The 72,089-nt window shown below is 42.6% G+C and overlaps 1 protein-coding gene and 1 non-coding gene across 2 annotated transcripts; one reads left to right on the top strand and one right to left on the bottom strand.

Annotated features, from left to right (window-relative positions):
* Positions 1-16,824: 16,824 nt before the first annotated feature.
* On the bottom strand, positions 16,825-47,247 carry LOC140736548 (volume-regulated anion channel subunit LRRC8A-like). The gene is made up of 2 exons (XM_073062379.1): positions 45,136-47,247; positions 16,825-17,420 (listed from the first exon to the last, which is right to left on the bottom strand). The coding sequence occupies exons 1-2, from the start codon at positions 47,245-47,247 to the stop codon at positions 17,148-17,150; spliced, it is 2,385 nt and encodes a 794-aa protein (XP_072918480.1). The 3' UTR covers positions 16,825-17,147.
* On the top strand, positions 43,799-43,871 carry trnak-cuu (transfer RNA lysine (anticodon CUU)). The gene has a single exon. It is a non-coding gene; the product is annotated as a tRNA-Lys (tRNA).
* Positions 47,248-72,089: the final 24,842 nt, after the last annotated feature.

Below are 72,089 nucleotides of genomic sequence, written 5' to 3'. Positions count from 1 at the left end.
CCGGTCTATAATTCCCCGGTTTCTCTCTCCCTCCTTTTTTAAAAATTCAATGGGTTCACCACCCCCCAGCTGCAGAAATTTCACCTCATCTCCGTTCTAAAGAGATATGCTTGTATTCTGAGGCGGAGCCCTCTGCTCCTAGACTCTCCCACTGTTGGAGGCATCCTCTTCATGTCTACTCTATGTAGGCCTCGCAATATTTGGCAGGACAATATAAAAAAACAAGTTACCAAACAGAAACAATAAACAAACTGCCGGAGGAAGGTCAGGAACCAAGCATCAGTGGAGGCAAATGAACAGTTGGCATTTCAGACTGAGACCCATCATCTCGACTGACAGACTGCCTCCAGCAATTTGTTATTTATTGCCAAAGGAACGAGAAATACTGGAATAATGAGCAACATCCAGCTAATGAATAATTATATCGTTGTAATTTATAATAACTTTACATCTTTGCACTGATCTGCTGTTGCAAAGCCGCACACTTCACATCATGTAAGTCAGTGATAATAAACATGATTCTGATTAATCTGCTGTATATCTTTCTCTACTTCTGTGTGTTAGATTAGAGTCTTTCTTGTTGAAAATGGTTGGTATCCAGAACTTAGTAGAATGAGCAAAGTCTTGGATTGAGAGCCTTCACCAGGGCAGGAAAGGAAGTGGGGATAAGCCAGCATAAGAAGGTAAGATCCACCTGACAGGTGATAGGTGAGACCAGGTGAGGGGGAAGGTGGGCTTCCCTTTCTCCCATGGTCCACTCTCTTATCAGGTTCCTTCTTCAGCCCTTGGCCTCTTCCACCTATCATGTCCCAGCTTCTCACTTCACCCCCCTTCCCCACCCACCTACCTTCCCCCTCACCTAGCTTCACCTATCACTTTCTATCTTGTACTCCTTCCCCTCCCTTCACTTTCCTCATCTGGCTTCTCCCCCCTTCCTTTTCAGTCCTGACGAAGGGTTTCAGCCTGAAACATCAACTGTTTATTCTCCTCCATAGAAGCAGCCTGACCTGCTGAGTTCCTCCAGCATCTTATGTTTCTACTCCATGTAGCTTTAATCCAATTCCCAGATACCAGTATCTCATAAAAATTATTATAACCAATGAAATATAACCTGAAACATTAAAATTATTTTTCCTGAGGTTCTGCCTGATCTATTAAGAATTCACAGCATTTAAAAATTTTACATCTTTAATTAGCCTTTTTTTCTAATAAACTCCATCTGTGAGAACTAACAGTTGCAAAATATGCATTATCTTGAAAGGAACACTTCATACGGAATGCTTTGAGCAACACACACTGGAGGAACTCAACAGATCAGGCAGCATCTATGGAGGAGAATAAATAGCTGATGTTTCCAGCTGAGATTCTTCATCAGGACCTGAAAAGAAGGGAGGAGAAGCCAGAATAAGAGGGTAGGGGGTGGAGATGGAGTACAAACTAGCAGGTGTTAGATAAAGCCGGGTGTGGGGGTTGGTGGGATGAAGGAAAAATCTGTGAGATGATAGGTGGAAGTGGTAAAGGAGTGAAGAAGAAGGAATCTGATAGGAGAGGACAGTGGATGATGGAAGAAAGGGAAGGAGGAGGGGTACCAATGGCAACTAATGGGTAGGTGAGTTAAAGAGAAGGGTTGAGAACAGAAAGGGAAACAGAACAGGGAATGGAAAAAAGAGAAGGAGGGAGGGGTAGAAATTACTGGAAGTTAGAGGAATCGATGTTGTCAGAAGTAGGCATGTTACCAGAATGCTTTTTCTTCAGAATAACAATTTTCAAAAATATTGTTTTAAACCAACATTTATCTCAAAATGGCCTCCATAATTATTTGCCAAAGTGGTTACAAACAGTAACATCAGTCTTATAAATCCATTGTTTCAGCAAATGACTAATCTCTAAAGAGAGATAATTTCCTGTTCTGACTCATTGAGCCTTAAAGTACCCAGATATTAAACAAGCAAAAAGTTACTTAGTACTTCAATAATCAGAGATCAAACTGAAACTAGATGTTGTTAATTATGGTAACTAGGTTTCAGCAGACAATGACTTGGCTACCTCAGTGGAGAGTAACCTAACTGATTGCATCCCAGTTAGGTAAGGAAACACCATTGCCCAGGAGTAGAAAATGCAACAGATAAAGTTCATCACAGATAAAGTTTGCCCCAGAATTGAGCTTATCTACGAGGAGCACTGCCACAAGAAAGCAGTATCCATCATGAAGGACCCCCCCCCCCACCACCACCACCATCCAGGCCATGCTCTCTTCCCATGACTACTATCAGGCAGGAGATACAAGAGCCTTAGATCCCACACTACCAGGTTCAGGAAAAATTATTACTCTACAACCATCAGGCTTCCTGAACCAACGTGGATAACTTCACTTCCGCCACCCACAAACTCACTTTCAAGGACACTTCACAACTCATGTTCTCAGTATTATTTATTTTTTTAAATGTCCACATTTGTCTTTTGCACATTGTTTGCATGCCGGTCTTTGTTAATGTATAGTTTTCCATATTGTACTCCTTTATTTCCCACAAGTAAATGAATCTCCAGGTAGTACAGCATATGGTGGCAGATATATACTTTGAAAATAAATTTACTTTACCTTTCATATATATGTAGCCACTTTTGACACTGACATGAATACAGCAACAATATTTTTATTCATGGTAAAGTATGTCACTTCACTGAAGTGCTATCAAACAAAATCAAACAGTGAGCTGAACTGCTGCTTGGAAATCTGCAAAAGGCAGCACTACAAGTTCACCAAATCTAGCGAGAGTCCCACAACTCTTAGCTGACAGTGGTGCCTCAGCTGTACTCTTGTGTCCTGAACTTCTCCTCGGTCAAATTCTGAAGACTCAGCCTTCAGGTAGAAGACTCTCCTCTTAGATTCTGCTTCCACTTTCACACTGGACAAAAATATTCACAGCACGAAAACATCAAATAACTGCTGGCATTTAAGATCTCTGCAAGCTTCCTCAAACTCTTATTTATTTAAACCTATCAGCACATTCTTTAATTCCACAGTCCTTCAAGTGCTTATAAACACAAGAGATTCTCCAAATGCTGGAAATCCAAAGCAGCACACACAAAATGCTGGAGGTAATCAGTAAATCAGGCAGCATCTATAGAGAGGAATAAACAGTTGACATTTTGGCTCAAAACATTGATTATTTCTTCCCCTCTATTGATGCTGCCTGACATGCCGAGTTCCTCCATCAAATGCTTATCAACTTTTACGCTGAAGGCATAAAAAAAACACTGTGATTGTTCCAAAATTCACCCATTCACTGGATGAAATGATGCTTTGCACTGATTGGTGAACTGCTTATATTTGTAGGCTCTATTCCAGTCCCAATCCCATGGAAACATCTCACCCATCTACCCACAGTCTCAGTCTTCCAAAGTCTAGTACAAAGAGCTCCATCCTCTTCCAGCTTTCCGGATAGGTAGTAATTCTCTATTCTGTTGTCATTTTTTCCTTGTGGAATTGTCCAAAGCATTCCAGCTAAGAAAAGATTATTTTCCCAACATTGTCATGAGCTCACTGTTCACCCGTATCCCAGTTTCTCACCTCTTACCTCTTCTCTTTTCTTCATCTGCTTATCTTCTCCCTCTAGTGTCCGTCCTCCTTCTCTTCCTTCCATGGTCCACTCTACACTCCTGTCAGGTTCCTTCTTCTTCAGCCCTTTACCACTCCCAGCTTCTTACTTCACTCCCTCCCCCCACCTACCAACCATCCCGCCTTACCCGGTTTCACCTATCACCTAGCTGCTTGCACTCCTTCCCTCTTCCCACTTTCTTATTCACTCATCTTCCCTCTTCCTTTCTAGTCCTGATGAAGGAGAGTTTTAGCCCAAAACATCAAGTCTTTATTCCTTTCCATTGATGCTGCCTAACCTACTGAGTTCCTCCAGCATTTTGTATGTGTTACTCTGGATTTCACACATCTGCCAAATCTCCTGTGTTCTCAGTTGGAATCTTTTCACCAGCAAATTGACTGGATTTTCCCAAAAGGTGAAAGCTTCATGTGTCTGAGCCTTAGGGCCTAGTGTCCTTAAATGGGAATTTTTCAGAAACTGGCCCTTCTTTTTCTCGAAAGAAACATTAACCAGACATTCTACATTTGAAGGAAGCCAAGAATTTTATCAGCTGCGCAAGAGAGAAAAAGTAAATGCTATTAATATAATGAGGAATTGAGCTTCCAAGACTTTTTCAAAGCAAGCAGAAGAATTACATTTGACTAATAGGTTTTCTTGAAAATGACTGTTGTAGGGCAGGATTTGTGAAACCAACCAATAAATGTCTCACCTTAACCAAATATAGGAATAAAATAAGAATGGTGCACGTGTCAGACAATTATAAGTGGTGTTATCAGCAAACTATTGAAATGTAGCCAGGATAATAATTATTAACAATTAAAGATATGTTTTCAAATCTGGCACCAGATAAATTATTCCCCAAATCTGCTCTTGCTATTTGCAACCAAATGACAGCCAGGAATTAATCATAAAATATTAATGCATTAATTTAGCTTTAGCATTCAAGTCAAGCATATATAATGCCCTTGTGTGGTAATATCCAGCAACTCAGAAATAATTGTAAAAATAGTTTTAGGGAGCATATTTCCAGTTTAACTTGGCAGGTTGTTCTGATTTTCTACAAACCCATTTCTCAAATCTATTTTCATTCACTTTCTAAGGTATCCTCCAAGAGGACCATGACCTTGCCGTTGGGCTTGGAGGCTTGCGTGCCTCAATGACCCGGAGAGCTATGTTGGCTGAAGTCAGAGCTTTATGCTTTGCCCCTTGGTAGGATTACCCATACCAAACAGGTCAAAGGGTAAAGGACAGACGAGGAGTGGTCCCCTGGTCCTCCAGGTTCGGGGGTCCAGCTCAGGGCTAACACCCCTGACTGGTAAAACAAAACTGTTATGGAAACAGCAATGAAGAATCCTTCTACATGTGTGGGATGGCATTCCTGCGTCTCTGTTGTGGCATGAATGAAATCACTGGAGAGAGAGTTACTGGTAGATACAAAGCAGCTTCTTTATTCAACAAAACAAGGTTCAGCAGGCATCATATGGATGGAGACACTTTCAGTGGAAAGGTCTGCTGCCCAACGTGGGGCTCGGTATTTATTTGCTAAACACAAAGGACAATTCCATATCTACAAAGTATAAACAATGCTTTCTCTTGAAGCTACATACAAACTTCACACCTCCCAATTACACCCATCCTACCAGTGCCAGCAGCATCAGGACTGGTACTCAGGAATCCATTGTTGGAAACTGAATCCACAAATACATTTATTTGGTATTTTACGTGCTTAACATGAAGAACAATCCATATTTACAAAGTATAGAGAATGCTGTCTTTGAAACTACATGGAAATCTCAAGCCTCACCAGCGTCTGGACTGGTAGTCACAGCTTTTAGGAAATGCATTGTTACCGAACAGAAGACTGCTGGCTGAAGCCATTTACTATTTACAAACCGTTTGTAGAAACATAGAAAACCTACAGCACAATATAGGCCCTCCAGCCCACAAAGTTGTGCCAAACATGTCCCTACCTCAGAAATTACTAGGTTTACCTATAGCCCTCTATTTTACTAAGCTCCATGCACCTATCTAAAAGCCTCTTAAAAGACCCTATCGTATCCAACTCCACCACCGTTGCTGGTAGCCCATTCCACACACTCACCACTCTCTAAGTAAAAATCTTATTCCTGACATCTCCTCTGTACCTACTCCCCAGCACCTTAAACCTGTGTCCTCTTGTGGCAACCATTTCAGCCCTGGGAAAAAGCCTCTGACTATCCACACGATCAATGCCTCTCATCATCTTGTACACCTCTTTCAGGTCACCTCTCATCCTCCTTGAAATCATGCTTGACTAATCTTCTGGAGTTTTTTGAGAATGTAACTATGAAAATGGACAAGGGAGAGCCAGTGGATGTAGTGTACCTGGACTTCCAGAAAGCTTTTGATAAAGTCCCACATAGGAGATTAGTGGGCAAAATTAGGGCACATGGTATTGGGGGCAGAGTACTGACATGGATTGAAAATTGGCTGGCTGACAGGAAACAAAGAGTAGTGATTAACGGGTCCCTTTCGGAATGGCAGACTGTGACCACTGGGGTACCACAAGGTTCGGGGCTGGGACCGCAGCTGTTTACAATATACATTAATGATTTAGATGAAGGGATTAAAAGTAACATTAGCAAATTTGCTGATGACACAAAGCTGGGTGGCAGTGTGAAATGTCAGGAAGATGTTATGAGAATGCAGGGTGACTTGGACAGGTTGGGTGAGTGGGCAAATGTATGGCAGATGCAGTTTAATGTGGATAAATGTGAGGTTATCCACTTTGGTGGCAAGAACAGGAAGGCAGATTACTATCTAAATGGAGTCAAGTTAGGAAAAGGGGAAGTACAACGAGATCTAGGTGTTCTTGTACATCAGTCAATGAAAGCAAGCATGCAGGTACAGCAGGCAGTGAAGAAAGCTAATGGCATGCTGGCTTTTATAACGAGGAATTGAGTATAGGAGTAAAGAGGTCCTTCTGCAGCTGTACAGGGCCCTGGTGAGACCCCACCTGGAGTATTGTGTGCAGTTTTGGTCCCCAAATTTGAGGAAGGACATTCTTGCTATTGAGGGAGTGCAGCGTAGGATCACAAGGTTAATTCCCGGAATGGCGGAACTGTCATATGTTGAAAGATTGGAGCGACTGGGCTTGTATACACTGGAATTTAGAAGGATGAGAGGGGATCTGATTGAAACATATAAGATTATTAAGGGATTGGACACACTGGAGGCAGGAAGCATGTTCCCGCTGATGGGTGAGTCCAGAACTAGAGGCCACAGTTTAAGAATAAGGGGTAGGCCATTTAGAACAGAGATGCGGAAAAACCTTTTCACCCAGAGAGTGGTGGATATGTGGAATGCTCTGCCCCAGAAGGCAGTGGAGGCCAAGTCTCTGGATGCATTCAAGAGAGAGTTAGATAGAGCTCTTATAGATAGCGGGGTCAAGGGATATGGGGAGAGGGCAGGAACGGGGTACTGATTGTGTATGATCAGCCATGATCACAGTGAATGGCAGTGCTGGCTAGAAGGGCCGAATGGCCTACTCCTGCACTTACTGTCTATTGTCTATTTTCTATTGCCTTCGCTCCAAGAAGAAAAGGTCGAGTTCACACAACCTATTCTCATAAGGCATGCTCCCCAATCCAGGCAACATTCCCGTAAATCTCCTCTGCACCCTTTCTATGGCTTCCACATCCTTCCTGTAGTGAGACAACCAGAACTGAGCACAGTACTCCAAGTGGGGTCTGACCAGAGTCCTATATAGCTGCAATATTATCTCTTGTAAGAGAAAAGGCAAGGTTTCCCTAACTTTTTTATGCCATGGACCAATACCATTAGGGAAGGGGTCCATGGACCCAGGTAATAAAGACCTAACCTATCCAACCTTCCCCTATAACTCAGGTCCTCAAGTCCTGGCAACATCTTTGTAACTTTTCTTTATGGCAAAGAAACTAGGTCAGGGCGCATTCCAAAACACGAAAATCCTTTCCAGGTTTTCTTGCTCTTTTATTTTTCCCACATTAATTTCTTTCTTGTGTCTTCTTGGTAATCCCAGACTTCCTTCTCTATGTTCTTCTCCTCTGTCTCCCTTTTCCTTCCAATGAACTTTATTCTCTTTTTTTTTTGCCCCTCAGGAGTAACATTCATGGCTGGATATCTAGCAGTTCCCGGTTGCTCAGCATCTTCATTCCATTTCCCCATTCCCACAGTGTCCTGTCCATCATCTTCCACTGCCAGGATGAGGTCAAACACAAGCTAGAGGATCACACCCAATATTCTGTCTGGATAGTCTACAACTCAACTTCATCAGTATTGAACCCTCCAATTCTACATGACCTACTGCCCTGCTTTTCTCTTCCCTCTCTTTCTGCTTTACCAGGTTCTCCAGCGTAATCCAAGCTCCCCCTCCACTAATCCAGCGTAATCCTGCTCCCTATCACTGTTTCATTCCTCCCAATGGGTGTCCTCCTCTGCTGTTCCCACGTGCCTACCCCATCTCCATCATTTGGATCTGTGTACCACTTACCCTTCCCATCAGACTCCATCATCTATTGCCTCTATTCATCACCTTGCAGCTTCTCGCTGTTCCCACCCTTCCCTCCCCAATTTGCCTATCACTTCTCCTCACCTGGATTCACCTGATCTTGATCCATCCCTCCACCTCAAGTCATCTCCCCTCCATTCTTTAAGTCCAGATCAGTGATTCCCAACCGGGGGCGGGGGGGGGGGGTGCATTAGGAAATAGAAGTCGTCTGGGGGCATTTCATGATTCTTTGGGAGGGTTGGTAAGTGGCACCCTAACTTGAGGCATGAGACCTGACCCACCGTTAGTGGTGCCCCAGAGTGCAGCACTGGAGCACAGGAGGAACCATAGTTCAATTTTTCACTAATTCTATTGTATGCCTTTGTTCTACTGTGAATGCCTGCAAGAAAATACATTTCAGGATAGTATTTGGTGACATATGCGAACTTTGAGAATAAATTTACGTTTGACTTTGAATTTGACTATCTGTGTATCTACTGCACCTGTCTGTTCATCCATCTATCTGTCTAACCTAGCTATCTGTGTGAGTACACTTTTATTCATGTATCTGTGTAAGTTTGATAATAGACATTCTGTCTGAATTCTGAACTATTGATCTACCACAGCAGCTGGAGAATTTATGTTCAAGTGATGAAACATTTCTGGTATTAAAGCAGGTCCCCGTAATTGTAGCTGTGAATCCCAATCAGATCCCAAATCCCTTTTCAGGAGGAAATTTATCATCCTTGCTCCACCTACCATTGAGTAGAATCTTATATTGTAAAAGCAAGGATACAATGTTGAAGCTTTATAAAGCATTGGTCAGACCACACGTGGAGTATTGCCAGCAGCACCTGCCATGACAAAGCTTCTGAAAGCTTCTCATCCGACCTTACCGACCAAGCAGACATTATTGGGGATGCATCAATTAGCAAGCAGGGTGCCCAACAGTTCCCTTTGGCTCACAGCACGGAACGAACTCATGCAATTTTAACAATCAAGTACACCCTCTCAACTTTCTTACAGCCCTACAGAAAACAGGTCACGCAACGATACAGCGCTGGAACCAAATGGTGAAATAGATCCAATCAGTGAACCTGCTGACCCCGATGATCCCACTTGAGGTGTTCAAAGCGACCTCAGCTTCATGTGCGTGGTTAAGAACCATCTTTGGGGATTATGAAACCCTAATGTGATTGGTCAATCGTGCGAACTGGAATAGTATAAAAGTAGCTTGCCAAACACCAGCTCTCTCCTGACTAACATTCACATTTCAATCTGAATCTTTGTCAATGTAACTTTCACTGTTGTGATCATCTTCATCTTCGCCTCGCCATTCTTTTGCATTCCACTACTATAGTTCCATCCGTGTCAACTCGCTGCCGTCGTCAGCATCTGAAAGGCATTCCCAGTTTGTGTTATTTTTTTTTATTCAATTTTGCCCTGTTAATGATAAATAAGTACATAGGGCACGATCTCTGAATCTGAAGGCGGTGAAGCTTTGAATTCTAATCCTGCTAAGAAACAGAAACTACAGAAAGTGCTTCAGTACAATGTTACATACCTGGAGTAGGTTTTATTTCATTCCCATCAGATCAGCGATGCCCCGTGTGTCTTTTATGTAAAACGGTACTGTCTAATGAAGCCATCAAGATTGCAGGAACACTTCCGTGAAAGACATCCTGAAAAGGCTACTTATGTTATTACTCAATTCCAGAAGATGAAAAAAGTATTTAAAAGGCATTGCACATCGTGTCATTTGCCAATAAAGCTAAAAATAACCTTGATAGTGGTCTCATTGCTTCTTACAACATGTCCAAAATGATAGGAATCTGTGGAAAATCTCATACAATTGACAAAAGTTTAATAATGCCTGCTGCATCAGAAATGCTCACCACTGTAATCACTGTTTTCAAAATGGATACTAGTATTTTAAAATCATCCTATTGATGAAATGAGTGAAGGCATTGAGTATCAGCTATGCACCACAGAGCTACAAAAAACAGAACTTAGGATACAACTGGATGAGTCAACTGTGTGAGACAGTAAGGCATTGCTAATGGAATATGTACAGTTTATCAAAAGTGGAAAAGTTTATGAAGAGATTCTCTTTTGTAAAAAGTTAAAAACAAATATCAACAGAGAATCAATCTATGACAAGCTGAAAATGTATATTGAGAATAAAAGTATTCCAATTGGGAAAAGTATTCCATTTGGCACGTGGCCAAGTGGTTAAGGCGGTCATCTAGTGATCTGAAGGTCGCTAGTTCGATCCTTGGCTGAGGCTGTGTGTGTGTCCTTGAGCAAGGCACTTAGCTCTGTGATGAGCTGTATGGGTCCTAATGCCCTTCCCTTGGACAACATCGGTGGTGTGGAGAGGGGAGACTTGCAGCTTGGGCAACTGCTGGTCTTCCATAAAAAAAACCTTGCCCAAGCTTGCGCCCTGGGAACTTTCCAAAGCGCAAATCCATGATCTATTGAGATAACGGAGGCTTACATTTCAATTGGGAACATGATTTCTTGTGCAACAGATGGAATCATATGTGACAGGTCACCATGCTGGTTCAGTGGCATTTATGAAAAAAAGAAATTCCATATCTACATCTCACTACCAAAACCCTCAACTTTTTTATAATATCTGTTGCCAACAAAATTAAAGCTTATCCATTAAAAGAGCAGAATATTTCCCCAGTTATGCCAAGATAACAATGAAGAGTTTGAGTGCTTGCTGCTTCACATGGAAGTGCATTGGCTGTCAAAAGGCTGCTGCTTAAAATGTTACTTTGATCTTATTGACACTGTTGTTGAATTTTTGCACAAGAGCTTTTGAACAAGAGCTTGGGAAACAAGATTGAACAATGTGGAAATGTGGCATACGTAGCCAATCTATGACAAAATGAACATACTAAATATGAAACTACAGGGTGAGAATTTCAATTTAATCCAGGCAAAAAGTGCAGCATCTACTTTTATCAGAAAATTGGAAATATATAAGCAAAACATTGGTAGAAGAATGTTCTCACAATTTCTCTGCATGGTGAAGAAAGCTTTTGGTATATTGGCCTTTATAAATCAGAACATTGAGTATAGGAGTTAGGATGTAATGTTAAAATTGTACAAGGCATTGGTAAGGCCGAATTTGGAGTGTTATGTACAGTTCTGGTCACTGAATTATAGGAAAGATGTCAACAAAATAGAGAGAGCACAGAGCAGATTTACTAGAATGTTACCTGGGTTTCAGCACCTAAGTTACAGGGAAAGGTTGAACAAGTTAGGTCTTTATTCTTTGGAGCATAGAAGGTTGAGGGGGACTTGATAGAGGTATTTAAAATTATGAGGGGGATAGATAGAGTTGAAATGGATAGGCTTTTTCCATTGAGAATAGGGGAGATTCAAACAAGAGGATGAGTTGAGAGTTAGGGGGCAAAAATTTAAGGGTAACACGAGGGGGAATTTCTTTACTCAGAGAAGCTGTGTGGAACGAGCTTCCAGTAGAAGTGGTAGAGGCAGGTTTGATATTGTCATTTAAAGTAAAATTGGATAGGTATATGGACAGGAAAGGAATGGAGGGTTATGGGCTGAGTGCGGGTCAGTGGGACTAGGTGAGAGTAAGCGTTCGGCACAGACTAGAAGGGCCGAGATGGCCTGTTTCCGTGCTGTAATTGTTATATGGTTATATGGAAAGTATGTTACTGTCTTTCACAGACATGATTTGCAAGAGTACTGCTGACACCTGCAGTCACTGAAGAAGGATTGTGAGAATCAATTCAAAGATTTGAATGCTCTAGAAGATCTGGACTGAGTAATTAACCCATTTATTTGCAAGGTGGAAGAACAGGAAGAGAGATTGCGAGAAGAAATTATTGAAATTCAATATGATGAAGAAGCAAAACTGCTTTTCAAGAATGTTCAGCTTTTGTGGTACGTGGCTACACTGTAATACGAAGTTTCCTGCTCTTTGGAGAAGAGCCAAACTGCTCGTCATTGCACTTCCATCCTCCGACCTGATGAAAGAGGCATCAGTGCAGTGAACCACATTCTCCCAAAAAACAGAAACCACTTGAACATTGTTACTTAAGGTTTTTACTGTCATAACTTGAACCAAATATTCCAACTCTTGCTAAAAACCATCAAGCTCAAGGATCACTGAGATATTAAAGCTGCCATACAGTGCACGGGTAGGTTTAAAGACAAATAAAAATTTAAAGCAAAATCATTTTTTTCATGTTAGCATATGATAGACATGTTTTTACACCATGGCAGTGGGGGGGGGGGGGGTTGAAAAGTATATTGTGCCTAAGAGGGTCATTGGCAAGTATGAAGGTGCTTTAGGAGGGCCGTAAGCTAAAAAAAAGTTTGGAAAACACTGGTGTAGATGAATGGTCTTAACCGGAAATGTTGAGTCTATTTCCCTTCATAGATTTTGCCTGACTCACTGAGGTCCTCCAACAGGAATTGGCCCTCTTGGCTTTCCAGGCTATTTAAATTTTCACCAACAGGTGGATATAATAACGCTATTACCGTGCCAGAAACCCCGGATCAATCCTGCCGCTGTCTGCAAGGAATTTGTACACTCCTACGGATACTCTAGTTTCCTCCCACATTCCAAAGACAAATAAGTTAATAGGTTAATTGGTCACCTGGGTAAAATTGAGATGTGTCTTGTTTGACCAGAAGAACCTGTTACCATGCTGAATCTCAAATAAGTAAATAATAACAAATACAATTCCTATGTTTGTAGGAATGGCATATTTGAACATCAAATGATGAGTTTTGATGAAAAGCAAGTTTACACGTTTCAGAATCCAATGTTTCATAAGAGGTGTGTCTTGGTTTGTGAATTTCCATTTTAGTGTCAGGGATCTGTTAATTTTATGACTCTAATCTGGCGATGGTCAAGTACCTGGAGGTCACTTTAAAGGAAGGATGTCAGTAAGCTTCAGAGAGTGCAGAAAGGATTCACAAGGATGATACCAGGACTGCAGGGGAAAAGTTATATAGACATAGACTATTTTCTAAACAGGGAGTAAGTTCAGAAATTGAAAGTTCGAAGAGACTTAGGAGTCCAAATACAGCATTTTCTAAAAGGTTAACTTGCAGGTTAAGTGCGATGTTAGTATTCATTGCCAGAGGATTAGAATATAAAAGCAAGGATGTAATGCTGAGGCTTTATAAAGCATTGGTCAGACTGCACTCAGAGTATTGTGAGCAGTTTTGGGCCTGTTATCTAAGAAAGGACGTGTTGCCATCCAGAGGGGGTTTTAGACCTTGTGCTGATCCCATGAATGAAAGGATTAATGTATGAAGAGCATTTGATAATTCTGGGCTTGTACTTGCTGGAGTTTAGAAGAATGGGGGGAAGGGGAAAATCTCATTGAAACCTGTAGAATATTGAAAAGCTTAGATGGAGTGGACATCAAGAGGATGTTTACTATAGTGGGGGAGTCTAGGACCGGAGGTCACAGGCTCAGAACAGAAGGATGTCCTTTAGCACAGAGATAATGAGGAATTTCTCTAGATAGGGGGTGAATTGGTGGAATGCTATGCTGCAGGTGGCAGAGGAGGCCAATTCATTGGGTATATTTAAAGCAGAGGTTGATAGGTTCTTGATTAGTTAGGGTATCAAAGGTATGGAGAGACGGCAAGAGATTGGGGTTGAGAGGGATAATATGGTTGAGTGGTGGAGCAGACTGAATGGGGCGAGTGGCATTACTCTGCTCCTGTGTCTTATCATCTTACACCGAGAGGCTGGGGCTTTTCCATCTGGAGTGCAGAAGGCTGCTGGGTGACCTCACAGAGGTTTATACAGCTATGAGCGGCATAGATAAGGTGAATGGTCACAGTGCTTTTACCCAGAGTAAAAGGAAAGATTTTAGCAGCAAGGTTTTCACACAGAGTGTGGTGAGAATGTAGAGCAGAACCATCTACCAGAGGAAGTGGTAAAGGCAGATAAAAATACAACATGTAGAAGACATTTGGACAGGTACATAGATATAAACGGTTTGCAGGGTTATGGGCCAAATGCAGGCAAGTGCAAGTAGCTTGAATAGACACTTTGGTGTCAGCATGGACTAGTTGGGGGGGGGGGGGGGTTGTTCTGTACAACTCTATGACTGCAGGCTAAAGGGAGTCATTTGTGTAGCGACATGGCCAGGATGGACAATTTAGTCTAAACAGGCGTTTTCCTTGCTGCTTTCCTCTTTGGAGTAAAGCAGAGGTGTAGAAAATGATCAGAGGAGTAGACGAGTGGAGAGCTAAAGACTTCTTTCGCAGAGTGGAAAAGCCTAATAGATGGGGCATAATTTTTAAGGTGATTGCAGTGGAGCATAGGGGCAATGTCAGAGGCAAGTCTTTCTACACAGAGAGTGGTGGGTTCATGGAGCTCCAAACTTCAGGGGTTTGCTTTGCTTCTGTGTTATTCCTCACTTGTATCCAAAGAAATGTGCTTAACTGTGAGTATTTACATGGCTTGTATGTGTATGGGCCAGTGTTTCTTTGTGTCTGTGCATGGGCCAGTGTTTCTTTGTGTCTGTGCATGGGCCATGTTGCTTTGTGTCTGTGCATGGGCCAGTGTTTCTTTGTGTAGGTACATGGGCCAGTGTTGCTTTGTGTAGGTACATGGGCCAGTGTTTCTTTGTGCAGGTACATGGGCCAGTGTTGCTTTGTGTAGGTACATGGGCCAGTGTTGCTTTGTGTATGTGCATGGGCCAGTGTTGCTGCAGAGCTTGCAAACAAAGGATGCTGGTATTGCACACCCAGCATGCTCTGGGGCTACGTACAAGGAACCTCATAACCAAATGTTTCTTTCTGCACAGGGGCAAGAGGCAAAATATTAAGACCTTAAGACAGGAGCAGAAATAGGCCATTGAGTCTGGTCCATCATTTCATTATGGCAGATACATTTCCCTCTCAACCCCATTCTCCTGCCTTTTCCCTGTAACCATTCATGCCCTAACTAATCAAGGACCTATCAACCTCTGCCTTAAATACACCCAATGACCTAGCCTGTAGTAATGAATTCCACAGATTCACCACCCTTTGGCTAACAAAATTCCTCCATCTCCATTCGAACTAGACATCCCCTCTATTCTGAGGCTGTGTCCTCTGGTCCTAGACTCCCCAACTGTAGAAAACATCCTCTCCACATCCATTCTATCCTGCCCTTTCAATATTCAACAGGTTTCAATGAGATCTCCCCCCCCCCCACTTCATCTAAATTCCAGCAAGTACAAGCCTAGAGGCATCAAACACTCCTCATATGATGCCTTTAATTCACGGAATCATTTTCGTGAACCTCCTTTGAACCCTCTCCAATGTTCAGCATATCCTTTCTAAGATAAGGGGCCCAAAACACCTAGTGGTGACTAATGGTGTTCCACAAGGGTCAGTGTTGGGACCACTTCTGTTTACGTTGCACGTCAGTGACTTAGATGATGAATTTTATGGCTTTGTGGCCAATACGAAGACAGGTGGAGGAGCAAGTAGTGTTGAGGAAGCTGGGAGGCTGCAAAAGCACGGACAGATTAGGAGAATGGGCAAAGAAGTGGCAGATGAAATACAGTATTGGGAAGTGTCTTAAAGGAGTGATGCTGAAACACATCACTTCTGCATACTAAATGATTCCAAAAGCACACACAAAATATTTAAACACGTTTCTATCTTTCCAAAACATACATTCAGTGGCAACTTTATTAGGTACACCTGTACACCTGCTTGTTAATGCAAATCTCCATTCAGCCAATCATGTGGCAGCAACCCGATGCATAAAAGCATGCCAACATGGTCAATTGAACTGAATTGACTTTATTACTTACATCCTTCATATACATGAGGAGTAAAAGTCTTTACGTTACGTCTCCATCTAAATGTGCAATGTGCAATTTATAGTAATTTGTAATAAATAGTATATACAACAGATTCAGTTGTTGTTCAGACCAAGTATCAGGATGGGGAAGAAACGTGATTAAGTGACTTTGGGGAACGATTGTTGGTGCCAGATAGGATAGATTGAGTATCTCAGAAACTACTGATCTCCTGGGATTTTCAGACACAACCGTCTCTAGAGTTTGAAGAGAATGGTGCAAACCCCCCCCTCAAAAAAAAAACATCAAGTGAGCAGCAGTTCTGTGGGCCTAAATTCCTTGTTAATGAGAGAGGTCAGAGGAGAATGGCCGGACTGGTTGAAGCTGACAGGAAGGCGACAGTAACGCGTATAGCCATGAGTTACAACAGTGGTGTGCAGAAGAACATCTCTGAATGCACAGCACATCGAACCTTGAAATGTTTGGACTACAGCAGCAGAAGACCACGGAATAGACTCAGTGGCCAACGAGTGTACTTTAGGAAGAATGTAATGCTATTCATTGCATGTTCTGAATTGTTTCCCCAAATTCATAAGATTAAAGTGCAGAGCAAGGAAATATAAATAAATCTTTTAGATATGTTAGTACATAGAATTTCCAAAGGGCTTGACACAGAGTGAATTGTGGATATGTGGGGGTGGGGGGAGGGCCTTCAATTAGATTATTCATTAGAAAAGAAACTGAATTCAGGATTTTAAAGAAATCAATTAAAGTCTTTTAATCCAATTTTATTTAAAACTTTATATATTTACTTTGGAAATCTGCAATATAACCCCTCCTCCCCAACCCCACCCACAGATTCCCAGACTATACAATGTGCAAATTTAAATGTTCTGCAAATGTTACGAAAAGCCATGAATCAGCAAATTTATGTCACCTTGTAAGGGGGATGACTGGTTCATCATTACACTGCCATTTTCAGTTTCTTGATTAATGTTCAAATCATTTCCTTCTCCCACTGCACAATACTTCACAAAGATCGACATTCCCACGTCACGTTAGTGATGTTTTGTTGTGGGGGGGGGGGAGTATGTGTGTCTCCTGGGTGCCTGGCGTCTGTTAGCAACTCATGCTGAAAATACACATGGCTGCAATCCAAGGTCCTCACCAAGAATAGAAGATGGAGATTTCTTCCCATAGCCTCTGCAAGCGATGAGCTGATTTGAAAACATGTTCCGGTTATACTTGGTCTTTATCGCTTCCTTTCAAATGTTCTCTGACAGCAGCAGGTAATGTGTTTAACAGGATCTCTTCCACCACAAGCCCGCCCTGTTTTAAGCTGCATAGGCTCAGTTCTTCAGGCAAGACCTCCAACTGGTTTCCCATAAGTTCGAGGGACACAAGGTTCACCAGATCGCCCACCAGAGGAGGTAATATTGTCAGGCTATTTCTCCCAACAAGCAACGTCCGCAGCTTCTTGCACAGAAAGAGTCCATTTGGTAAAGCTTCCAGCTGTAAAAGAATGTCAAATTTCAAATGAGTCACGGGGTAGCCTCTGTGGAACATTTACTACATGAAAATCAAATAAAAGCTTGCAGATGCTGGAAATCTGAAACATAAACAGAAAATACTCGACAAGTCAGGCAGCATCTATAGGAAAGATAAACAAAATTGATATTTCAGTTTGGAGATTCTTCATTAGAGCTGGGAAAAGGAGATAGAAAGGGCGGGTTTAAGTTGCACAGAAGATGGGATAACGATATCATCAACGAGCTTTTCTCTGTAAGTCATCTACTTGTGATATAGGCTGACTTCTTCTCTGTTTATTAGTACAACCTCACCTCCTGGTAATATCCCACAGATCTGCTATTAACAGCCACAGAAGCATAATCACTCTCTAACAGTATTATTCATCCCAAAAGGACTCACCCTACCACAGGTATTCCCTTTTTGTCTTATCTATCCCTTCCAACATCTTTACTTCTGATGAAAGGCCTCCGACTTGAGCGACGCACACAAAATGCTGGAGGAACCCAGCAGGCCAGGCAGCATCAATGGGAATGAATAAACAGTCGACGTTTCAGGCCGAGACTCTTCATTAGGACTGGAGAAAAAGATGAGAAGCCAGAGTAAGAAAGTGGTGGGGAGGGGTAGGAGGAAGTTAAAGGTAACAGGTGACAGGTGAAACCGGGAGAGGGGGAGGGGTGAAGTTGATTACTGAAAGAGATACAAGACTGGAGAAGCGGGAATCTGATAGGAGAGGACAGAAGGCCACAGAAGAAAGGAAAGGAGCAAGAGCTCCTGAAGGAGGTGATGGGCAGGTAGGGAGATAAGGTGAGAGAGGGAAATGGAATGGTGAACGGCAAAGGGTGAGGGCGCGTTAGTAGAAATTTGAGAATTTGATGTTCATGCCATCAGCTTGGAGACTACCTAGACAGAATATAAGGTGTTGCTCCTCCAGCCTGAGTGTGGCCTCATCACAGCAGAAGAGGAGGTCATGGACTGACATGTCAGAATGGGAATGGAAATGGGAAGTGGAATTAAAATGGGTGGCCACTGGAAGATCCCACTTTTTCTGGCAGACGGAGCGCAGGTGCTCGGCGAAGTGGTCTCCCAATCTATCACCGATGTACAGGAGGCCACACCAGGAGCTCCAGATACAGTAGATAACCCCAAATGACTAACAGATGAAGTATCACCTCACCTGGAAGGACTGTTACGGACCCTGAATGGCAGCGAGGGAGGAGGTAAAGGGGTAGGTGTAACACTTGCTTCATTTGCAAGGATAAGTGCCAGCAGGGAGTCAGTGGTGAGGGACAGATGGACAAGGGAGTCACTTAGGGAGTGATCACTGAGGAAACTAGAAAGTGGGGGGAGGGAAAGATGTGCTTGGTGGTGGATTCCTGTTGGAGATGGCGGGAGTTATGGAGAATTATGTGCTGGACATGGAGGCTGGTAGGGTGGTAGGTGAGGACAAGAGGAACTTCTGAAACCAAATAAAACAATTTACTTCTGAAACCAAATAAAATCACTATTTCAAAACTCTGTTGACTTAAAGGTCAGCACAACAAATTAATTTCAACCTCAAAGTCACATCTTATTTGTAATTCTCTCCAGTGATCAAACAATAATTGGTTAATTGCTTACAAATCATGCCAATGTCTACCATTAAAACCTCAACTTCCTAAATTCTTGTTGGGTGAGGTTTACAACTTAAAGAAATCAGCTAACTAAGCAAAACCAAACTTCAAGAAACTTATAAAAAGTGATCTGCTTGATGAGTAAGATGCTCCAGTATAGCCAACTGTAAAGAATATACCAATTTGAGTCCACAAAATATTTATATAATGTAAATCAGATAAACCCAAAAGCATCATCAATAGATGATGGTGGCTACAATAGAAGTAGAAAGTGGTGGCTACAGCCCAGTCTATCACAGGAAAAGCCCTCCCCATCATTGAGCATATCTTCAAGGGTAGCGGCCACAAGAAAGCATCATCAATCTCCAAAGACCCCCACCATCCAGGCCACACTCTTCTCACTGCTACCATTTGGCAGGAGGTACAAGAGTCTTAGCTCCCAGACTACCAGGTTCAGGAACAGTTATAACCCTGGAACCATCCAGCATGGATAACTTCACTCACCTGAACACTAGACTGATTCCACAACCTATGGAAGCACTTTCAAGGACTCTACAACTCATGGTCTCGGGACAATTCACAATGACCAATTAACCTACCCGATATGTCTCTGGACTGTGGAAGGAACACGGGCTAAACCCACCCATTCCATGGGAGGACATACAGATTCCGTCCAGATGGCACTCTGAAATCCAGTGCCTAGAGCTGTAATAATGTTGCACGGTTATGCTATATATACATTACTTTGCACACTTTTTCTTCTTTTGCACATTAGTTGTTAGTCTTTATTTATGCATAGTTTTTCATAAACTCTATTGTATTTCTTTATTTTCCTGTAAATGCCTGCAAGAAAACATATCTCAAGGATGTATCTGGTAACGTGTATGGTACATACGTTGATAAAAAACTTACTTTGACCTTGATCCTTTGTCAGAAATGGGAAAAAAAGAGAAAACAAGTTAGGTTTAAATTAAGGAGAAGCTGCAGATGAATGGATAGGGCAAAGGAAATACACCGTACCCGATGGTGGGGCTAAGACATTGACGAAGTAAGATTAATAATGGAAGTCAATGGAAGATACAGTAATGATACTGTCCTTTCGCCTCATCCCTTCCACCATCCAGTGACCCAAGCAATCCTTCCAGATGCAACAGTGATTCACTTGCAATTCTGATGCATTGTACTCAGAGTTCAGAATGTTTTCCAAGTGCAGATTAAGTGACGGCATAGCACCTACATTCAATACCCAGAGCTGCCTTCGCTTCCTGCTGGCCGTTCCATTAACTCTCCATCCCACCCCACTCCGAATCAGAATAATAACCAGGTTTATTATCACCGTCTTAGATGATGTGTGATCCATTGTTTTGCTACAGCAGTACAGTGCAGATATAAAATTATTATAAATTGCAAACTAAATAAATAGTTAAAAAAGTAAATAACTAGGTAGAGTTCATGGGCTCGTGGACCATTCAGAAATCTAATGATGGAGGAGAAGAAACAGTTCCTCAGTTGTTGAGTGTGTGCCTTCAGGCTCCTGCTGCTCCTCCCCAATGGTAGTAATGCAAAGAGGGGACATCCTGGATGGTCAGGACTTTTAATGATGATGCCACCTTCTTGAGGCACCACCTCTTGAAGTTCCCTTGACATCAGGGAGGGTTGTGTCCATGATGAAACTAGTTGAGTCTCAAACCCTCTTGTGATCTGATTGAAGAGCATTTGAAGGCTCTGATGCAACCAGCCAGAATGCTCTCCACCATACATTAATAGGAATTTGCAAGCGTTTCTGGTGACATACCAAATCTCCTCAAATTACTAACAAATTAGAGATGTTGGCATGCCTTCTTCATGATGTTTATAGGGCCCCTTCCCCCTCCTTCTTCAGTCCTGACAAAGGGTCTCGGCCCGAAACGTCGAATGCTCGTTTCAACGGACACTGGCCGATCTACTGAGTTCCTCCAGTTTGTTTATATGTGCTGACTTCTTCATGATTGCATTGATGTGTCGGGCCTGGGATTGATCCTTGGAGATGCTGACACCCAGAAACTTAAATCAGCTTACCCTTCCATTGTGGATTCTTCAGTGAGGGCTGATTCACCTTCCTGAAGTCCACAGTCATTTCCTCTGTCTTGCAAACGTTGTGTGTGAAGGGTTCTCCCTCATTAGCCCTGTTTCTCTTTTCACAGATACTGTGTGACCTGCTGAGCGGTCCAGCGTTTAACTCAGATTTCCAGCAGCTGCACTTTTAGATTTCACTAACTTTTAGTCAGTGAAACCCTTCATCACTGAAACCATCTTTTCTGGACCCTCCATTACACCGTTAGACCGTAAGACAAAACAGCGGATTTAGGTCATTCTGCCCATTGAGTCTGTTCTAGCATTCCATCATGGCTGATTTATTATCCCTCTCAACCCCATTCTCAGGTCTTCTCCCCGTAACCTTTGACACCCTTACTAATCAAGAACCTGTCAACTTCAGCTTTTAATATACCCAATGACTTGGCCTCCATAACCTTCTGTGGCAATGAATTCCACAGTCTGCCTCCACTGGCTGAAGAAATTCCTCCTCATCTCTGTCCTAAAGGGTCATCTCTCTATTCTGAGACTGTGCTCTCTGTTTCTCAACTCCCCTAACTATAGGAAACACCTTCTCCATGTCTACTCTATCTGGGCATTTCAATATTTGATAGATTTCAATGAGATCCCCCTCATTCTTCTAAACTCCAGAATTATATCCTTCCTATGAAATGCATTGTAGTTTCTTACTGAGGATTATTTACCTAGTCTACTATTCACAGTGGCCAGGGTTTACTAATGGTAGTGGGAGGGTTTATTTGGGGCAGTGTCAGTCATGTGGCTGGGTTTTATCTTGGATGGTATCTAGATTCTTGAGAGGCTGTTGAACCTCCACTCGTCCAGGCAGGTGGTGATTAGAGTATCACTTTCCTAACTCGAGCTTTGCAGGTGGTGCAAAAGCTTTGCGATGACGGGAAGTCGGCCATGGGATTCCCAGCTTCTTGACCTGCCCTTTCAAAGGGAGAGAGAGTGTGAAATAGAGAATGTAAGAGAGGGGGAGAGAGAGAGAGAGAGAGAGAGGGGGGGGGGGAGAGAGAGAGAGAGGGGGGGGAGAGAGAGAGAGAGGAATCTTAGACATGGAGAGAGAGTGAGAGACAGAAAGAATTGGTGTAAAAGAGAGAGAGTGAGAGGGATGAAAAATGGAATTTCAACAAGTGTGTGGAATAATATCCATGCTGGTGTACTGTATTGAAATATATCAGTCCCTGGGCATACACTTGGCTGAGCAAATCATCAGCTCACAGAATGGAACAGCAACGAATGAGGCCTTTTGCCCCATTTTTTCTGTGCCCGCTGTTCAGTTATTGCCGCCTCCCTGAGTCCCTGCTCAGGTTTCACTTGTAACCAGGCAGCATCTGTAGTAGACGGAATCTGATTTAATATCACTGGCATATTTCGTAAAGTTTGTTGCTTTATGGTGGCAGTACATTGCAATACATTTAAAAAAACTATAAATGACAATGAAATATATCTGTACATATTAAAAAATTAAATAAGCAGTGTGAAAAGAGCAAAAATAGTGAGGTAGTATGTGTAGGCTGGTTCATTGTACTTACAAAAATCTGATAGCAGTGGGGAAGAATCTGCAGCCTCCGTCATCAGGAACCCCCACCACCCAGGCCATGCTCTCTTCTCACTGCTGCCATCAGGAAGAAGGTACAGGAGCCTCAGGATTCACACCACCAGGTTCAGGAACAATTACTACCCCTCAACCTTCAGCCTCTTGAACCAAAGGGGATAACCTCACTCAATTTCACTTCATCTCATGTTGTCAATATTTATTGCTTATTTATTTATTATTATTATTTTCTCTTTTGTATTTGCACAGTTTGTTGCCTTCTGCACTCTGGTTGAATGGGTGTCTTTCATTGATTCGGTCATGAATACTCTATTATTCTATAGATTCACTGAATATGGCCATTGAGTATTTCTGTTTTGTACTACTTATTTTAACTTAACTATTTAAGAAACTGTACAAAAAATATAATTATTGTGATTCAGTTTTTTCTAAACTGCAGTACTGCTGCTCAGAAGTTAACAGATTTCACGACATATGCCGGTGATGGTAAACTTGATTATGGTTCTGAAAAATTGAATCACAGGGTTATATATGGTGATATATATGTACTTAGAGAATAAAATTTACTTCAAATTTTGGAGAAGCTATCCTGAAAACACTGAGTGTGTGTCTTCAGGCTCCTCTACCTCCTCCCTGATGATTGCAACAGAAGGACAATCCACATCGTTGTTATTTTCCCAGGCAGCAAATCGCAAATCCATTACCGCGTTTTTCGCAAATATCTTTTTCCTGCAGTGACTGCCACACCAGAGAGATCAGTGATAGAGGCTTCTCTCTGATGCGCTTTCATGGGAAAACAATCTTGGTTTAAGAAATGAGAGTTGAGAACATCCCTCTGTACATTCTATGAAAGGTTAATTATAAACTCAGAGTCCTGTGGAATCTGTATTTTGAACCATCTCCAAGAAGTTCTGGCAAGAAGCTAAGATACAGACATGAACCAAAGGGAAAACTTCAGTGTAGCTTGTTGTTTACCATTTTCAGGGCCTCGTGGGACAGTCGTTCCCATCTCTCAACAAACTGCAACAAAAGATCCCAAGAAACCTGAACTAAAGCTCAGGAAACTGGAGTCCAAGCATTCACTAAACAAGTTCCTGGCGACTTATAATGGTACGAACCATAGGGGCATTCCAGAAAATAGCTACGAGTGCTTGCAAAGAGAAATACGCTTGCTGAGAATAATAGCAGGAAACGATAATAAAAGTCAAAGCATCAGCCCCGTCAAGCATTTTGTGCCACATTGTTTAGTCAGCAGTCAGCTCTTAGATGCTTTGCTCCCATACCATCAGGTACTAGAACAGATATTAATCAAAAACTATCAGGTTTCTGAACCAACGTGGAATACTTCACTCAGCTCAACACTGAACCAATTCCACAACCTACAGGCCCACTTTCAGGACTCTACAGTTTGTTCTCAGTATTACTTATCTAACGATATATTTATTTATGTATTTGTACAGTTTGTCTTCCTTTGCATATTGGCTGTTTGATATTTTTTGTTTGTATGTAGCTTTTCATTGATTCTATTGTACTTTTTTGTTCTAGTGAATGCCTGCAAGAAAATGGATTGTAACATGGACATACATTGATAATCAACCTTACTTTGAATTTTGAACTAGAATATTGCCTGGTTATCATTCTAGGCCGCATAGCAGCAAATTTCATGACATCTGCAGGAGATATTGAACCTGATTCTGATTCTGATAGTTGGAGATTCAATCTCTGCTGCCTTTCCAATGAAAAAGAACATCTGTCACTGTGAAGTTTCTTTAAGGAGGCAGAAGTTCCCAATGTGAAATATTCATGATTCAAGATCATTGATATATTGTCATTCTTCAGAATGAGTGTAAAAGAGAATAAAATGATTGTTACTCTAGATCTGATGCACAATAAAAAACACAATTATCATAAAGAACACAATAAAAAACAAAACAAACACAATACATTTAAATATAAAACTAATCCTATAAAACACGATGTACAAGTAACTTTGAGTGTGGCTGTATATATATATACATAATATTAGCTTATACAGTACTGTGCAAATGTCTTAGGTGCATGTAAAGTTGCTTTCAAAAATAATGAATTGAAGCATTTGTAAATATCAAAAAATGACTATGAAAAGCAGTAAACAGTTAAAAACTAAATCATATCAATATTTGGTGCGACCACCCTTTACCTTTAAAACTGCATCAATTCTCTTTGGTACATTGTCGTGCAGTTTTATAAGAAGATTGGCTGGTAGATTGTTCCAAGCACCTTGGAGAACTTGCCACAGGTTTGCACACTTCGGCTGTCTCACTTGCTGCTGTCTCTCCAGGTAATCCTGGGCAGCCTCGACGATGTTGAGATCAGGGCTCTGTGGAGGCCATACCATCTGAAACCATATTAACAAAATCTAGCGTGCCTAGGACTTTTGCACAGTACCTTACATAGACTGACTGTATGTACATAAAGTGACACCAGGTGCAGGAGTAAGTTGACTCTGATGATAAAGTGACTAAAGAAACTCTTCTGGCTAGCAGCAGGGCAGATGAAACAGAGTAGGACAGCAACTGTGTCAGTGTAGGTATGAGGTGTGGAGTGTAAGTATAAAGTGGCAGTGCATGGGAAAGCTGAAGGGTGCTGAGAGGCTGATGTGCATGTAGTGGTTGTGGGGAGTAGTGGGATGGACTGAGTGGCTTCATTCTGCTCCTATGTCTTATGGTCCTATGATGTATGTGGATTTGGTCCCTTAGACACCAGAGTCTACACTGGATCCAACTCAGGCAACTTCATCCCCAGCAGAGGTTATTTGTTCGACATGAGCACGTTAGATTTCTTCAACAAATTCATTTTGCTTCTGAAACTTGCATGAGCTTTATATACCTGATGTAAGAACATAAATACACTTGCTTTGCTTGTAGTTGCCTTCTTTCTGAAGAGTGCCATGGTGATATTTGTGACTCATGTAGAGAATGTGTGAGTCACCGAGTTCCTAGACACTCATAAAATCCACTGCAGAATCTGCAGACTTGTACATATGTGAAAAGGGTGCAGTCAAAATGTATTAATTTACTGACAAACTGTTTGGAAAAGACCGTTGCAGCCTAGAGAGCAGTTAGACACATGGCACAGCCTTTAAATGTTCCATAGCATTAAAGTAATCGTAATCGTCATTCACAATCATTACTCTCATGTGGTTGTTCGGCTGTTTAGGACTACTCAACGTGACCATAGGGTCCATAGGGTTTTCGTGGCAGGATACGGAAGTAGATTGCCAGGCCTTTCTTCCGCACAGGTACTGCTGCTGCCCAGGCTCGGTTTGAGCTCAGGACCATCTGCCTTGAAGTCCAGTGCTGATGCCACTCCACCACCAGCCGGCATTCTCAATTACGTGCTTTCAGCCTTAGACTCCAAGGTGATCTGAGGGGGAGATTTTTGCACAGGGAGTGATCAAGAAAGGCACAAGCAAATGTTCAATATTTTTCTCATCAAGACCTCCACAGGTGTATACATTGTGGCACTGTGCAGAGTTATTCTGTACTTCGGCAAGAAGTTGGCCGACTGATTAGTTTAGGTTCGAATTTCTCTTCAGAGCTTGGCTTCTTTTCATTATAACTCATTTCTCATGGAATCACAGAGTCATAGAACACTACAGCACAGAAACAGGCCCTGCCAAACTATTATTTTTCCTAGTCCCATTGTCCTACTCCTGGACCATAGCCCTTTAAACACCTCCCATGCATTTACTTATCCAAATTTCTCTTAAGTGTTTAAATCAAACCTGCATCCACCACTTCCATTGGCAGTTCATCCCACACTCTCACTACCCTCTGAGTGAAGTTCCCTTTAAACATTTAACCTTTCACCCTTAACCCATGACCTCTAGTTCTAGTCTCACCCAACCTCAGTGCAAAAAGCCTGCTTGCATTTATCCTATCTAAGGTATACCACTCATAACTTTGTATACCTCTATCAGGTCTCCCCTCATTCTCCTACACTCTAGGGAATAAAATCCTATCCTATTCAACCATTCCCTATAACTCAGGTCCTCAAGTCCAGCAAGATCCTTGTAAAATTTCTCTGCATTCTTTCAATTTTATTGATATCATTCCTATAGGTAGGTTACCAGAGCTGCACACAATACTCCAAATTAGGCCTCACCAACATCTTATACAACTTCAGCACAGCATCCCATCTCCTGTACTCAGTACTTTGATATATGAAGGTCAAAATCTGATTGAATATTTGATTCTAAAAATGATTTGAGTGCTTATTTTTAAATTTACACAGCTTTGTGTTTGCCCCTTGAGGGTGTAAGGAATAATGGATTACTCTTGCCCGTCATCTCTCACATGATTTATCATTACACCCACACCGCAGTTTAATCCAGATGTTAAATTACAAACATGCAAATTATTGTAATGAAGGAGGGCTTGGAATTGGAATTGATTTATTAATGTCTCGTGTATTGAGACGCAGGGAAAAGCTTGTCTTGCATACTGTTGGTATATATGAGAGCACTGACCGAACAAGGTGGAACAATGACAATGCTGAATGAAGTGTAGCAGCCACAGAGAAAGTGCAGTGCAGGTAAACAATAAGGTGCAAGATCATAATGAAGTAGATTGTGAGGTCAAGAGTCCAATTTATCTTACTAGAGGTTATATGTGATTTCACCACCTCTTCTGGAAGGGCATTCCAGGTATCAGCCACTTCCAGTGTAAAAATTACCCCTCAATCCTTTTTAAAACCCCTTGCTCACATCTTAAACCTATTCCCTCTTGTTTCTGATACTCATTCTATGAGAAAATGATTCTGGCTATTGATCCTGTCTGTGCCTCTTATAATTACCAATGTGCTAGATGTTGAAGGGTGTGAGTTACTATTACAAGGGAGAAGGTGCTCAAAAGATTGAAAAACCTAAGGGTGCATAAGTCACCTGGACCAGATGAACTGCACCCTTGGATTCTGAGCAGGTGGCGGTAAAAATTGTGGAGGCATTCATAATGATCTTTCAAAAATCATTAGACTCTGGCATGGTTCCGAAAGACTGGAAATTTTCAAATGCCACTCCACGCTTTAAGAAAGGAGGAAGGCAGTAGAAAGGAAATCGTAGACCAGTCAGCCTGACCTCAGTGGTTGGGAAGATATTAGAGTCAATTGTTAAGGATGAGACTATGGGGTACTTGATGTCTCAGGACAAGACAGGACAAAGTCAGCATGGTTTCCTTAAGGGAAAATCTTGGTGACAAACCTGTTGGAATTCTTTGAGGAGATTACAAGTAGGATAGATAAAGGGGATGCAGTGGATGTTGTATACTTGAACTTTCAGAAGGCCTTTGACAAGGTGCCACACATGAGGCTGCTTACCAAGGTAAGAGCCCATGGTATTACAGGAAAGTTACAGGCATGGTTAGAGCATTGGCTGATGGGTAGGAGGCAGTGGGTGGGAAAAAATATGTCTTCTCAAAATGCATCACCTTGCTCATAAAGTCCTTGAGCAATACAACGCAGCCCAACGAGTCTATACGACCGCTAATTCACCCAGCTTGTCAGGATTAACTTCCATCCACCAAACTTCCCATCTGTTCTGTATCCTGCTGTAGCCTTAAATAACTTTCCTGACTATCCGCAACATCACCAACTTCTGTGTCATCTGGACACTTCATAATCGTACCTTTTACGTTTACATCCAAGTCATTATTATACATGTATGTCACAAGCAACAATAGTCGCAGAACCAGTCCTCGCAGCGTACCACTGGTCACCGACTTCCAATCTGAGAAACAGCCTATCAGCAAAGTAATTTCAGATTCGATTAGCCATTTTATATTGCTTCCTTTCTACATTAACCTGCTGGACCAACCAGCTGTCCAAAATGATTGGGAGAGGACTGTGGTCGTTCATTCCCTCTGCTCTCTTGGCTCCTTTCTTCAGCGCTCAAATATAAAATATGCCCTCCTCTCGCTACAATTCTAATCATTGGCCATTGATCAGATCATTAGCTTTATTTCTCTCTCCACAGTTACTGTCCAGCCTTCTAAGTATTCCAGCATTTTCTGTTTTCATCTGAGTTCATTATTAGTCATATGAAATTCCGATTTGTGCAATCTTCATTTTTTGATATAATTTCAGACTGTTACTGAAGCTGTCTTTGCTGCTTGTTTGGGCTTTGAGACGAAAAGTCGCCTTTTTGGTCGTAGCTTCCAGAATGTGAACCGCGACTAAACCAGTTGCTTGCGGAGGATGAAATGCTAGAGCATTCTGGGATGCCATTTCCATTGGCACAGTAACTGACACGCAGGTCTTGTCCAATCAAATGCTTTAACTCATTAGCCAATCCTTCATGTAAGGCACTGTCTAAAATAGCAGCAAGATTGTAATGCAAGGATAAGGCCTCACTAATATACTCCCTATTGCCTCAAGCTGCTTCTGGCTCCTGTCCCAAGCTTAAAGTTTTCAGCTATTTCCGATTCCTTCTCATTGAAGTAAACTAGATTCTGCACAAATAAACAATAAACAATCTCCTTGCAAACTTATTAAGATTTGTTCAGCATTCCGATTGATTCAAGGTCAATCTCCAAAAGAGATTGCTTTTTACATCACGTGTCATGGCACTTTGAGCTGTTTATGACTTGCTCCTTCAAACACCAGGATTCTATTTGCTTTAAAAAAGTTAATTTCTTCACAAGGGGGAATGTGAGGGACGTCTTCTTCACTCAGAGGGTGGTGAGAACGTGGAAGGAGCTGCAAGCAGAAGCGGTGCATGCCCGTTCGATTGAAATATTTAAGAGAAGTTTGGATAAGTACGTGGATGGGTATGGTATGACGGGCCAATGGGACTAGGCAGAATAACAGTTCAGCATAGACTAGATGGGCCAAAGGGCCTTTTCCTGTGCTGTAGTGCTGTATGGGTCTATGACACCTGAACAATTCTCAGGTTCATTCACAAATGCCTTGACACTTGATATAGTCAGTGGGGAAATCATCTCGTCCTCTCCTGTTCGACAGTGATGTGCTGAAATTTGATTCATTCAATAATCCAGAAGTGCAATCAAAGGCCTTGGACAAATAGATTCCCCACTGGAAAACAGCAAAGGAAATCCGTCCCTGCTACAGACTGCTATGGGCAATGTTGACGCGAAGAAACTTAGAGATGGGATGCAAGTCAATGTTTCACTCCATTTTGCCAATTAAAGCATCGAGAAAGATAGAAACATCCAGGCGAATGCAGAAGGCGAGTCAGAGTTCAGCACCAACTATCTGCGTTTTACCAGAGAAAGAGTGTGTGAGTGATCTATTGCTGTGTGGCTATCACTGGTAGGCCTCTGCGTTCATGTGGTGTCCTTTGCTTTCGATGATGTTGATGATATTGGACGTTGTTACCATGGTTCTGCGTTGATCTTCTTGTTACGTTTTGTGTGGGGGAGAGGGGGCGGAGGGTTTTGGGATTGATGATCGAAATGCCATTTTTCTGTGCAGGATGTGGGATTGATGCTTCTCTGAATTACTTTCAAATTCTTTCTTTATTTTGTAGCTATCTGGAGAAGATGAATCACAGAGTTGAAAATGGATACATACAGTACTTTGATAATAAATGAACATTTGAACCTTTTAAAACTTTCCAAATATTTCACTGGACAACAGAGATTATGCTTCCTGAATACTCTTGACTGCATCTTATGGATCTAGGGCTGCTGATTTTGAAAATCACCATGAAATGTCCCTATCACACACCATATTTGAAAAATATCACACGTATTTGTTATTTCAATTCATAATTCAAGTCAATTAAAATGTTGCCCACAATGTAAGCTGAAACCATGAAGTGCAGCTTGTCTCTAAAGATTAATTTTCTGCATTCCCGTTCAGTGATGAGCATGGTGAAAGGTTTCATTACGGTCATGGAGAAATGGTATCAGGGCAACTGGAATCCATCAATACTGGCTGATTATTGTTGGATGCTTAAGTGTAAAGCCTTAGGCACTGAGTACAAAGGAAAATCATCAACAAAATACTTTTAGCTTAGTTGAACTATTGCAAAACATCTGCAGCATTATGCAATTATACATATATTCACAAAAGTTAATTTCTTATTTCTCCAAATTCCTACATGACACAAGTAGTCTGATTTGTGTTCAGTTTCAGATGGTCTATCGTAAACAAAAAATTTCTGAGAAAGCAATGCTTTCGAAAAAGTTTGTCGTCCAGTGTTTTCAACGGTCCCAATGAAAACTGAGATCACGTTCTTGTTACCAATTTATAATGTCTTTACAAATAATTGACAGCATTTTAAAAAAAGAAAGTGTTTCTACAAAGAGGGCAGCAAGGTAGCATAACATCTGGCATTATGCTTTATAGTACCTGCGATTGGTGTTCAATACCCACAGCTTTCTGTAAGGAGTTTGAACGTGCTCCCTGTGACCCTATACGTTTCCTCCGAGTGTTCCAAAAGCATATGGATTAGCAAGTTGTGGGCACGTTGGCGCCGGAAACGTGGTGACACTCTTGGTCATTGCAGGCCCCCAGCATATCCTTGGATTGTGTTGGTCATTGACGCGAATGGTGCATTTTGCTGTATGTTTTGATGTAGATGTGATAAATAAAGCTACTCTTTATCTTCAGCTTTATATGAGAGGCCAATCACTTAGCTTTATCCATTGTAATAGAGTCCCATCCTATTTCAGCTACAGACTGCTTGACCCTTTCATTGTTGTATTGTTCTGAAGCAGGACCACACATGTAAACAGGACCACAGTTCTGAACCTGTTTTATCCTATAGGAAGCTACTTGAAACCTTTCTCTTTGTCTGAACCTTTGAACATACAACAGCAAACAATATGCTGGGAGAACTGAGCAGGTCGAGCAGCATCTGTGGGAGGAAAGGAACTATTGATATCCCATTTCAAAAGCCTGCTTGAAGAGCTCCATTTGCATTTCTGCACCTATCAAGCTACTTACCGTAAGTTAATATGAAAAAAATCATTTTGCTCCATCATGCCACCACTGATAAACCTCTATGAGAATGCGTCAGTAAAATGCACTTTACTGGTTGATAGAGATAGGTCCACAGTTGTAAACACAAAAAAGTCCACAGATGTTGGAAATCCAAAGCAACACACACAAACTATAGAGAGATGTTGCCTGGATTGGAGAGCATGCCTTAATAGAATAGGTTGAGAGAATTTGGCCCTTTCTCCTTGGAGCGACAGAGGATGAGAGGGGACCTGATAGAGGTGTATAAGATGATGAGGGGCATTGATCGTGTGGATGGCCAGAGGCTTTTTCCCAGGGCTGAAATGGCTAACATGAGGGGCATAGTTTTAAGGTGCTTGGAAGTAGGTGTAAGGTGATATCAGAGGCAAGTTTTTCACACAGAGTGGTGTGTGCGTGGAATGCACTGCCAGTGAAGGTGGTAGAGGTGGATACAACTGGGTCTTTCAAGAGACTCTTAGATAGGTACATCGAGCTTAGAAAAATAGGGGGCTACACAGTAGAAAAATTCTAAGAGGTTTCTACAGTAGGTTACATGGTCGGCACAACATTGTGGGCCGAAGGGCCTGTAATGTGCTGTAGATTTCTATGTTTTCTAAATGCTGGAGGAACTCCGCAGTTCAGGCAGCATCTATTGAAATGAACAAACATTCAACGTCTCGGGCCAAGATCTTTCTTCAGGGTTCAGTTTACAGCTGTGAATTGTTTATCAAAGATCAACTCTTAACTACAGCCTACTTGAGTGACATATAGTTCTATGCAAATGTCTTATATATAGCTAGAGTGCTTAAGACTTTTGCAGTGTACTGCATTTGTCAATGCGGAGCGGAGAGCGAGTTTGTAAATCTGGCAGGAGCAAAGCATGTTGAAAATGGCAGAGAAGGAGTGCCAGGAGTTGAGGGTGGCGCAGTTCCAGACACACTCAATTCTGAGACACCAAGCAAGGTCATTTGATTCCAAACAACTAGTTTATTAGTCATTACAGAATGTCTCTCTAGTGCTTCTCAGTCCTTCCCCTCTCCCTTCCCCTTTTCTCAACCATGATTCCCCTCTCCCTGTTTCCTTCCCACTCTCAGTCCACAATAGAGACCCATATCAGAATCAGGTCTATAATTGTCATGAAATTAGTTTTTTTTTGCAGAAGCGGTATAGTGCAATACATAAAATTACTAGAGGACTGCGGAAATGTCTGGACACGCTGGCTCTATATATATGTGTGTCTAAGAATTTTGCATGGTACTGTATACGGTAGTATAGTTCCAGTACTAATATAAAACCTCAATTGTATAATGTCAACAATGAAACGATGAAACTGCAGAAGAAGCCTTTCAGCTTTTTGAGCCGCAGTGCCTGCAACCCACCTATTTAACCCTAGCCTAATCACAAGACAGTTTACAATGACCGGTAGGTCTTTGGACTGTGGGAGGAAACTGGAACACCCGGAGGAAATCCAGAGGATCACAGGGAGAGCGTACAAACTCCTTCCAGGCAGCAGTGGGAGTTGAACCCAGGTCACCTGTACTGTAGAGCGTTGTGCTAACCACTATGCTACTTTGATGCCCCGTATGGCCATAAAATATTTGAAGACAGCAATTTACTTCCAATGAATTTGTTTTTGACAATGGCAATACCTCATTGTAGCTAACTGGATAACCTCCTCAAGTATATGAAAAAAAATCTTTGTCTTCTAGTGAGTCAACAGAGTGTGATTGAGATATACAGAGAGTGGACACATTGACCAGTTTTCACCATAAAGACAAAAATGATAGAACTGTAAAGGTAACCCCTAATGCTGGATCATATTTCCATTCCAATTGCTGCACCAGTTTTTTGTCCTTACTTACTGCCCATTATACCTCTGGCGATTAGGACAGCAATGACTGTCCTCCATCTCTGGTGGTGTTCAGGGCTTCCTTCATCATGTCAGTAGCTTCCTTTCGGTTTTCACTACTGTCAGCCATGTAGGTCTCGGGTGGAGACTCAGGAATGCCGTTGCACTCAGATGTAGAAGGGTTCTTCGTTGCTGTTTCCATAACAATTTTGTTTTACCAGTCAGGGCTGTTAGCCCTGAGCGGAACCCCTGAACCTGGAGGACCGGTGCATCATTCTTAGTCTGGCCTCTACCCTTTGACCTGTTTGGCATGGGTGACCCTACCAAGAGCCAAAGCATAAAGCCCTGACTCCAGCCAGCATAGCTCTCTGGGTCATTGAGTCACAAAAGCCAACAACAAGGTTGTGGTCTGGTTGGAGAAGGTCTTTGTCCTACAGTTATATTTAATGTTTCCTATGGTGGGGGTGTCCAGGACTAGAGGACATAGGCTCAGAATGCAAATATGTCTAAATACTAGGCATCTAAATGCTATAATGGAACTGAAATAAGAAGGACTTTCTTTAGGCAGATGGTGCTAAATCTGTGGAACGCATTCATTGTCACAAACGGCCGTGGAGGCCAAGTCACTGGGTATATTTAAAGCGGAGATTGATGAGTTCTTGATTAGTGAGGGTGTCAAAGGTTATAGGGAGAAGACAGAAGAATGTGTTTGAGAGGGAAAATAAATCAGACATGATCAAATGTTGGAGCAGACTCGATGGGTTGAATGGCCCAATTCTTATGGTTTTATGGTCTATTTTAGTTGCTCTGTGTGGCAGCTTGTGTTGAAATAATAGAATGACTAGCTGAGCCAAAGGACAAATTACAGCTCAGCAGTTTAATGTGTGTTCTGAGTAGGAAGGAAGAGATGCAGGGAGCTTCTTCTGCATTGATGGATGTAGTAGGTGCATGATTTGTGCAGACTGTGGCTTTGATAATCAACTTCACAGGGATTCCCAAACTTTTCATATGACATGGGCCAATACCATAATGCAAGGGTTCCGTGGACCCCAGGTTGGGAACCCCTGCTGTAAAGAGAGGCTCCAGATGGGGGAGAATTGGGTTGTCAGTCAGAGAAGGGGACTCTGACTGCAAGGGTTGAGCGTACTAATCATAAACACAAGATATTCTGCAGAAATCCAGAGCGATGCACACAAAATGCTGGAGGAGTTCAGCAGGTCATGACCCAAGACCTGAAAGAATAAACCAATGCCATCGAGGCACATTGGTCTATGTGGGAGCTTGCTATTCATGAATTGCCTGTTGAATGATAACAGTGACCAGACTACAAAAGTGACTCTAGAACATTCTGTGGGCAGAAAGGATGCTATTCCTATCCAACATCTTCAGTGATGAGACAGTGACTCAGCGGTCAGACTCGAGGAAGCACAGAGTGGCTGGGCAGTTGTAACATTGAGTAGTAGTAATGTGATTACTCGAGCTGAGTATGATGTTCTCCTAAGGGAATGTCTGTTAGTGACTCCTCACTCAGTTGGCTGTAGAGGCTGATCCGGGATCCACATATCCTGGTAAGTGGTGCCTGTGGCCAGTGGGTGGCTCTTTTGGTTGTTCAGTCTCTCCTTTAGCAGCTGCCATTTGTTCTCTGTGGCACAGCGGAGATCGTTCTCATGTAGCGCAGCTCCCTCTTGAACAGATTCCCTCCAGGTGCAGCTATTGAGTGCCGTGTCTTCCCAGCTTTCAGATGTAATGTTGAATTTCTTCAGGCTGATTTTAATATTATCTGTGAAGTGTTTCCTTTGTCCACCTGGGGCTCGCTGACCTTCCTTCAGCTGGGAGTAAAGGACCTCTTTGGGGAGACGTGAGCTTGGCATGAAATCACCGATCCATTGGAGCTGCTTTTGCTCTATCTTGGTTGAGACGGTGTTCATTTTGGCCTCCAGTACGATGCTGTTAGTGTGTCTGTCCTTCCAGCTGATCCTCAAAACCTTTTGTAAGGATCTTCGGTGGCATTGTAACACTGAATAACTTCACCACAGGTTTATGATAAAAGACCAATCTGCATTTTAAATTAGTCTAACACCCCCAGGATCAATGCTGTAGCCTGAGCCACTCCACTGGTGGGGTGGGCTGGGCTGATAAAAGCCCCCAACGAGGTATTCTTTGCTTAAGCCATCAGCTTGCTAACCTCCAGAAGCAGAGCATGCGTGTGATGAAGAATATTTCCTTTCACTTATTGCATCTCTTGACCGAAGTGCAATACAGCCAATGTAGCACCTTCCGAAATACAGGAGATGCAGTTATAAAAGAGAAATCAAACTTGTTCACTGTAATGTCACAGTGACCTGAAAATCAGTTTCACTGATGCTTGTTTGGTGATAAATATTGGCCAGTACATGATTAAACTTTGAAAATGTTGCCTTGTGAGTTTATTTGAGCTACTCCAGACGAAAGGTAGCAATTGAGTTGCGTGGGCCATATTGTTCAGTTGACTGATGAGTGATCAGGGGAGCAATTACTGGCACTTGCCCGAGTTTTAGGTCAGAATATGGCTGCACTCCAGTCACTGAAGTGCACTAACTGACCCAGACTTCAAAAAACCAGCTCCTCACTGTGTTGTCGCGTTAATGGCAAAGGAGGCGTTTCCCTTTGTATTAGTGGACAGCTGTGCTACCAATGATCTAATCTCTGCTGAGAACATAAGAAATAGGAGCTGGCATCAGCCATCTGCTCCATCGAGCCTTGGCTGTGCCATTCAATAAGATCATGCCCGATCTGGCCAAGGGCTCAGCTCCACCTACCTGCCTTTTCCCCATAACTCACATTTCATCTGCTATGCAAATATTTACCTAACTATGTATATTTTATTAGATAGTCTCTCCTGCTTCCCTAGACAGGGAAAGCCACAGATTCACTACTCTTGGCAAAAAGCAATTTCGCCTCATCCCATCCCAAATCTATTGCATTCCCCTGAATCTTGAGAATATGTTCCCTAGATTTTTAGATGTTTCTGAGGAATTCTACAAATATGTGAAGAGCAAGAGGATAAGATGTGAAAAAATAGGACCTATCAAGTGTGACAGTGGAAAAGTGTGTATGGAACCAGAAGAGATAGCAGGGGTACTTAATGAATACTTTGCATCACTATTCACTATGGAAAAGGACCTTGGTGATTGTATGGATGACCTACAGCGGACTGAAAAGCTTGAGTATATAGATATTATGAAAGAGGATGTGCTGGAGCATCAAGTTGGACAAGTTACTGGAACCAGATGAGATATACCCAAGGCTATTGTGGGAGGTGAGGGAGGAGATTGCTGAGCCTCTGGCAATGTTCTTTGCATCATCAATTGGGATGGGACAGGTTCTGGAGGATTGATGGGTTGCAGATGTTGTTCAATTATTCAAGAAAGGGAATAGAGATAGACCAGTGAGTCTTACTTCAGTGGTTGGTAGGTTGATGGTGAAGATCCTGAGAGGCAGGATTAATGAATATTTGGAGAGGCATAATATGATTTGGAATAGTCAGCATGGCTTTGTTAAAGGCAGGTCATACTTTAATAGCCTGACTGAATTTTCTGAGGATGTGACTAAACACTTTGGGTGAAGGAAGAGCAGTAGATGTAGTGTATATGGATTTCAGCAAAGGCATTTGACAAGGTACCCCATGCAAAGCTTATTGAGAAAGTAAGGAGGCATGGGATCCAAGGGGACCTTGCTTTGTGGATCCAGAATTGGCTTGTCCACAGAAGGAAAAGAGTGGTTGTAGACAGGTCATATTCTGCATGGAGGTTGGTGACCAGTGGTGTGCCTCAGGGATCTGTTCTGGAACCTCTTCTCTTCATGAGTTATAAATGACCTGAAATGGCTAACATGAGAGGGCATTGTTTTAAGGAGCTTGGAAGTAGGTACAGAGGGGATGTCAGGGGTAAGTTTTTTACGCAGAGAGTGGTGAATGCGTGGAATGGGCTGCCAGCAAGGTGGATATATAGAAATAGAACATAGAAAACAGCACAATACAGGCCCTTCGGCCCACAAAGCTGTGCCAAACAGGTCCCTACCTCAGAACTACCTAGGCTTACCCATAGCCCTCTATTTTTCTAAGCTCCATGTACCTATCAAGGAGTCTCTTAAAAGACCCTATCGTTTCCACCTCCACCACCGTCACCGGCAGCCCAATCCATGCACTCACCACTCTCTGCATAAAAAGAACTTACCCCTGACATCTCCTCTGTACCTACTCCCCAGCACCTTAAACTATACCTTCTCATGCTAGCCATTTCAGCCCTGGGAAAAAGCCTCTGACTATCCACATGATCAATTCCTCTCATCATCTTGCACACCTCTATCAGGTCACCTCTCATCCTCCGTTGCTCCAAGGAGAAAAGGCCGAGTTCACTCAACCTGTTCTCATAAGGCATACTCCCCAATCCAGCTAACGTCCTTGTAAATCTCCTCTGCACACTTTCTATGGTTGCCACATCCTTCCTTTAGTGAGGCGACCAGAACTGAGCACAGTACTCCAAGTGGGGTCCGACCAGGGTCCTATGTAGCTGCAACATTACCTCTCGGCTCTTAAAGTCAATCCCACGGCTGATGAAGGCCAATACACCATACACCTTCTTAACCACAGAGTCAACCTGCGTAGCAGCTTTGGGTGTCCTATGGACTCGGACCCCAAGATCCCTCTGATCATCCACACTGCCAAGAGTCTTACCATTGATGCTATATTATGCCATCATATTTGACCTACCAAAATAAACCACCTCATACTTATCTGTGTTGAACTCCATTTGCCATTTCTCAGCCCAGTTTTGTATCCTATCAATGTCCCGCTGTAACCTCTGACAGCCCTCCACACTATCTACAACACCCGCAACCTTTGTGTCATCAGCAGATTTACTAATCCATCCCTCCACTTCCTCATCCAGGTCATTTATAAAAATTACAAAGAGTAGGGGTCCCAGAACAGATCCCTGAGGTCCACCACTGGTCACTGACCTCCATGTAGAATATGACCCACCTACAAATACTCTTTGCCTTCTGTGGTCAAGGCAGTTCTGGATTCACAAAGCAATGTCCCCTTGAATCCTATGCCTCCTTACTTTCTCAATAAGCCTTGCATGGGGTACCTTATCAAATGCCTTGCTGAAATCCATATACCCTATATCTACGACTCTACCTTCATCAATGTGTTTAGTCACATCCTCAAAAAATTCAATCAGGTTCGTAAGGCATGACCTGCCTTTGACAAAGCTGTGCTGACTATGCCTAATCATATTATGCCTCTCCAAATGTTCATAAATCCTGCCTCTCAGGATCTTCTTCATCAACTTACCAACCACTGAAGTAAGACTCACTGGTCTATAATTTCCTGATATAATAAGGTCTTTTAAGAGGCTCCTGGATAGGTACATGGAGCTTATAACATATAACATATAACAATCACAGCACGGAAACAGGCCATCTCGGCCCTCCTAGTCCATGCCGAACTCTTAATCTCACCTAGTCCCACCTACCCGCACTCAGCCCATAACCCTCCACTCCTTTCCTGTCCATGTACCTATCCAATTTTACCTTAAATGACACAACTGAACTGGCCTCTACTACTTCTACAGGAAGCTCATTCCACACAGCTATCACTCTCTGAGTAAAGAAATACCCCCTCGTGTTTCCCTTAAACTTTTGCCCCCTAACCCTCAAATCATGTCCTCTCGTTTGAATCTCCCCTACTCTCAATGGAAACAGCCTATTCACGTCAACTCTATCTATCCCTCTCAACATTTTAAATACCTCGATCAAATCCCCCCTCAACCTTCTACGCTCCAATGAATAGAGACCTAACTTGTTCAACCTTTCTCTGTAACTTAAGTGCTGAAACCCAGGTAACATCCTAGTAAATCGTCTCTGCACTCTCTCTAATTTATTGATATCTTTCCTATAATTCGGTGACCAGAACTGTACACAATATTCCAAATTTGGCCTTACCAATGCCTTGTACAATTTTAACATTACATCCCAACTTCTGTACTCAATGCTCTGATTTATAAAGGCCAGCGTTCCAAAAGCCTTCTTCACCACCCTATCTACATGAGACTCCACCTTCAGGGAACTGTGCACTGTTATTCCTAGATCTCTCTGTTCCACTGCATTCCTCAATGCCCTACCATTTACCCTGTATGTTCTATTTGGATTATTCCTGCCAAAATGTAGAACCTCACACTTCTCAGCATTAAACTCAGCATTAAGCTTAGAAAAATAGAAGGCTATGAGTAACCCTAGGTAATTTCTAAAGTAAGTACGTGTTCGGCACAGCATTGTGGGCCAAAGGACCTGTATTGTGCTGTAGGTTTTCTATGTTTCTATGTTTCTGTGAGATCCCCTTTCATCCTTCTGAATTCCAGTGGGTATAGTCCCAGACAGCTCAGTCTCTCTTTATGGGCTAACTCCCTCAACTCCGGAATCAACCTACTAACTCCTTTCCACTGCCACCAAAGGCAGTACATCTTTCCTCAAGAAAGAAGGCCAGAATAGCTCTTAAATTCAATCCCTCTAGCGATGAAGGCCAACATTCCATTTGCCTTCTTGATCACCTGGACATACGATAGGGAAGGGGCCTGAGTGGTCAACTCTGAGAAGACAAAGGGCAATTGTTTCAGTTTAGGGTTCCAGAGGTGAGCGATTTGCAATAGTGTTGGGGAGTGTGGTCTCTACAGCAGCTCCTTAAAGTTAGTCCATATTGGAATCGTCCTGTTAGTATCTTGTTAACAGTGATAATCCAATAAGGCTTTCCTTAAAAAAAGCAACTTACAAAGGTTTTTTTTAAATATTCATCCAAGAGATGAATTTCAGTCATTTAATTACTGACTCGTTTGGCCACGAAGCAGCTAAAGAAGAATCCAGAGGAGCGACTGCTGAAGAGAAGAAACAGGAAGGATCCTACTACCCAACTGCCTGCATCCCAGCTGTTCCGGTGTTCCCACCTCTCCTGAGTCTACAGATCCATAATTGGCCAGTACAGTCACCAATAATAGTACCATCGGTCCTGTGGACTTCTCTTCCCTCCTGATCTTCAAAAGCGAAGAACCAGCCACCATCAGTTTACTGATTAGTTACCAACCATAGTTGCCCTGGAGAAGGTGGTGATGATCCACCTTCTTGACCCATTACAGACTCTGAGGTGTGGATGCACCCACAATTACATTAGGGAGCGAGTTCTGGGAACCGCGATCTGTTCGCAAGTCAGGATGGCATGTAGCTTGGACAGCAACTTCCAGGTAGTGGTACAAACAAGCTGGATGAACTCAGCAGGTCGGGCAGCATCTCATTTCAACGGATGCTGCCTGACCTGCTGAGTTCATCCAGCTTGTTTGTACGTGTCGATTTGACCACAGCATCTGCAGTGTACTTTGTGTTTCCTGGTAGTGGTGCTCCCCATGCCTTGTCATTCCAGATGGTGGAAGTCAAGGGTTTAGAAGGTGAAGTCCAAGGAATCTTGGTGAGTTGCTGTAGGTGGTACGTGCTCCTGATACTGTGCGCAGGTGCTGGAGTGAGTGGATAATTCTGACTCGCAGTGCCCATTGCAAAAGTTAAAAATGATTTTTAGTGCTGATGTCCAACATTGTACTCCTACGGTTTTGAAATCTGTGAATACAGCAACTTTCAAGATCTTGTTCTAGATATATTTTCGTTACCATCATAGAGAGCATCCTGACATCAGCTGTTACTGTCTGGTTTGGTGCAATATCCTCTCACTATATATCAAAGTGACAGCAAACTGCCCGGTCGCTAGGGACAGTCTACCGCCACCGCAGGACTTGTATGTGTCCAAGTCAAAGAAGCAGGCAGGAAAAAAATCATTATGGACACTACACTCTCAACAAACAGCCTTTTCCAAATGCTCCCTTCTGGGATATTAAAACAAAAACATCACACTGAGGCGACCCACTTCCTAGCGCACTCGAACCGGCTCACAAATAGCCAGCGCGCAGGCACAAAGGCCAGGTCCGCAACAAAGGGAAAAAGCCTGCGGGGGTTTGTGAGTACGTGTCCCTTACAGCATCCGCGCCCGGGGAGGGCGGGCATCGGCCACCGCTGCAACAGCCCTACAAGGGGCCGTTTACGGTGCTCAGGAACAATGGGTCCACGTTCGTGCTGGACGTTGGGGGGAGAGAGGAGGTTTTCACGGTGGACCGACTCAAACCGGCCCATGTGGACCTGGCACAACCGGTCGAGTTTCTGGCACCGCGGCACAGAGGCCGACCTCCCAAACAGGGTCCAGCCCAGACTGTGGACATTGGGGGGTGTATCGCCGGTTCTGGGGGGGGGGGGGTTATGTGGCGACCCACTTCCTAGCGCACTCGAACCGGCTCTTGCAGCGGTGGCCGATGTCCGCCCCGTCGTACAAACACAAACTTACAGTTCTGCAGGTTTTGGGTACGCAGGTCGGGTTCTGCCCATGCTGCAAAGTGGGTGTGGGGGCCAGGGCACCGAGCCTCTCGCGTAGTCTGCCCAGGACTGCTGCGGGTTCTTCCTCTTGCCCCCTTGGGCTGGTATGAACTCCCTGGGGATGACCAGGGGTGCGCCATACACCAACTTGGCCGACGAGACATGCAGATCGTCTTTGGGCACCGAGTAGGACCCAGGGAAGCTCGTCCGCCCAGTTAGCTCCTCGCAGGCGGGCCATGAGAGCTGACTTTAGGTGACAGTGGAAATGCCCCACTAGTCCGTTCGACTGTGGGTGGTAGGCAGTGGTGTGGTGCAGCTGTGTCCCCAAAAGGCTGGCCATAGCTGACCACAGGCTGGAGGTGAACTGGGCGCCTCTGTCGGAGGTAATGTGGGCCGGTACACCAAAGCGGGACACCCAGGTGGCGATCAGTGCCCGGGCGCAAGATTCGGAGGTGGTGTCCGTGAGTGGTATACATCTCTGAATACACGACGGATGTCCGGCACGTCTCGGGTAAGGACAATGTCATGGCGGACGCGCTCTCTTGCCCTAACATTCATGCCCTTTCCCAAGGGGTAGACTTTGAGGCACTGGGCAGCAGGCAGACGAGGAGATCCCGAGTTACAGAACCGCAGTCTCTGGCTTGCAGCTCCAGGACCTCCCCGTAGGCCCAGGTGGGAGGACCCTACTCTGTGACGTCGCCACCGGCCAGCCCCGTCCCGTCGTCCCGTGTAGCACACCGCTACAACACCATCTTAAACGCTTCCCCCCTCAGGCAGTTAACCTGATCAAGCATTCTAGTTATAACACCCCTCCCCCACCCACCCCTCTAGAAACTTCAGTCACTGCACTGCCCTGCAAACAGTTTAAACCACTTTTTATAAAGCTATTTACATTGTAAGTAATGCTGGTACTCATGGATTTATGCACATTTTATTCCATATCTGTACTTTAACCTCTAACTTTATATTTATATAATTCTTTACTCGTTATAATTGTTGGATGTCATATTTTGTTGCTGCACCAACACACCACAGCAACTTCCTAATACATGGAAATGTAAATGGTGAACAATATTTATCCTTGATTAAAAATATCAGATTAAGTGTACTCATTGCTATCTATGGTACATTATTATAGCTACTGTCAAAATAATGCGGTTCCCTTTCACGGTACATTTTAGGTTACAGATGGAAGATTCACACAACATGTATCTAACCCTTTATTAACCTCTAGTTTTCAAATAATCATGTTATAGAAATGAGGTGCAATTAAGCCAAGTGCCAACATCAGTTAAGATTTTTATGTTCCAAGTGTCTTGAATGGCCAGAGTACAATTATTAAACAAATAAAGCAAAATCATCTGAAATTTTAATATTGATAATTTAGTTTTACAATTCCTTCCCCCTTCTCCAAAATTATGACTGGGGAAGAAAATTAATTAAAATGCACATAACTTATTTCTCAGTGGTACCTTCTTCAGAGGGCGGTGTGGTAGGGTTGTGGTTGGCACAACACTTTACAATACAGGCAACCTGGATTCAATTCCCATTACTGCCTGTAAGGAGTTTGTACGTTCTCCCTGTGACCGCATGGGTTTCCTCTGGGTGGTCTGGCTTCCTCCCACAGTCCAAAGACGTACCGGCTGGTAAGTTAATTGGTCATTGTAAATTGTCCTGTGATTAGACTAGGATTAAAATCAGGGGATTGTTGGGAGGCTCAGCTTGAAGGATCAGAAGGACCTAGTCCACACTGTATCTCAATAAAATACAATATTTAGGAATAATATTGATTTGAACTAATATTTGAATAATATTGCCTTTGTGAATGCAAAGACCATTCAGAGCCTGGCTAGTTCAGTTGGTAGAGCATGTGACTCTTAATCCCAGGATGGTGGGTTTGAGCCCCACGTTGGGCGTTGCTGTTAGGGGCAGTGGTTAGCGTAACACTATTCCAACGCCAGCAATCTAGGTTCAATTCTTGCCGCTGTCTGTAAGGGGTTTGTATTTTCTCTGGGTTCTCTGGTTTCATCCCAGTTTCCAAAGATCTATGGGTTACTAGCTAATAGTTCACATGGGTGTAATTGGGCAGAAGATCCTATTACCATGCTAAATAAGTTTCTAAATAAAAATAAGTAAACAAATAGATACATAGCTTACAGCAGCCAATAATATATTTGTCCTCGGGTGTAACAAATTATAAAGACTATTGAGTAATTGTGGTAGAAACCCATCAGGCTTTATAAGTGGTTGAAATTTGGCCAGTTACTCCAGTCTGTCCAATTTCATTTCAGGTGGGAGACCTATTGCCAAATGAGGTGAGAATTTCAGGATTTTAACCATCAAAAATCATGGGCTTGCGGAATTCAGTGTGCATCAGCTGGGCCTGTGCTGTGCAAGGTTCACCGATGGGACGTAAGATCACCAAGGGTTTGTCCAATGGCATCCAGTGTTGTTGTAACTAAGCTAAAATGAAAGGTGGCATTCATGGAATATGTCAGGGCATATTCTGGAATTAGGGTATATAACAAACATTAACTTCAGCAACCAATCCTTTGACCTAATGTAAATTGTAAATTAAGCTTAAAATGCAACCCTGGACAATAGTTTTCTGACTCTGCGGACAGCAGTTAATTGAAAAACCAGGCAATGCTGATTTTCTCTTGTTTGTAATTAACACTTATTTTGGGTGAAGAAGGAGGTATGAATGTGATGTGTAAATCAAAGGAAGCATTGTAGATACATTGTGAATTTAGAGTTGCCCTTTGATCTTTAGCATATATAATGTCATGTAATATTGGGTCAAACAGGCCTCTTCCTCTAGACAGTGTCTCATTTTTGTTGAATAAACCACTTCTGTATCCATTAGCTTCAGTATTTCTCCAGTGGCTTTGTGCAGATTACAACAGAACCCATGCAAAATGCTTGAGGAACTCAACAGGTCAGGCAGCATCTAAGGAGAGAAGTAAACAGTCAATGTTTCAGGCCCAGATCCATCAACATAATCTGCTGAGTTCCTCCAGCACTACCCATGTGTTACTCAAGATTTACGGAATCTGCAGAATCTTGTATTTAACATATGTAGTATAGCTACTAATATACTGTAAATGACAAGATATTGAAGACTCTCAAATGCACTCACGCAGACCTCCACTGACAATAACTATAGGTGGATTTACTCACATTATTGTTGGAAACATTAAGGTACTGAAGGTGAGTCAGTTCACTGATCTCATCACCAATTGTAGTCAGGTGATTATTGCTGAAGTCCAAGTATCGTAACTTGCTGCATAAAAAAAGTTGTGTTGGAATGGTTTCTATTCTGTTGTTGTTGAGGTATAGTTGCTCCAGATTTGAAAGAGTTCCAATTTGCAGTGGTATGTACGCTATTGCATTGTACCAAAGTTTAAGACATGAGAGCCATTTCAAATGCTGGAAGCTAATAATTTCTTCTATTGTCTTCAGTCTGTTGCCTTTCAGATCAATCTCACGTAGATTATACAAGCTAAAAATGGAATGTGGAATGCGTTCTAGGTCACAGTTCTGAAGTTCAAGGTGTGTGAGACTTACCATATTTTTCAGTGTATTGAACACAGTTAGTTTGGTTCCTTCATTATCAATGCACAGTTTGTTTAAGAGGAGTCCTGTACCAGTGAGAATGGCTGGAATGTGAGGAAGACTGTTCTTCATGTGTAGAACTTTTAATTTCTTCAGGTTCTCAAGGCCGCTCAGAGACACAAAGTTGTTCTTTTCTATTTTTAAGTTACCTGTTAAATGAAGCTCTGTCAGATTCCTCAGATTGAAAATCCAACGCGGAGCTTTCTCCATGTCGCTGAACTTGATGTGCAGCACTTCCAGGTTTTCGGCTAAACAGTTCAATGCCTGTGGGTCCACAATGGTCGGCGTGTGGTAAAGATGGAGCTCTTTGAGGTTAGTCAGCTGAGACATCGACGCTTTAAAATTGGCTTCTGTTATGAGCTCCAGCTTAAGCACCTCAAGCTCCTTCAGTTCAAAGACAGCATCGGGGAGTCCACTGATCATGAACATGGACAACTCGACCTTGTCCTGAGGGTTCTTCTGCAGTTTGTACCTCAGCCTTTCCGCAGTCCATTCCAAGTTCAGGTTAATCTGTTTCAGCTTGTTCTCGCTGACTTCTGAAAGGAAGACCGAGAACCGCTTTGAATAAAGGGGGTCGTACTGATCGGAGAGGTGAAGAATGAAAGCAAAATCGTTTATAATGTCTGGAATGTCCCTGTAGCTGCTTTCCTCTCGGATGGTCTCAAAGGAATATTGCTTCAGTGAGCGTCTGAGCATCCAACACAGGCTATAGACACACAGCAGTCCGTGTACTGCCACCAGTATCGCATAAAAAGATGCTAAGACCTTGAACATAATTGCCAAAGAATGGACACAGTGATACTGTCTATATCCTGTAAATAGCTCTATGTCAACTTTGCAATTGAGATCAAATTTCATCTCAGTAATATAGTAAGGGGTATAGACAATGATACCAACTAACATGAAGACCTTCATAATAATCTGGCACATGTACAGTTTGTAGATAATGTCTTTTTCTTCAACATGCGCTTTGAACTTTTTCACCTTTTCAAAAATAGCCTTCGCCTGCTCTCCTTCCTTCTGGTCCAGTATAGTTCTCTCACCCGCGTCTGCCGGATTAAACTCCACCCTGTTCTGCGCAGACTTGGTGGCAGCCTCGCCGGACACGGAAGAGAAGGACGTCCTAGCCATCAACCTGGTCTTGCGGTAGGGCGGCTTCTCGCCGCTAATCTCCACCGCCTCGGACAGAGCCCGAGTGGTCCAGGGGGAGTCGAAGCACTTGAAGAGGATGGTGATGAAATGCTCGAGCCTGGAGCTGGTGCTGGGGTACTTGAACCAGAAGTTACTGCACATCAAGAGGAGAAGCGTCTGCCAGAGCACCAGGTAGGGGAAGAACTTGGAGAACCAATCAAGCTGCTTCTCGTAACACACGGCGTCAATGAAGGCATACTGCTGCCTGTCAAGAAGGTTCTTAATCCCGCTCAGGGGAGGGAAGCTTCCATTCGGATTCCTTGACGCATTGTTCATGTACCAAGGGGGCTTGCAGTGGTCATCGACCACCACTTTACAAGGGAGGCACAGCATTTTGTTCTGGGCAATCTGAAGGGTTCCACCCAGCAGTGCGATCAGGAGCATCACCATGCAGATGTAGTGGCTGAAAACGTCCCACCAAGGCTTCAGTATGCGATAAGTTGTCTGAGGATCAGTCAACCATTTGAATTCTGTCACTGTAAACATCTCTGCAGCCTGTGGAGCAGGAGGGGTAGGTGGGGTATAAGTGGAAATATAATAAAAATTACTTTAAAGTATTTGCACCTTACTGTCACGAGCAAATGCCAACAGTCAAATGTTGGCTTCATGTCAGGAATACAAGGGCTTAGAACCTCAGTCAAAGTAAATTTATTAGCAAGTACGTAAAAGGCACCATATACTACCTTGGGATTAGTTTTCTTGCAGGCATTTACTGGAAAATAAAGAAATACAATGGAATTTATGAAAAGTTATGCATAACAAGGACTGGCAAATAAGTCAGAATGGAATTTATGGTCACTGACCTATGTAATGATAGCTGTTATTTTGAGGCAGCAGGGCAGTGCAGTGCATAAAATTACTGTAAGTTGCAATATAAATAAGAAGATAGATAGGTCATCAATATTTGCTGTGTCTTATGACGTAGGTAGTCATGGTCTCATCACCATGATTGTTCTTGGCAATTTTTCTACAGAAGCGGTTTGCCATCGCCTTCTTCTGGAGCAGGTGGGTGAATGGCCCTTGAGCAGCCGGTGCCTAACACAAGTCCTGGTTATGTGACCACTGACACCAGGGAGACTATCTCTGAAGAGTATTGATACTGGCTGGGGTCGCCTGTCTTGTAAAGACACGGCCCAGAAGATAGGTGGGTAGGGAAATAGAGAAATAGACAGTGCAATATAGGTTCATGGACCGTTCAGAAATTTGATGGCGGGGGGAAGAAGCTGTTCCTAAAACAATGAGTGCGTGTCTTCAGTCTCCTGTAACTCCTTCGTGATGATGGTAATGAGAAGAGGGAATATCCTGAGTGGTAAGGGTCCTTAATGATGGATGCTGGTTTAATATTCAGATACTCTTTTACCCAGTTTATTACCAGGCTGTATCAAAGGGCAATTTAAATTCACTGCACTGTTATTGTAAGAACCTAAGATGATTGCATCTATCCAGATAATGTTGCCAATTAAGATTCCCTAAGATAATTAAAATGCAGTTTTCCAGGAAAGGAGCTAGGGTTTTTTTTCCCAAATGCTTAATGTTTACTTAAAGTACGTTAATTTAAAAGGGAGAATAAAATATGGAATTAATGTAGAATTGGTTAAATGGGTGATTGATTCCTAAATGGACATTGAACCTGTGAACACTACCTCACTTTTTCAATATATTATTTCTGTTTTTGCATGATTTTTAATTTCCAATATATATATATACTGTAATTGATTTATTTATTATCTATTTATTCTGCTAGATTATGTATTGCATTGAACTGCTGCTGCTAAATTAACAAATTTGACGACACATGCTGGTGATAATAAATCTGAATCTGATTCTGATAGTCAGTACAGCCTTATGGGCTGAATGGCCTACCTCCATGCTCTATCATTCAATGACTTTATAGCTCTGACGTTCACACATCACTGTGAATAATCAGCACACGTGAAGGAGTACCAATCAACCATGTTGTTTTGACAGTGAGGAGTATCTAACTGGTTACTTCAAGCCTGGTATGGAAACATCAATGACCAAGAATGGTAAACCCAACGAAAGATAGTGGATACCGCCCCCTCCACCACAGGAAACCTCCCCGCTCCATTGAGCTTATCAACAAGGGGTGTCCAACAAGGGCCCTCACCATCCAGTCCATGTTATCTCTGTGATGCTGCCATCCGGAAGGAGGCACAGGAGCCTCAGCTCCCACACCACAAGATTCAGTAACAGTTATTACCCTTCAACTATCAGGCTGCTGAACCAGCATGGATAACTTCACTCACTTCAACACTGAACTCATTCCACAAGCTATGCATTCACTTTCAAGGACTCCACAACTCATGCTCACAGTGTTTCTGTTTATTTATTTGGTATTTGCACAGTTTGATGTCGTTTTCACATTGTTTGTTTGTCAGTCTTTATCTGTAGTTTTTTTTAAATGGTTCTGGTGTATTCCGTGTTCTACTCTGAATGCCTGAAAGAAAATGAATCTCAGGGTAGTGTTTGGTGACACGTACATACTTTGATAATAAATTTACTTTGTGCTTTGACGTAAACGCTGCCATGCTCTCTGAGTCTTGTTGGGCCTGCACTCATTCACGGAACTGGCGTGCCTTCCGTCACACCCTTGATTTGTGAGTTGGTGGTAGAAAGGTGTCTAGCATTAATATCTAGACTTTAGTTTAGCCAGACAATACTTTCTGGAGCCTCTTTTTACCTTGCCTCATGTTAGCTTATCAACATCGACCACAAACTGAGGTGGATCCACATGAAAAGGTTGGGGTTTCTATAAGATCACACCCCATCTCATGCTTCTAAACTCCAGTGAGTACTGGCCTAGAAGACAGGACTGGACTGCACAAGAGCAGTGGAAAAGGAGTCACTGACAGTATTTGAGAAGTGCCTAGACAAGAGCTTAAATCTCCAGGACATTGAAGGATAAGGACCAACTGCTGGCAGATGGGATTATTGTGGATAGATGCAGCAGATTGGAGTGGGGGATGGGGGTAGTGAGACATTTTCAAGAAGGTATGTACTTATACCTAAAGGTGCCGCTGTTCAAACCTCCCCCGCCCCAATTCCCTGCTATTCACTGTTCTGGCCTAGTTTAACTTCTTGAAATGCATTACTTTGCATTAGTCCAAGTTAAGTTCCAGGTCAACTTTCCCAGTTGATCTACATATATCCATAAGCTTAGACAACCTTCCTCATTGTCCACTCCACCACCAATTTGGATGTCATCTGCAGGCTTACTAATCATGCCATCTACATTCTCTTCCAAATCAGGGAAGGAAATGTGGGAGCTTCCTGTGTATAATTTGGTCCAGCATTACAACTGGCATGTGCACACTTCAAACTTATTCTTCAGACTAGCACTTCATTCCCCAGAGTTTAGGAGGATGAGAAGAGATTTGATAGGGCTATGCAGAATTAGAGGTAGAATAGGCCGAAGCTACTCACTCAATCCTCCACACTGTGCAGGGTGTGTGAGATAGCACTTTGTAATCCCTAGAAGTCAGTGAGTTTACAGCACTTCAAGAGTTTACGAACTCCTCTCCATGTAAAACACCCAGAAAATACTAGGCTCGTTGTAAATGATGTGCAAGCTTTTAATGACCTTCCAAACTATTTGTACTGTTTAAAACCTCTGTCCTCCTTTAAAAAAATGATTTTAATTAATGTTTTTGTATTCATCTGTATAAATATATCAAATGAATTTCAAAGTAAATGGAAAAATTTTTTTCAAATCTTTCTTTATAATATTCCTGCCAAGACTTAACCCAGCTTGATTCTTTCAATCTAAATTTTTACTTAATTAAAATGTTTGTCAAATGTGATTTTTAATTCATTGAAGAATTCTAATGATGTGACTGGCAGTTATGCCATCCTGATGACATCACTGTGTGTTGGGAATTCCGGAGAACTGACAACTGGCAATGGGGAAGGATATTCAAGGCTCCCTGAGTCTCGGTGCACCTCTGACAGAATCTGGTCACAAGTACCACAGGCTGAATAATGGCTCAATCTGTAGAAGACATTGCTAACCATTCGTAAGGATGTGATATCACGTCAATGTGGTGAACTACATATACCTGTCTGGACACGCCCCCCCCCCCCCCCCCGCTGACTGCTCCTGTGGCTCCTCCCACGGATTGTGGCTCCTCCCACAGACCCCGGTATAAAGGCGATTGGAGCCTGAGCCCTGCCCTCAATTTCCAGGATGTAGTATGGTGGTCAATTACTGCTTGTTCTTTCTTCCAGCCAATAAAAGCCTATATCTCGCCTCGCGTCTCGGAGAGTTATTGATGGTGCATTCCATGCCAGAAAGAAATGGAGGAAATAGATTTTTAGTTTCATTGATATGACATCATAATAACCAACTGTCAGCCTCACTAATTATCACACTTTCTGGCTCCGATTACTTTTCCGATATAACCATAATTTGCAGCTTTATTATGATTCTACTGGCAATGCTGTGTATCAACAACAGCTTGCATTTTACACAGCATCTTTAACAAAGTTGAGTATTCCAAGGTGGTTAATGGGAGCCTTCTTAGTAAAAGGCTTTTAATACAGAGCCACAGAAGGAGACGTCAGGATTACTGGCCAAGATGGAGAGGTAGGTGTTATGCAGCATCTTACAGGCTGGCGTGCTCGTGTAAATCTATTACAGCACCAGCAACCTGGGTTTGATTCCCACCATGATCTTTAAGGAGTTTGTACATTCTCCTTGTGACCACGTGGGTTTCCTCCAGGTAGTCCGGTTTTCAACCACAGTCCAAAGACACACTGGTTAGTAGGTTAATTGGTCACATGGGTGTAACTGGGTGGTGCAGGTTTATTGGGCCAGAAAAGCCTGTTACTTACTGCACTGTATCTCGGAATAAGTAATTCTTGTAAAGGAAACGTAGGGGGAAGAGGCAGAGGGCCATAGGATGAGAATTCAAGAGTTCAAAGCCAAGGCATCTGAATAACCATGACGGAATGTGTCAGAATTTGAGGAGTGCAGCCATCATCAAAGGGGTAGAGGGGTATAGGAGGGAAATTCAGGAGCTCAAAGCCAAGACATCTGAATGACCATTATTGACAGAATGGTTAATATCAGAGTGTCAGAATTTGAGGAGCGCAGACATCATCAAATGAGAAATAAGTTAACGAGTGACTTGGGAGTCAGGCAGACTTACCTCAGAAACAGTTGATTACAAACACGTGAAGGCTGGCAGACTAGAGAAGCTCTCTGTGTGGCTTGTTTTGGTGGGGGCCTGAGAATAGCAACTGCTGCTGACGTTCTTCACAATCCCTTTCTGCTATGGTGGCTTGATATTGAAAGCATTTCAACATTTTGATCAGATTACAGTTCAGCAAATACTGAGCAGTTTCTTTCAACATTTTATAAAATTCCTTTCATCTGATGGTTTGGCATGAATGTTCCACACAGTTTCAAATGAACTTTGTCGTTTCTCTTAACTCTCACATCTTTAAAATTAGTTTTATATGACATTAGAATTGTGGAGTTTCAGTCTTCAGTGCATTCACCGTGATGTCAGTTTCATTATGATGTCGTTCACTTAAAACCATGAGTGAGGACAGATATGAAACTATACATAGCGACAAGATCCACTGACATCAGTTTGCTTTTAAACCGTGCTCACATTCTGTTTTGTGTGACAGAAACAAGATTGGTATGTCTCTGTTTACAAATATCTCCTATTTCTGTGTGGATTCCTAAGTATTTTAAAGAATGGAATTGGAGAAAAGAAATTTATAGTTGCTTCATTTTCATGGCTTTCCAATACACAGAACTCCTCACATTCTTGTCCATTCAAACCATGCTGCATAGAAGATTGAAAGGAGATTTGGTGGAGGTATACAAAAACTATGAGGGGTTTACATCGGGTAAATGCAGGCCAGCATTTTCCACCAAGGTTGGGTGGGACTATAGCTAGCGGTCATGGGTTAAAGATGAAAAGGTGAAAAGTTGAAAAGCAAACATGAGGGGAAACTTCTTTCTCTCACAGGGCTGTGAGAGTGTGGAACAAGCTGCCAACGCAAGTGGTGCATGCTAGCTCGATTTCAATGTTTAACAGAAGTTTGGATAGGTACATGGATGGTAGGGGTATGGAGGACTACAGCCCTGGTGCAGGTGGATGGGAGTAGGCAGTTTAAATGGCTTGGCATTGACTAGATGGGCTGAAGGGCCTGTTTCTGTGCTGTACTTTTCTATGACTCTATAAGACCATAAGACTGGCTGACTTATCTCTTTACATTGAACCCGCATTGCCCAATTACACCATGTGACCAACTAACCTACTAACTGTATGTCTTTGGAATGTAGGAGGAAACTGGAGCACCCGGAGGAAACCACGTTATCATGGAGAGAGCATACAAACTCCTTATAGAAAGCAACAGAATTGAAACCAAGTTGTTGGTGTTGTAATAGTGCTAGCTACCTGCTACACTATCTTGGCACCTATATCTTACAGAGCCACTAGGAAGAAAGATCTGGCTAGGGACCACCTTGTTGTGGAGAAGGACTGAGGGAGAACATGAGCTCAGACAGAGCTGCAGTGTTTGCTCCAGAAGAGAAGAACAGGGTCTGCTCCTTCTACAAAGTTGTCACCAGCTGAGAAGCTATGTTATCTTCACTCAGCTCATGAGGCATCCAGTTAAACGCCATGTTGGAGAAATCCACCCCCTCAACCGCTGCTCAGAGTCCATGTCTCGACAGTGCTTGAGTTCGAAACACTGAGATCTTTTAGAGATTAGCTTTATTTGTCGCACGTACATTGAAACATACACAGAAATGCTTCATTCTGTGTGTACAATGTACTGTGTATGTTAATCAAAATGGCTTCTTTGGTTTGCTAGAGTAGGAATGCTTTTATGTCTGACAAGTGTTTTTTTCTCGTAGTTGTTTAGCTTTGGACTTGCTGATATGGGGATTGTATTCATTTGTTAACCAATGGGGACTGTTATTTTGTCTTGTGAGGCTGGGAGCTTGGGGGTTTCGTGGTCTTTTCAGGGGAGGCGGGAAGGAGACGCCGGGGAAGGTGGACGTGCGCTGCACTGCTTGGTCGACCACCGAGGGGTGGTCCCAGGTGCGAAGACATGGAGGTCGGAGGAAAGTGACGAGGGGTCGAATGGTTCAATGGTTGAGCTCCAACGATGTGCACTAAACTGACTGAACTTTGATAAGTTGGCGCCTTTTGCTTTTTCTTCTCTTTTATATATATTGTATTGCCTAGTACTCTTTTAGTTTTAGTAAAATCTTTAAAGTGTATTTCATAACGGTATCTGGTGTGAATTTGATACTGTGTGCATGCGCGAGGCATAAACTTGATTCCCACAGCACCTGCGTGTACGGGAGGTGGGGGTGGTGTGTGGCTGGATCTCCTTTTCTCCTAGACATATACCAGCCTGTTGGGTAAGTGTTACATGTGTCAATACGAAACACAGTCTGAGAGTATGCTAGGGGCAGCCTGCATATGTCGATGTGCCTCTGGCGCCAACATAGCATGTTCACAACTTGCTCCCCTAACCACATCTCTTTGGAATGTGGGAGGAAACCAGAGCACCTGGAGGAAACCAATGCAGTCAAAGTCCAAAGAAAATTTATTATCAAAGTACATATATGTCACCATATACAATCTTGAGTTTCATCTTCTTCCAGGCATACACAATACATCCATAATAGAATAATAACCATATTAGGATCAATGAAAGACCGCACCAACTTGGGCATTCAACTTGGGCATACTTGGGCATACAGAAACAAAGAAACAATAATAATAAATAAATAAGCAACAAATATTGAGAACATGAGATCAGGAGCCCTTGAAAGTGAGCCCTACAGGTTATGAGAACATTTTGGTGATGGGGCAAGTGAAGTTATCCACTTTGGTTCAGGAGCCTGATGGTTGAGGGGTGGTAACTGTTCCTGAACCTGGTGGTCTGAGTCCTGAGGCTCCTCTACCTTCTTCCTGATGGCAGCAGCAAGAAGAAAGCTTGGCCTTGGTGGTAGGGGTCCCTGATGATGAATGTTGCTTTCCTGTGACAGCGTTTTGTGTAAATGTGCTCAGTGGTGGGGTGGGCTCTACCTGTGATGGACTGGACCATATCCACTACTTTTTGTAGGATTTTCCATTCAAGGGCATTGGTGCTTCCATACCAGGATATGATATAGCCAATGTACTCTCCACTATACATCTATAGAAGTCATGGGGAGAACATGAAAACTTCTCACAGACAGAGGCAGGAATTAAACTCTGATTAGTGATTGATGCTGTAATTCAGAAGGCCTTTGACAAGGTGCCACAGATGAGGCTGTGATTCCTGTGATTCCATTGCCCCAACCAGATCACATTCACGCTCCTCCAGAAAAACTTTGATTTCTTCTCGCAGTTCAAAGGAGCGAGTTAAAGTTTGTTCTCGTGACAACCAACGGACTTCTGTGTGGAAAAGCAAAACTGAATGCTCACTTCCCAGATCCTCACAAAATGATTTGAAGATGCGATGGTTCAAAGCACTCCCCCTGATCCAGTTGATGATCTTCACACAAGTATCAAGGACTTTCTTCAAATTTGGAGGCAATGTTTTTGATGCCAAAGCATGCCGATGAAGAAAACAAAGGCTAACTTGCAAGTCTGGAATCTCCTTTTTCATCAATGCAGAAAAGCCAGATTTATTTCCAAGCATTGCAGGTGCCCTGTCAATGCACACAGAACCAATGACTTTGATATCTAAATCATATTTGGCAAAGAAGTCTTTCACCAGCTGCATGACATCCTTTGCAGTTGTGTTTGTTTTCAAATCTTTACAAAACGGGAAATCTTCCTTCACAGCACCATCATTGACATACCTCACTAATGTGATGAGTTGACTACAACTGGAGACATCAGTTGACTCATCCAACTGAATAGAGATTTTAAGAGGACTACCTTTGACATCTGAGATGACTTGGTCCAAAGTATCTTCACTCAAATCACTGATTCGGTTGTGAATGACATTATTTGATAGGGACATCTGTTCAAATTTTTTTCTTGCTTCTTTGCCCAGGATAATTGTTGCCATTTCCAGTGCACATGGCTTGATGAGATCTTCTGCAATTGTATGGGGCTTCTTGGATTTGGCCACTTTATGTGCCACTTGGTATGAAGCAAGAAGTAGTGGTTTTTCAACAGAAATGAAACCTAATTTTGGAAGAGTTCCTTGTGAATCAAAACAAGCTCTTTTGATTTTCAATGACCCAACATCATGTCCTTCAACATCAGCTCCGCAATTCTTGTTCTTGAAGTGCTCTTGAAGTTTGGATGGCTTCAGATTTGAGTTGGAAAACACAACGCTACAAAGAATGCTCTGGGGTTTTTGCAAGCCATCATTTCCTGTTGTGCAAGTGAAACCAAAGCACACATAGTCATCATTCCATTTCCTTCTTTTTGACATGATGAAGGGTTAATGAAGGGTTAAGGGTAAAGAGAAAAATATGAGCTAATATGAGAAAAACTATCTGACTAAGTCAGGGACGACCGCTTTACTCAACCAGACACACCTATAGCAAAGTATCGCGAGAAAAACACTTTCGAATATTATATTATGATATTATCTGTGGTTACGCCAAGATAAATCGTCAGGTGGAAATGCTACGGGGACACGACGTGACTTATTAGGCCACTCTTTACTGAATTTACACACCTATTTCCGATGATTACCGGAGATATGAACTCCCATCACACGATTCAAAGTCCTTGGTGCTAACCATGATACCTCCTCAACTAACACAATTCAAAATTATCAACAATTCAAGAAAAAAACCTTTTAAGAGAAAAAAAAACCTTTGAAATTCAAAAACTTCTCTAATATATTGAGACAAATACGAATGAATGACTTCAGCTGCTTTTTATCAAAATGCGGCTTTTTAAAATTTTATACTTGAATAATTTACCTACTGTCTGCGGGTTTGGTTTTAACGCGAAGTCGTTTCTCGATGGTTGATTCGGGATGTATAAAGATTTTGGCATTATGAGATGATTTTTAACTCTGTGATGTAACCTTCTAGCTAACATTGATGAGACTCCTCAACTCTGAGGTGTAACTCCCAGGTTACACTGATGAGAATCCTCAAAGCTGACTCAGGCAGCGGGGGACTGGAGTGAGTTTACGTCTCTCTCGACTCGGGCAGCGGGAGACTGGAGTGAGTTTACGTCTCTCTCGACTCGGGCAGCGGGAGACTGGAGTGTGCTTGGGACAAACATTATTACCACTTCTCAAGGCACACTGGCAGCTGGCAGAGTGATGACTCGTGACTCGTCACTCAAAGACATAAGCCACTCTTTGTCGCACCCCCTGAAATTACATCTCGCACCCTCTGAGGGTGCGGGCACCCCAGGTTGGGAACCCCTACCCTAAAGGTTAACCTCCAGGTTGAGTCACTGGTGGTGAAGAAGGCGAATGCAATGTTGGCATTCATTTCTCAAGGTATAGAATATAAGATCAGGGATGCGATGTTGAGGGTCTCTAAGGCACTCATGAGACTACACTTGGAGTATTGTGTGCAGTTTTGGGTTCCTTATTTTAGAAAGAATATACTGTCGTTGGAGAAGGTTCAGAGAAGATTCACAAGAATGATTCCAGGAATGAAAGGGTTACCTTATGAGGAACGTCTGGCAGCTCTTGAGCTGTATTCCCTGGAGTTCAGGAGAATGAGGGGGCATCTCATAGAAGCATTCTGAATGCTAAAAGGCCTGAACAGATTAGATATGGCAAAGTTATTTCCCATGGTAGGGGAATCTAGGACAAGAGGGTATGACTTCAGGATTGAAGGACATCCATTTAGAACAAAGATGCGGAGAAATTACTTTAGTCAGAGGATGGTAAATCTGTGCAATTTGGAAGATGGCGGAGGCATTGGTGAGACTGAATGGCATGACCAGGTACTCGTAATGGCCTGAGGTGGTGTTGAAGACCGTCTTCCACTCATACCCTTCGCAGATGTGGACAAGATGATAGGCGTTACGGAGGTCAAGCTTGGTGAAAACTGAGGCTCCTTGCAGTAGTTCAAATGCCGAGGTCATGAGTGGAAGAAGGTGACGGTTCTTAACAGCGACTTCATTCAGTCCCCGGTAATCATTGCATGGATGTAAGGAGCAGTCCTTCTTTTCAACGTAAAAAAACCGGCACCAGCAGCGGAGGAGGACGGCCGGATGATGCTGCAGCCAGAGTCTCTTGAATGTATTTACTCATGGCTTCTGCTTCAGGTACGGACAGGGAATACAGGCGGCCCCTTGGGGGCAGATGTGGTTTCTTCAAGTGAAAATCTTGCCTGACAAATCTGTAGGAATTCTTTGAGGAAGTAGCAGACAGGATATGCAAAGAAGAGTCAGTGGATGTTATTTACTTGGATTTTCAGAAAGAATTTTTTTTTAATTTTATTTAATTGCGTTTTTAAGTAATTACAAGTGTGGGAAAAAAATGTATATATCCCTTCCCCCCTCCCCTTAACCCCTCCCCCCTAACTTCCCTATATAAAAAAAAGAGAAAGTTAGAAAGAAAAAAAAAGACATTTTTGAAAATTTGGTGCCCTTATTTACAAAAGACAGGACTAAATATATAGGTGCTCTGAAGATGAAACAATTGGTTACTTGGGGAAAGAAATAAATATATATACTAAAGTTATTAAGAACTCCATGGAGCATGTGGAGATCTTCCAACAACCAGAAAGAATTTTTGAAGGTGCTAGGCTGCTTAACAATTTAAGAACTCACAGTTTTACAAGACAATTACCAGCTTGGATAGAAAATCAGGTGGATAGAAGGAAGGCAAATGTAATATTAGCATTCATTTTGAGGCAGATAGCATATAAAAGCAAGAATATGATGCTGAGGTCTTATAAGGCAATGGTCAGACCCCTCTTGGAGTACTGTGAGCTGTGTGTGCCCCTTACCTAATGCTGACATTGGAGAGAGTACTGAGAAGGTTCATGTGATTTATTCTAAGAATGAAAGGGTTAACATACGAGGAATGTTTGAAAGCTCTGGATCTGTACTTGCTGGAGTTTAGAAGAACAAAGGGTTCTCATTGAAACCTAATAGAATATTGATAGGCCTAGACAGAGTGGATGTGGAGAGGATGTTTCCTATAGTGGGTGAGTCTAGGATCAGAGGGCACATCCTCAGAATAGAGGGATGTCCATTTAGTACAAAGTTCAAAGATCAAAGTAAACGTTATTATCAAAGTACATATATGTCACTGCATATAACCCTAAGATTCATTTTCTTGTGGGCATACTCAATTAAACCGTAGAATACTAACCATAAAAGAATCAGTGAAAGACTTCACCTATTTAGGTGTTCAATCTGACTGCAGAAGACTACAAACTGTGCAAATACAAAAAGAAGAAATAATAAAAAAATATAAATAAGCAATAAATATCAAGAACATGAGATGAAGAGTCCTTGGTTCAAGAGCCTGATGGTTGAGGCGTGGTAACTGTTCCTGAACCTAGTGGTGTGAGTCCTGAGGCTCCTGTACCTTCTTCCTGATGGCAGCAGTGAGAAGAGAACATGTCCTGGGTGGTGAGAAACCCTGATGATGGAATTGAATTGAATTGACTTTATTTCTTAAATCCTTCACATACATGAGTAAAAATCTTTACATTACGTCTCCATCTAAATGTGCAATCATAGTAATTTATAATAAATAGAACAGTCAATGTAACATAGAGTACACTCAAATCAGTGTGAGCTAATCAGTCTGATGGCCTGGTGGAAGAAGCTGTCCTGGAGCCTGTTAGTCCTGGCTTTTATGCTGCGGTACCATTTCCCAGATGGTAGCAGCTGGAATAGATTGTGTTTGGGATGACTCAGGTCCCCAATGATCCTTCGGGCCATTTTTTCACACCTGTCTTCATAAATGTCCTGAATCATGGGAAGTTCATAACTACAGATGTGCTGGGCTGTCCGCACCACTCTCTGCAGAGTCCTGCAATTAAGGGAGGTACAGTTCCCACACCAGGCAGTGATGCAGCCTGTCAGGATGGTCTCATTTGTGCCTCTGTAGAAAGTTCTTAGGATTTGGGGGCCCATACCAAACTTCCTCAACCGTCTGAGGTGAAAGAGGCTCTGTTGTGCCTTTTTCACCACACATCTGGTGTGTACAAACTGCGTGATGTCCTTGGTGATGTGGATTCCGAGGAGCTTAAAGCTGTTTACCCTCTCAACCCCAGATCCATTGATGTCAATAGGGGTTATCCCGTCTCCACTCCTCCTATAATCCACAACCAACTCCCTTGTTCTTGCGACATTGAGGGAGGGGTTGTTTTCTTGACACCACTGTGCTGCTTTCCTGCAACAGCATTTTATGTAGACGTACTTAATGATTGGGAGGCCTTTAACCATGATGGACTGGGCTGTATCCATTACTTTTTGTAGGATTTTCCATTCAGGGGCGTTGGTGTTTCCATATCAGGCTGTGATATAGCCATTTAATATACTCTCCACTACACAACTTTTAGAAGTTTGTCAAAGTTTTAGATGTCATGCTGAAGATCTGCAAACTCCTAAGGAAGTAGAGGCACTGCTTTTTCCATAATTGCACATACATGCAGGGCCCTGGACAGGTCCTAGAAATAATAACCCTCTCCATCTCCGATCCTCCAATGAGGACGGGCTCATGCACCTTGTGTGGAATTCATTGTCACAGATGGCTGTGGAGGCCAAGTCATTGGGTATATTTAAAACAGAGGTCAATAGTTTCGTGGTTAGTCAGGGCATCAAAGTTTATGGGGAGAATGCAGAAGAATGGTGTTGAGAGGGATACTAAGTCAGCCATGATGGAATTGCAGAGCAGATTCAATGAGCCATACGGCCTAATTCTGCTCCTATGTCTTATGATCATATGGTCTAACCATTTGGGTCTAGATACAGGCTCTCGACCTGTAATGTTGAGTGTCCATTTTTTGCCAAAAAGATTGCTGAGTTCCTCCAGCAATTTTTTTTAAATTTTTCTTCCAAGTTCCAGCATCTGTAATCTTTTATGTCTCCATATTACCAATCAGGGATCCTGTTGTAGCTGAAAACAACTCTGAATATCAATTCTCATTGTGGCCAATGGTCTTTGCTCCACTATCTACTTGACATCCACCCATGTTATTGAAGACAAACTCAGGGGCATGTTGTCAATGTCCTGGCTGGCCAAATGTTTCCTGTACTGGGAATTGTCATTCAAATCTGTATTATTTTTGAGCATCTGAATTGCACTTTAGGTCAGGCTATGCGTGTAGTCTATGACGGATGCAGAAAACAAGGTTTCCGACAGGACTTCCTTTCAAAAAAAACCTTGGTGAATTGAATGCAGTGATGTACAATAACAATGGTCACAGAATACAATACACTGAAGTAAACAGCAGAACCAATTGTCTAGACACTATGTTAGAGCAAAGTTTAGTAAAGGACGCAACACAGACAGCATGCACTCCCATTGAGTTGTTTCTAATTGTGATTTTGCATTGATTTGGAAGGAATAATAGAAGAGCAGATTATTATTTAAATGACGAAAGATTGCAGCATGCTGTTGTGCAGAGGGACTTGGGAGTGCTTGTTCATGAATCGCAAAAAGTTGGCTTGCAGGTACAACAGATTATTAAGAAGGCAAATGGGATGTTGGCCTTCATTGCTAGAGGGATTGAATTCAAGAGCAGGGAGGTCATGCTGCAACTATACAGGGTACTGGTGAGGCCGCACCTGGAGTACCGTGTGCAGTTCTGGGCTCCATACTTGAGGAAGGATATACTGGCTTTGGAGGCAGTGCAGAGGAGGTTCACCAGGTTGATTCCAGAGATGAAGGGGTTAACCAATGAGGTGAGATTGAGTCGCCTGGGACTATACTCTCTGGAATTCAGAAGAATGAGAGGGGATCTTATAGAAACATACAAAATTTTGAAGGGATAGATAAGATAGAAGTGGGAACGTTGTTTCCATTGGTAGGTGTGACAAAAACTAGGAGACATTGCCTCAAGATTCATGGGAGAAGATTTAGGATGGAGATGAGGAGAAACTGTTTTTCCCAGAGAGTGGTGAATCTGTGGAATTCTCTGCCCAGGGAAGCAGTTGAGGCTTCTTCACTAAATATATTTAAGAAACAGTTAGGTAGGTTTTTACATAGTAAGGGAATTAAGGGTTATGTGGAAAAGGCAGGTAGATGGAGCTGAGTTTACAGACAGATCAGTCATGATCTTACTGAATGGCGGGGCAGGCTTGATGGGCTGGATGGCCTACTCTTGCTCCTATCTCTTATGTTCTTATATCTTGTTTTGTAGTCTTTTTTCACAGGCATGTATAATTTATGCATAATTCAGAATCAGAATCAGGTTTAATATCACCAGCCTATGTCATGATATATATATATACATAATTATAGAGAAAAAATGTGAATTACATTAAGTATGTCAGAGGTTACAGTGGGACATCAATAGGATGCAGGACAGGACTGAGAAGTGGCAGATGGACTTCAACCCAGATAAGTGTGAAGTGGTCCATTTTGGTAGGTAAAATTTGAAGACAGAAATTAATATTAATGGTAAGACTCTTGGCAGTGTGGAGGATCAGCGAGATCTTGGGGTTCGTGTCCATAGGACACTCAAAGCTGCTGTGTAGGTTAACAGTGTTGTTAAGAAGGCATATGGTGTGTTGGCATTCATCAGCTGTGGAATTGAGTTCAAGAGCTGTGAGGTAATGTTACAGCTATATAAGACCTTGGTCAGACCCCACTTGGAATACTGTGCTCAGTTCTGGTCACCTCACTACAGGAAGGATGTGGAAGCCATAGAAAGGGTGCAGAGGAGATTTACAAGGATGTTGCCAGGATTGGAGAGCATACCTTATGAGAATATGCTGAGTGAACTTGGCCTTTTCTCCTTGGAATGACGGAGGATGAGAGGTGACCTGATAGAGGTGTATAAGATGATAAGGGGCATTGATCGTGTGGATAGTCAGAGGCTTTTTCCCAGGGCTGGAATGGCTTATAAAGGGGGTAGAGTTTTAAGGTGCTTGGAAATAGGTACTGAGGGGATGTCAAAGATGAGTTTTTCACAAAGAGAGGCGGGTGTGTGGAATGCACTGCCGGCAGTGGAAGCAGATACAATAGAGTCTTCTAAGGACCTCTAGGATAGGTACATGGAGCTTAGAAAAATAGAGGGCTATGTGCTAGGGAAATTCTAGGCAGCTTCTAGAAAAGGTTACACGATCAGCACAACATTGCATTGTGCTGCAGATTTCTATGTTCAAAAAAATCATTTATATATTAATTAGTTCAATTAAATAAGTAGTGCAAAGATAGAGATTAAAAAGTAGCGAGGTAGTGTTCATGGGTTAAATGTCCTTTCAGAAATCTGATGGTGGTGGAAGCTAGTCCTGAATCATTGAGTGTGTGCCTTCAGTCTCCTGTACCTCCTCCTGATGGCAGCAATGAGAAGAGGGCATGGCCTGGGTAATGGGGGTGCTTAGTGGTGGATGGCACCATTTTGAGGCATCGCTCCTTGAGGATGTCCTCGATACTATGGAGGCTCATGCCCATGATGGAGCTGACGGTTTTCAACTCTCTGCAGCTTACTTCAGTCAATCCCGTGGAGTAGCCACCCACCTCTCCACCCCCATGCCAGACGATGACACAGCCTGTTAGGGTGCTGTCCAGCATTGTGTTCTGTATATTGTCTGAATCTACAGTCTGTGCTGCAAGTAAGCTGTTCATTGAACATTTACCGCACCGTACTTGTATATGAAAATTAATTCGACTTGACTTTAACACTGGTGGAGTCTCAGGGACCTCTTCAGGCAATACCAAATAAAAGTTCACCTAGGGCTATATCGTCATCAAGGTCTTTAGCCACTTGTATATCTCCAGGTAAAGAGGCAGAGAGGTTTAGGGACAAGGCAGCAGATAGTGTAGATGTGGAGAGGGTGTTTTCTATAGTCCAGGGATTTCTAACCTAGGGTCCATGGACCTCTCAGTTAATGGTAAGGGTCCATGGCATAAAAAAGTTGGGAATCCCTGCGATAGTGGGGGTGTCTAGGACGAGACGCCACAGCCTCAGAATAGAGGGGCGTCCATCTAGAACAGAGATGAGGAGGAATTTCTTTTGCCAGAGGGTGGTGAATTTGTGGAAATCATTGCTACAGATGGCTGTGGAGGCCAAGGCATTGAAAATATTTATAATGGAGGTTGATAGGCTCTTGATTGGTCAGGCCATCAAAGGTTATGGGGAAAAGGCAGGAGAATGGAATTGAGAGGAATAGTAAATCTGCCAATATGGAATGGCAGAGCAGACTCGATGTGCCAGATGGCATGATGCTGCTCCTGTTCAATTTCCTGTCCAACATCGAGGACATCATCAAAAGGTGATGCCTTGAAAAGGCAGCATAAATTATCACCCAGGACATGCCCTCTTCTCATTGCTACCATCGGGCAGGAGGTACAGGAGTCTAAAACAACACACACTCTATATTTTAGGAACAGCATCTTCCCCTCCAGCATCAGATTTGTGAATGGACAACAAGCCAATGTACAATACCTCACTGTTTTAAAATTTTTTTGCTTTTTTTGCACTTATCTAAATAAAAATTATATATACTTCCTATTGTACTTTATAATTCTTTCTATTAAAATGTACTATATTGTACTCCTAAATTTTACAACATATGCTGGTGATATTAAACCTGATTCTGATTCTGTTTGTCTGTCTTTGTTTTACATTGATTCTACCATATTTCTCTGTTCTACTGCAAATGTCTGCAAGAAAATGTGTCTCAAGGTGGTATATGTTGACGTGTGTACTTTGATAATAAATTTAGTCTGAGCTTCCAGCTTTTAACTTTGATAACAGCAGGATAGAAGTTGTCCTACTGTGGTGAACTACATATACCTGTCTGGACACGCCTCCTGCTGACTGCTCCTGTGGCTCCTCCCACAGACCCCGGTATAAAGGCGATTGAGGCCTGAGCCCGGCCCTCCGTCTCCAGGATGTAGTATGGTGGTCAACCACTGCTTGTTCCTTATTCCAGTCAATAAAAGCCGATATCTCGACTTCACGTCTCAGAGAGAGTTATTGATGGTGCATCACCTACACCTTTATTGTGTCAGTAACACTTGCAACAAGTCAGACTTTCTGCTCGCCCTGAGCAAGCAATCTTGAATTTTGTAAAATTCACTTCATACGTGGAGCTTCCAAATCAAAGGATGCAATAGAACCATGACCTGTGCAGGTCCTAACACGAGTCACACCATAGCAGATGCCATCTCCATGGCTATGTAATAGAGCATTCGGAAAAGATTGTCGGGGAGAGGGTCTTTCCAGTTCTGTATTCCTGTTCCTCCACCCCACCCCCACAGTCAGCCACCCTCCTGAGTTACCTGCTGAAACTCACCAGGCTGGACCACACACAAAATGCTGAAGCACCCTGAGTTTCTCCCTTCCCCTCCCCCAATTTTTAACTCTACTCCTCATCTTGTTTTTTCTCCAGTTCTGCTGAAGGGTCTTGGCCCAAAACATCCTGATGAAGGATCTTATCCTGAAATGTTGGCTGTTTACCCATCTCCATTTTGTATAAATGTCCATAATGTATCACCGGCACCCTGGCACTATGTTCCAGGCATTCACTACTCTCTGTCCTGATGTCACTATGTGATCCTTCAAATTTCTGAAATTCAAATCAAATCAAATTCAAGTTTAATTATCCATACATGAATATAGCCAAGCAAAACAGCGTTCCTCTGTGGCCGAAGTGCAAAACACGTACAGCATATTCAAAATAGTGAGCAAAACAAAAAAAATCACATATATAGTCCAAGACCCTGGACAGGACCCTGTCCTGAAAATTGATTGTACAGATTCTCTACAGTGCACAGCCATTTAATCCAGCCTGTCATTCCACCAATTGAACGATGGAGGGCAGCACTGATAGGAGAGACCTGCTCCCCCAACCCTGCAACCCCCTGTTACGTATCCCGTAACTGGATCACTTACCAGCAAAGATAGAGAGGTCCGCTGAAGTCTGATGGTACCATTTTTAAACGGTTTTATTTATAAAGGGGCACAAAAGTAAGGTTAATACAAACATTCAGATAACATACATCGTCAATACTCAATCTAAAGCGCAGGTATAGTAATAATCAATAAGAAATAAGCTCTATCGTTGTCTAGGAGTAAGGTATATATTGTCTGCTGTATATCTAAAAGTCTCTTGCGTTCACTGCAGTTCCACCAGCTGCCGTCTTCTGGGGTGTCGCGGTGGTGCACTTTTGTTAGAGAGAGAGAGATAGAGATTGAATGAAACAGTTACCCGGCGGGTTTTTTCCAACCTTTATGAGCTCGATCTGTCGGAGTCTCATTGGGGGGTGGCCATTCACTTGTGGCCTCTCCTGTAGCTAAAGCCGTTCTTTCGTGGTGAGGTCACCAATCCCAGGCAAGGAAAAGACGCACACAAACCCCCCCACCGGCTGTCGCTATTAAACGCTGTCACAGGATTTCTAGCGTGTCTTCTGGTGCGTCTGGGGGACGTCTTTACAACCCCTCTTTTATCTGAACTCACGGGGTCTCAGATGTCAATCAGGTTGGGATGATGCAATCTCTCTCCATCTCTCCACCCACATTGCCCTGAGGGTATACACGCAGTACAGTTCCCAATTCACAAAGGTGTCTCCACGAGATAATGACCACAGTCGCCAGCTTCTGCCTCGCCGTGAAATGAGGGACACCGCACGTATCTCTCTCTTCTCTTGGGTCATTGACCCCCCCTTCACTAGGGCTCTTGCGATTCTCACAAAGGAGGGGGCTGGGATCATAACACCCCCAACCGAGCAAACCCTAACTCTAACCCTATATTGGTGAAATAATAACATGGTGTGATGTGCTTCTGGCTTGTTTATTGCACTCACATGATGGTCAATGTCTGGTGCTCTAACCCCCATTTTAATCTGGCATACACTGCACAACAATTGACTTGATAAAGTGCACTACTGAAGCCTGGAAGATATCTGGCTTGCTAATATGGCTTGTGACTGGAAGTGCCTGATCCAGTTTGTGATTGGCATGCATTTACCTGGAAATCAGTACTGGATCACATTGCACTGAAGAAAATATTCAGCGCAGTCCAATTTCTAGGCTAATGTCTTTGATTATCTTTCAATTAATCATTATTCAATTAATGAACATCATCTCTACTAAAGGATATTTTTATATTATTCATGGCTAAGGACATCACTGGCAAAGCCAAAATGTAATTCCCATTGGCAGATACCTTGGAGAAAGTAGTGATGAGCTGATTTCTTGAGTGACAAAAAAATCCATCCAGTACAGTTAACCCACAAAACCCTTCTATAAGGAGCCATAGGATTTGAACCCAATGAGAATCAAGGATTAGAGATTTAGGTGCATGGAACATGATGCTAAGGGTGGTGCAGGAGGCAGATACATTAGAGGCATTTAAGAATTTCTTGGATAGCCATATGGATGATGGAAGAACAAAGGGCTATATTAGTTGCAAGGTCAGCACAACATCATTGGTTGAAGGTCATATACTGTGCTGTAATATTCTATGTTCTAAATATTGCTAAGTCAGCATGCTTTGTAATTTGGGGAGATATTTCAATGTGGTGATGCTCAATACACCATCAGCCTGTGACTTTCAGATGACTGAGTTTAGGGACAGGTGTTTAGATAGGTGTTAGCCAAGATGCCTCAGAAAGTTTTTTCTGTGAATGGGGGTGGGGGGGGGTACAGTGCACCAGGTTCAAAGAAATCGTGTGTATAAAGTTGTGAAAATTTGGGTGAGATGTCACCCTGAGCTGTACTCCTTACAAACAGCATCTACACTGTAACAACTTAATACCACTGTGTGGTTTGAGTTGTCACTTCCAAAGGCTAAGTATCAACCAGATAGTCTTCAAGAGGTGGTGCCTCTTGCCTCAAGAAGGAGGCATCCATCATTAAAGACCCTCACCATTCTAGACATGTCCTCTTCTCCTTACTAGAATTAGGACAGAGGTACAAGAACCTGAAGACTCACACTCAAAGTTTCAAGAACAACTTCTTCCCCTCTACGTTCCCCATTTGTACAGTCCATGAACCCGTGAACTCTACCTCTTTTTTCCTCTTTTGCATTATTTATTTATCTATCTGACTTACAGTACTGCTGCTGAAAAACAAATTTCACAACTTATGTCAGTGATTATAAATCTGATAGTGACTGATGTCAGCTGTAGTAGATCAAGAATCATACAGTGTATTAACCAGCGTGGTTAAGGATGGTGAGTGTCTTTGGTGACACACCAAATCTCCCCTTAGGAGTTTGAGGAGATTTGGTATGTCACCAAAGATGCTGGCAAATTTCTACAGATATACCATGGAAAGCATATCATACTGACTTCGTCACCATCTGGTATGGAAGGGGGCCACAGCACAGGATCGGAATAAGCTGTAGAAAGTTGTAAATTCAGTCCCCTCCATCATGGGCACCAGCCTCCAAAGCATCCAGGACATCTTCAAGAAGTGATGCCTCAAAAAGATGGCATCCATCATTAAGGACCCCAGAGTACAGGGCACAGGATCCTGAAGGCACACACTCAATGATTCAGGAACAGCTTCTTCTCCTCTGTCATCTGATTTCTGAATGGACATTGAACCCATGAACACTACCTCACTACTTTTTTATCTCCTTTTGTACAACTTTATATATATATTATACTTCTTGCTGTAATTTACAGTCTTTATTGGTATGCATTTCATTGTACTGTTGCTGCAAAGACAACAAATCTCACAACATATGCCAGTGATAATGATTCTTTGGATTGAACTTTAAATTTAGAATTAGTAAACCAGTTACTTTGTGGTTAATGACATGGTGTGTATAGCTGACTTGCACAATGGGTTCAATGGGTTGAACAATGAACAGCTACTACTGTACAGAGTTACAGTGTCTGCATTTCATAAGTACTTGAAAGTAGAACGTATTATTGGAAGGAATCCTTTGGCCCACAATGTCTGCACTGAACATGATGCCAAATTAAACCTAGTCCCTTCTGCCTGTACGTGATCCACATCTATTCATTCCCTGCATATTCCTGTGTCTCTCTACGGCCTCTTAAATGGCACAGTTCTATTTCCTTCCACCACCACCCCGGAAGTATTCCAGACACACATCACTGCTGTGTACAAAACTTGCCCAGCATATCACCTTTAAACTTTCCCCTCTCACCTTAAATGTCCTCTAGTGGCAGCAGTACAATGCGAGAAATAATAATAGAGAAAAATAAATGTGAATTACAGTAAGTATATTAAATAGTTAAATTAAATAAGTAGTGCAAAAATAGAAATAAAACTATAGTAGTGAGGTAGTGTTCATTGGTTCATTGACCATTTGGAAAGCAGAGGGGAAGAAGCTGTTTCTGAATCGCTGAGTGTGTGCCTTCATGATTCTGTACCTCCTTCCTGATGGTAGAAATGAGAAGAGGGCATGTCCTGGATTGCTAGCTGAGTTCCTATTCCCAATGAAGGTCATAGAGGCAGTGTCAATAGCCAAGGGGAACCAAAGTGGTTGCGGACAATGAACATTATAATTTCACCTGTGGAAGGCAAAGCAAGGTTGCATGACCTTTGTCTGTTGGGATCATGTGACCCAAGCACACATCAAACGCGCAGATTTATTTATCTAAGGGGCAAAATAAAACTGACAGGAAACATAGTCGCCAGTTCAAAATGCAGAGGCTTTCACTGTGGACTCCCATTTCCTGGCGAACAAGAGACGGAGGTCATAATGAAGCAAAAACTAGGATATAGGTATTTTGCAGTAAATTCTTTAGCCATTTATCATGGCTAATCAAGATATCAACCTCCACCTTAAATAGACCCTACAACTGGGCCTCCACAGCTGCCTTTAGTAATAAATTCCACAAATTCACCACCCTCTGGCTAAAGAAATTATTCCACATCTCTATTTTAAATGGACAAACCTCTCTCTTGAGGCTGTGCCCTCTTGTCCTAAACTCCCCCACCAAGGGAAATGTCTTTCTACATCTACTTGGTCTAGGCCTTTCAACATTTGAAAGATTTCAGTGAAATCACCTCCCTCATCCTTCTAAATTCCAGCAAGTGCACACCCAGAGCCAACAAATGTTCCTCATATGATAACCCTTTCATCCCTGGAATCATCCTTGTGAACCTACTCTGTACCCTCTCCAATGCCATCGCATCTTTTCTTAGATAAGGAGCCAAAAATGGTCACAATACTCAAGGCGAGGCCTCACCAGTGCCTGATAAAGACTCAGCATCATGTCCCTGCTCTTATATTCTCAACCTCTTGAAATGAATGCTAACATGGCATTTGCCTTCCTCACCATGACCCTACCTGCAAGTTAGCCTTTAGGGTGTTCTGCACAAGGACTTCCAAGTTGCTTTGCATCTCAGATTTTTGGATTTCTTCCCATTTAGAGAATAGTCTGCTCATTTATTTCTTCTACCTAAGTGCATAACCATGCATTTCCAACATTGTATTTCATTTGCCACTTTCTTGCCCATTCTAAGTCCTTCTGCAGCCTTCTTGTTTCCTCAACACTACCTGCCCTTCCACCAATCATATCATCTGAAAATTTGGCAACAAAGCATCTCTTCCTTCTTATATGCGGTCCCAACACTGACCCCTGCAGGACACCACTAGTAACTGGCAGCCAACCAGAACAGAATCCTTTTATTCCCACTCGCTGCCTCCTACCAATCAGCCAATGCCCTAACCATGCTGGTAACTTTCCTGTAATACCTTGGGCACTCACCTTTGTAAGCAGCCTCATATGTGGCACCTTGTCAAAGGCCTTCTGAAATCCAAATATACAACGTCCCCTGCATCTTCTTTATCTATCTGACTTGTAATCTCCTCAAAGGATTCCAACAGGTTTGTCAGGCAAGAATTTTCCTTAAGGAAGCCATGCTGACTTGTCCTATCTTGTCTTGCATCCCCAAATATTCCATAACCTCATCCTTAACAATGGACTCCAACATCTTCCCAACCACTGAGGTCAGGCTAACTGGTCTATAATTTCCTTTCTGCTGCCTCCCTCCTTTCTTAAAGAGTGGAGTGACATTTGCAATTTTTCAGTTCTCTGTCACCATGGCAGAGTCCAATGATTTCTGAAAGATCATTACTAATGCCTCCACAATCTCTACAGCTCCCTCTTTCAGAACCCTAGGGTGCAGTTCATCTGGTCTAGATGACTTATGTACCCCTAGGTCTTTTCACTTTTTGAGCGCCTTCTCCCTTGTAATAGCAACTGCATTCACTTCTCTTCCCTCACACTCTTTAACATATGCGATACTGCTAGTGTCTTCCACAGTGAAGACATATAAAATACTTATCTGCGTTATCTGCCATCTCCTTGTCCTCTCTTATTATTTCACCAGCCTCATTTTTAAAGGTCCTATATCCACTCTCCTCTCTCTTTTATTTTTTGTATTCTTGTAAAACCTCTTACAATCCACCTTTATATTGTTTGCTAGCTTGCTTTCATAGTTCATCTTTTCCCTCCTAATGATTCCTTTAGTAGCTTTCAGTAGGGTTTTAAAAGCTTCCCAATCTTCTATCTTTCTGTTATTTTTTGCTTTGTTTTATGCCCTCTCTTTTGCTTTTACATTAGCTCTGATTTCCCTTGTCAACCACAGTTGTCCTATTTTGCCATTTGAGTATTTCTTTGTATTTGGAATTCATCTACCCTGCACCTTCCTCATTTTTCCCAGAAGCTCACACCATTGCTGCTCAATTGTCATCCCTGCCAGCATCTCCTTCCAATCTACTTTGGCCAACTCCTCTGTCATACTACTGTAATTTCCTTTACCTACTGAAATACTGTTATGTCTTCCTATCAGATTTCAAGTTGAACTTAATCATATTGTGATCACTGTCTCCTAATGATTCCTTTACCTTAAGCTCCCTAATTGCCTCCGGTTCGTACATAACATCCAATCCAGTGCAGCTGATCCCCTAGTAGGCTCAATGACAAACTGCTCAACAAATTCATTCTCTTGAAATCCATTACCAACCTGATTTTCCCAATCTACCTGCATGTTAAAATCTCCCAAGACTTCATAACATTGTCCTTTTGATGCACCTTTTCCATTTCCTGTTGTATTCTGTAGTCCACATCCCAGCTACCTTTGGGAGGCCTGTATAAAATTGGCATCAGGGTCCTTTTATCCTTGCAGTTTTTTAACTCAACCCACAATGATTCAACATCTTCTGATTCTTGACATATCTTTCTAATGATTTGAAGCCATTCTTTAACAGCAGAGCCACACCACCCCCTCTGCCTGC

This window comes from Hemitrygon akajei, chromosome 12, assembly GCF_048418815.1.
Source record: "Hemitrygon akajei chromosome 12, sHemAka1.3, whole genome shotgun sequence".
Taxonomy (NCBI): Eukaryota; Metazoa; Chordata; class Chondrichthyes; order Myliobatiformes; family Dasyatidae; genus Hemitrygon; species Hemitrygon akajei.
Note: the sequence above shows the minus strand (reverse complement) of the source record. Positions and strands in the feature narration are given on the sequence as shown.

Bases quoted from the DNA above. Each gene is read 5' to 3' on its own strand.
- LOC140736548 (XM_073062379.1), bottom strand. From the start codon at position 47,247: ATGTTTACAGTGACAGAATTCAAATGGTTGACTGATCCTCAGACAACT. The intron at 17,421-45,135 runs GTGAGTAAATCC...ATTCTTTTACAG, and splicing joins TTAATGTTTCCAACAATAAT to CTGGAAGCTTTACCAAATGG.